The sequence below is a fragment of the Adiantum capillus-veneris genome, chromosome 22, assembly GCF_014529385.1.
Source record: "Adiantum capillus-veneris isolate H3 chromosome 22, ASM1452938v2, whole genome shotgun sequence".
NCBI classification, from domain to species: Eukaryota; Viridiplantae; Streptophyta; class Polypodiopsida; order Polypodiales; family Pteridaceae; genus Adiantum; species Adiantum capillus-veneris.
The window spans coordinates 135,316,218-135,386,502 of NC_140952.1; the positions used below are offsets into that span (position 1 = coordinate 135,316,218).

Below are 70,285 nucleotides of genomic sequence, written 5' to 3' on the forward strand. Positions count from 1 at the left end.
GTATGCCATTGATCTTTTAACTTTTTGTTGTTGTAAATGTCTGATGGCTTGTGCTGTTGCTGAATTTGCCAAGACTTCTTTTGCTTGCATTCGATGAATGGTTCTATGATAGAACCATTCAAATAGTTCTCTCAAACTGTTAGCCTTGATTCGAGAGCCACCATGTCGTGTGTGCCTGAAATAAGCATTTCTCGCCATGTAATGAGACTTTTCCATCCCTTGGGTATTCCATATTGCCGGGTTCCCATACTTTTGTATAAAATATGGTAAATGATTGAAGATGATGTGCTGGATATGAAAACAGATTAGTTAGAATGTTTTACACTCACATATTTGCACATAAGAGAGAATGAAATACACGATAATACCATGTAGTGAGTAATCTGGGTGTCTGTCCATGCTGTCTTGAATGATTTTTTCAGAAGGTTGAGATTCTCCTTAAACTTGTTCATATCACCTTGTGACCAGTCATCTTTGTCGCACATCAAAAATAGGATGTCTATTGATCGCCAAACCTCAGCCTTCGCGTTACGAGTAGTTGGTTCTTGGTCTTTGACTGCAATATGTAGCTTTTTCTAGCTCTGATACTCTACCTTGCTAACATAAGATGTGTTATATATTTTTCCATGTTTTGTTAGCTTCGGATCTCTTGTACCTTGGGGTTTAGATAAAAACCTCTGTGCCATTACCCCACCGATGGATGGTTTGCATGGGACATCCTTCTCAGCAGTTGATCTCTTTTCATCCCGCTGGATTTTCACATTGCCACCATGAAGCCCCATATCCGATAGTACCATTTCTAAGCACTGCAGGGCTACTTGTTGTTCTGCCTAGTTCTTAATCTTCCAAGCAAACCCGATATATAAGTAGACCAATTTCTCCACAATTCTACAAAGGGCATGCATTGTACAAATGTGGACATTCACAAGTGGTATTTTCAAAACCGGTCGAAAAGCAGGATCCTCAATGTGACGTGTTGGAGCTTTTCTCCACCACTTTGGGTCCATGACCTTTGCAGGCTCCATGCAGAACAAACACGGCGACTTTGCCATTGCACCCATTCCACAATTATACATGCACTTTAATGTTTTGAGGTCACCTGCAAGATGCCACTGAACTTGAAAGTCTCCCCTTCCATCTAGACGTAGTACCTCTCCCTGGTTAGTCTGTCGATCAATCACCTCGGGAATATTAGTTCGATGGAACACCCAATATAGAATCTCATGATCTTCTTTCTTTACCTGCAACACAAAATAAATGAGACTTAAGTAGATGTGAGCATTTGAGCTTACCTGAGAATCTCGCTTACCTCAAACGCACCAAGCCACCATATGTTAGATTCTGATTGAACACTAAAATATAAAGGATCATCACTGGGACACTTTGAGAGGGCTCTATTCATTAAAGTAAGAGTAACACGCTCTAGCTTTTTCTCTTTAACAAGCTCACATTCATCCAGTTTTAACACAAAATGTAATACCCCTCGTGACTCTTCCAATGTAATGTTGTAAAACTCCACCATTCTCTTCTGTAATGTCCACAGGTCCATAAAAATATTATTGAACTCATCATATGCCATGTTTGCTCCATGGCCACTGTAGGTTGCTTTAATATGAAAGGGTTGTCCAAGATAGTCTCCCTGTGCCTCGTTAAGTTGAAGCCTCTCTTTCCAAACACTTGAGGCTGATGGTAGAAGTTTGGATTTTATACCCTTCTTAACAAAGATGGATGAGACAGACTTTTGGATAGCCGAATATCCTCTTTTGGTTACACCAAGTGAATCAAGTGTGCCTTGTATCTCTTTTGAAGGCACTGAGTTCTCTGAAATAAAGCGGTCCACTACATTTCGTTGTAGGACCTTAAACTTCTTGTCATGTACTATATCTACTGCCATGCTTCTACTTATAAGTGGCTTCAATCTCTTTCCTATATTGGCTTTGGGGTCAATGTTTTCCTTGTTAGGATAGATTGAATCTCTACATGAAGACAATGCATAAGTAAATAACATAAAATTTGCTTCACTAACACTATTTAGGGACATGAAAACAATGCATAACAAGAAAAAATAAAGATTACTTAACTAAGACAATGTAGCCAACCAAGAAGCATCACCTTAATGCTCGGATTCTTTTCTTGAGACCTCCTGATGCAACCTGCAATGTTTCAAGATTGCGCAATTTCTTCTTTCGGATACGACCACCCAAGATGGTGTCCTTCATTTGACAACTTCGCACCTTTCCTTTCAGTTCTTGTACCTCTGTTTTATGTTGCAAAATGGTAACCTGATCTGTAGAATGTAAATGTGAAAGGTGAACAATCTCACATTGTTGAGCTTGGAGAATGCCCTTGTAAGTTTCAGCTTCTCTTGTAAGAGATTTACAATAACCCAGAAGGCCCTTTTCTCCATCACCAACAAAGGTCAATAAGCTTGTAGGATCGACAAACGGTGGAGACGCATTAGTCATTGGATTCATAGGGTATAGAGAGCCTCTCATCCAGATATCTATGTGTTTAGCTCCCTAAGCTCTGAGCGTGTCTATGGAAGTGGGAGGTATATGTGTGTTTGTTTTACTATGCTTAATCAATGGTTGGTACTCATTGTCCAAATCAATGTGAAGGTGATATTTGGCTCGTTTCTGGGTAACATTTGTGCCATTTGAGGAGTGCGCCATTTGAGGAGTGCGCCATTAGCCAAATGTGCAGGTTTAATGGAAAGTAAATAGCGGCTGTGCCTTCGTCCCTCCATGTTAGCCTCATTCCCTCCATATTGACGAGGTTCATTCAATGCAACTGAAAAGAGGATTATCCCTCAATCACTACGAACGAATGTTCAGAAGAGTAAGGAATCTACTTAAAGTACACTTTTTGAACTTTTACTATGAAAGACCCAGCTCTATTATTTGCCATTTTTTCTAGAGAGAGAGTGCAAAAAATACATTTTCTTAGAAGGCCCTCCAAATGACCTCCAAAATTCCCTAATGGTTCCAGTGAGGCAAATGTACAGCCTATGGGGGTTTCTGAAAATGTTACAGATCAGCCTATTACTGATGCAAATTTACATGATGTACTTGATGAGGAAAGGGCTGAAAATGAGCAAGCTAGAGGTATGCCAAAATGGCTGGTGCACACTTTGCGTGACAGTAAATTGGATGCACCTTTGTCTAGTCGTACTCGTTCAGGCTCTCGCCATGCATCTTATGCATCAGATTGTTATGCTTTGGCTGTGTCTAGTTTACATGATGTTGAGGAGCCTCTATCTTTTGATGAAGCACATAATTCAAAAAATTGGATGGCTGCCATGCAATCAGAATATGATGCACTTATAGAGAATGACACATGGACTTTATGTGATTTGCCTCCTGGCAAAAAGGCCATTGGTACGAAGTGGGTTTACAAGTTGAAACGCAAACCAGATGGTGAGATCTATCGCCATAAGGCTCGACTTGTTGCAAAGGGTTATGCACAACAAGAAGGCATAGATTATGAAGAGACTTTTTCTCCCACTTGTCGTATGACTACTGTACGTTTTCTATGTGCATTTGCATCTTATTTTGGTTGGAATGTACATCAATCAGACATTGTTACTGCTTTCTTGAATGGTTACATATTTGAGGAAGTTTATGTAACGCAGCCTCGCGGTTTTGTCATAAAAGGACAAGAGGACAAAGTGTGCAGATGTAAGAAGGCTTTGTATGGGTTGAAGCAAATTCCTCGTGCTTGGTATGAGAAAGCTGACACTCATTTGGTCAAACAAGGCTTTCGTAATAGTCCAACAGAAAGCACATTGTATGTAAAGTGTGAGGATGATGTATTTCTCATTGTGGTTCTTTATGTTGATGATTTGCTGATCACTGAACCAAATGAGAGACATATTGCCTAATTTAAGGCTGATTTGAATGCTACTTTCAAGATGAGAGATTTGGGATTGTTGCATCATTACTTGGGTATACAGTTTAAGCAGTGTGATGGTGGTATTGCCTTGTGTCATAAAAGTTACATAGAGACATTGCTATGTAAGTTTGGACTTGAGGATTGCAAACCTATTGCCACTCCCATGGAAACAGGTTTGAAGTTGAGTCTACATGATGCTGGTGATCCTGCTGATGTCACTCTTTACCAAAATGCTGTTGGCTGCCTCATTTATGTATGCAACACGAGGCCAGATATTCAGTTTGCAGTCTCACACGTCAGCAGATTTATGCATAGCCCAGGGTCTAAGCATTGACAGGCTGTCAAGAGGATTTTTCGCTACCTTAGTGGCACTTTACATCTTGGCTTGTTTTATCCCAAGGGGGAATCATTGCCGCCAGACTTACATGCTTTTTCCGACTCAGATTGGGCTGGTTGTTTTGACACCCGAGTGTCCACAAGTGGTTTTTGTTTCATGCTTGGCAGTTCATGTATATCATGGTTGAGCAAGAAGCAACCTACTATGGCCACTTCGAGTTGTGAGGCTGAGTACAGGGTAGTCTTCACAGCTACGGTTGAGTGTGTATGGCTCAGACGCCTTATGGCTGATTTGGGTGTTGGACAGGACACTGCCAACATTATCTACACTGACAGTCAGAGCGCATTGGCAGTTGCGAGGAACCCAGTTTTTCATGCTCGCACAAAGCACATTGAGGTGCATTACCACTATGTGAGGGAGAGGCTCTCAGTAGGAGGGATCAACTTGGCTTATGTGCCAACACAGGACAACCTTGCAGATCTTTTCACAAAGGCATTGTCTCGTGAGAAGCTTGAAGTTTTCCGCAAAGCTTTAGGCTTACTCCCCTTTGTGGACTGATCCTGTCCTCAGGGCATGGCACTTCCCTTTACTCATGTGCCAGCTCTCGTTCACCGCATCACTCCAGAGGTGATTTGTTACCATATACATGTGGTAGTGATGTGTGTGAACACACTAGGACCGCCAGGGCATTTTTTCCCCCTTTAGGAGGTTTTTTCCCCCGTGCATTGTATATACGCCCATCACTCTAGGGCTATCTATCTTTCCATTGCACACTAAGTAACACACTCTCTATTGTGTACCTTGAGCTTCCTTCGTCTTCTCCAAGCTGTGTGTGTTTCTCTGCAACCCTAATTCCAATAGCGACTAATTAGCTTACAAAGTGGTCAGAGGCTAGTGTTAGCAGCAAGCTAGCTTGGATACCATTTTTCGGAGCTCTCATTGTAAAAACACTTACTATTTTTGATAAATTGGGAATATTGTAACTCCTTTTTTTTTGGGTAAACCTTGTAATTGATGAGACGGGGTTACAAGCTTCCAGATTGTATCAACCTGTTATTACCTATCTTTAGTTAGAGCTCCCAAATTATTAGTTTTGACCACCAAAAACCTTGACTAAGGTATATATATATATATTTTGTAAGTTATTATTAAGTTCTGGATAATGAAATACATAGCGTGAGCTAACGATGCTCACTTCTGTCCTTCTCATGCTTCCTACTCCCTCCTCGGTTGTCACATTGCAGTCGCATTTGTTGCATTGCAACCGCAGGTAAGAGCTCTACGCATTGACTAAACACTGCACGGTATTTCATAGCTTTTGGATTCGCCGACCCACAGCCTAATTTCATCATAAGTAGGAATTTACACTTCAAATAAAAAACTAAGCACAGACGGGGTATTGGGATCATTGCTAAGCATTTAGGTGCATTCTAAGTAAAAAATGACTAGGTCAAAAATCTAATGCTGTTAATAATCGTGATTTTGACACTTGACCTAAAGTGGAATTTGAGACCATAAGCATGTGTGCTTAGGTCTTATAAACATTTCCTAGAAGTTTCATTACATTTGGATGTCATTTGATGCTGTAACGGATGTGATTTGTTTGCCGATGACCGATTGGCTTTTGGTGATTTCAGTCACTTGAGTGTAGCTTGAGTTAGATGCGAGTTGTTTGTTGTTTTTTGAGAGATTGACAATCTCTTGTAGCCTCTATGCACTAGTCGAATCAGCTTCATCCCATGGATTCACAATTTAATCGTGGTTCTCGCTAAATCTGCAATAAGATAGGAGTGAGGTTAGACACCCATTCCACATTTGACGCCGCTACTGGGGATCGAAGAGACCTAAACTAGGGAAAAACACGAGCGTCTTGTGAAGTTATCCTTTAACTTTCTCTAGGATCTCTTAGAGTAAAAACTTTCTTTTTAGAAATCGTATAGCTTCAGATTGTTGTGTTTTGCTGTGTAGAGGTAGCTTGGAAGTAATCGTATTTGTCGAGTGCCTTTAGAATTGTAGGATTGTAGAACTAGATTAGTATTTGGAGAATGATTGATAATGAGACAAGTCTTAAGATCAATGCTCAGAAAACCATAAAAAACAAGAAAACGAGTGTTTGAGGACACTTTCCACAACCCCATTACATGAGAACATAGGAGTAGGGTAAGTAGGATCCGAGATGGATTTCAAAACATTGCTCTCTCCAAAGAATCATTGTGAGTTGTTATTTGAAGTTGCATAATTTCAGGTCTACGGCTACAAATAGCATGAAAAGACTCCAAACCACTCAATCCAACTGGAGAGTACGCTTATAAGTTGTATGCACCACTGGGTAAGCTCAAGGACACTCTGAGGTAAAAATTTCAAGAGTTTGCAAAAACTCAGATTATTTACTTTTTCTTGACATTTTAGGCCAGATTAAGTTTTGACTTGATTCCTCGGCTTAAAATAAATCATGAAAAGACTATCCATGAAAAAAGTGCAAAAAATGGTTCATTTTAAGCCTGAAGTAGCTAATTGTGATTATTTACTTTCAGCTCAATTTTGACCGAGGTTGATACCAGTGACTCATTGCATGTGTACAAACAACTTTTGTAAAGGCACATTGGGTTTGGATCACCAAACTGGCAAAAAATTGGGAAAAAACTAAAGTTTGTACTGACTTTCGAGAACTTGAGTGTAAATTGGGAAAAAAATTGTCCAAACTCAATAAAAATTGATTGATAGGCTTATAATGATGTGATATACATGTGTACATGCTCACTTGACCAAAAAGATTAAAAAAATTACCAGTTGTAAATAATCGCGATTATTTACATCTGTCCCTTTTTTCAACTTTTTTGACTAAGTTACCATATCACTAGTTTTACCATGGTGTAATAAACCCACAAACCAAATGTGGTAAGATTTGAATCATTGGATTGAAAATTGTGACCAAATTTGCAAAGTCAGTCTCTGCGGACATAAAATTGATGACCATTTGATAAAAAATAGTCCAAACTTGATGAAACTTGGCTAGAGACCTTAAGTTGAAGTGCTTAACAGATCTGTGTCAAGGTTGGGACAAAAACTTGCAAAAAATTAACCAGAGTAAATCATCACGATTATTTACATTTGCTTCAAAAATTGACAATCTTGCATATTTGAGCATACCACAAGGTCAAGCATATTAAGTAGACCACACAAATTGGTGAAATTTGGATCACAAAAGTGAGACTTAAGCCAGATTCTTGAAATTAGAGTCTGCGGACACGAAACAATTGATAAACTTGAATAGATTTTGTCCAAACTTGTTGAAACTTGTCGAAGGACCTTAATAGGTTGTATACTTGGCAAACCAAGCCAAAAAGTGCAAAAAACTGACAAAAGTAAATAACCGTGATTATTTACTACTGGTACAGAGAGATACCATTTTTGACTTTTGAACTTGTATAGTGTTAGACCAGCATAATACAAAGCCACCGGAAAATTTTGGGTTCAATCGGATCCAAATTGGTACATGTTCGCTCAGTTTCCAGGTTGCAGATTAATCCTTTGATTTTTGCCAAAGTCGAGTATGAATATCTCAACTGATGACTATGTTAGCTCGATTTGAAGTGATACACATGGACCAAATGCAATAGCTAGCAAAAACTATGCAATCTTTGCGAAAGAATAGCTAACTTGATCAAAATTGATACAAGAATTAGGTTGCACATAAGGAATCGATAGCTTGACAAAAGTTGCAATCAAGTCAAGTCAAGTGGAAGAAATTGACAAGAAGTCAATCCAAAGGTAAGTACTCTATCCAGGGCTTCACAAGTCTTTATGAACCTTAGATCTGGTCGTGTACTAGGAAACCAAGGCATATTTGGAGAAACCTTGAGTAGACTATCCACCAAAGAAAGTGTGAATCAAGGCAATTTCTTGCACACTATCTTTGAAGAAGTCTCAGACACTTTCTCAGATTTAACATCTGAAATGTCTTCTTATTCGACTCACTCAGAAACCGGAACGATAGTGCGCTACAAGCATATACTCTCTTTTTATAAGACTAATCACCATGGAGCTCAGGTTTACCTGGATCCTAACAAGGAGTACGCTATTCGCATTGATGACCATGGTATTGAGTTCGAAGATATTGAGTTCGAAGACCATGGTATTGAGTTCGAAGAAGATATTAGGGAAAACAAACAAGGAAAAATGTACATGGATAGAAACAAAACTCAGTATTTACAAGTCAAAAACCCTGACGTGATAGACAAATGGGGGTTAGAAGTAAATACCATAATTTCAGATATGGCCGCAAAAGAAGGACCACCAAATTTAGAATTCACGGGATACAATCAAGTTGATCTGAAGCCTTTGAAACGGCTACAAATAATCCTAGGATCGGAGTTTATTGTTGGGAGTATAGAAATGTAAAAGATCTTCTGTGGACTTCGCATGCCAAATCAGGACAACTAACGCCCATGAAGATCATCTATATCTTCAAGATCAAAGATAAGGGATCAATAGATCTACCAAGCTACCTGTTTAGGGATTGTTATAACAACAACTTCGTTTTGATCACTCTTGAGGAGGTAGAACAAACCAAATACCAAGGGTATTCAATAAGGGATTGGATATTGGGCCAAGGACCAGAAACTATTCCTAGAGATGAAATTCGTGAGAGATCTTTTGAGAGTAATGTTAAGAAACCAAAAACCACCTCATCACGAAGAAAGCAGGGTGACACTAAGGCCAGTCCAGGGCTACATGAGTCACTATTTCCAACAGACTGGTTTGAAGGACTTGGAACACAACTGCAAGGAGATCGGAAGTTGAACCAAATAGACGTGTCAGACCAGCTGATTTTCAAAAATGGGTCAAAAAATACAGTGGATCAAGGGATCCATACGACCACTTAGCAAGCTTTAAGCAAGTGCTAAGAGCAGAATGCATATTCAATTTCCATACTCAATTCGAGGGGTTTGGAATGACATTAGAAGGAAAAGCATTAACGTGGTTCCAAAACATTCCACCAAGGTCAATCATGGACTTGAACATACTAGCTCAAGGCTTTATAGCTGCTTGTTACAAAACAGGGATCAAACACAATACAGTAGCTCAAATCTACAGTTTTAAACAGAAACAAGGTGAGTCTGTTAGGGATTGTGCAACTTGAAACAATACATTGACAGATGCCTAGGGCTAGAGATACGTGCAGAAGAACGATTAATATCATTGTTTCTAGAGGGATTGCTAAACAAAAAACTTCATGCTATACTCTATAGAAAGAAGCATATAATCCTAGAAGAGTGCGTGTCAGATGCTATTGACTTAGGAGACAATTGCAATATTTGCAATGAAGAAGATGTTCCGAAGGATAACCAAAGTGAGAAAACAACATCCACTAAACCAGTACAAGTGGGAACGTCTGGTGCAACATCACTTTCAACCATAGAAGACATGCTCAAAAGGATGAATGACATGATAAATAACATGCAAGAAGCACCTATGAGGGGACTAGGGCAAGGGATACCTCAACAAGGACAACCAATTAGACCGTAAAAATGGTGTGCAATCGAGGGTAAATTGACCAACCATGAGACCAATGAGTGCTACTACCGACCAAAGTATGATGGGAATGTTCAGTACGTGTCCATGAGGCCACAAGGACAACCCATGTACAAATACCAGCCTAATATGGCACCAGCTCAAAGACCACCTATGGGCATGGAAATACCTCATTCCGTGTTGGGTCAACAACCTCCATATCTAGGACATAATGTTACCTGTAAAGTACATGCATGCAGAGGGAGTCTTAGATAAACAAGCAGTAGTGCCTGTTACACCATATGCTGAATTTAGTCCATCTACAGTAATGGTTGAAGGAGATTGGTATAATTCACATCCACCACCAATGGAAGAACCTGTGATGTATGCTCCACCAGAGCTTGCACCAATGTATTATGTGGCTAATCAAGGTGTTAGACCTCCTATGGTAAGACCCACGATTAAGCCAAGAACGAGAAACTGTCATAACTGTGGTGCAGATGATCATTGGAGAAATGAATGCCTAGAGCCTGACAAAAACCTCAAGCCAGTTGAAGCTTATTGCATACAATGTTGCAAAAAGGGAGGACACTTTCCAGAAGATCGTCCTAAAAATCCTTTAAACAAGGGTAAAACAGTAGTAGATGTAGTCCAAGTGATACCTAGTAGCTCATCTAAGAGTGAATCGATTGTTCCAATCAAGGTAATCACTAGAGCCCAGGCTAAGAAACATAACTCCTCTGATGATTCGGAGAATACAAAAATTGCCTCTCAAAAGACCAAAAGAAGCAGAAGCAAAAGATGAGATGAGAAAACCAAAACAACAGGCTGAAATCAAGGAGAAAGCAAAACAACTATTCTAGAAAAAGGTGAAAGAAACTGGAAGTGAAATCAAAGAAACAACCGTGAAATATGGAGGATCAATTTTGGTTGATAAAAATTTTGAGCCTATTAATGCAGCCTTGGAAGCCTACTAAGCAGGACTTAAAGCAGGCCAAAACATGGAAAACAAATGGAAACACTATCCTTCTCCAAACATGGAAGCAGCTAAGCTTCAAGCTTATCAAAATTTGGTAAGAATCACGCAAGAAATGCTGGGAAAACGAAAACCCAAGCTCGAAAGTATGGCAAAACTTGAGGAGCTTGTGGTAAGAGACAATCAAGAAAAATCTGAACTGGTGGTAGAATCCCACATTGAAACAAAAGATCCAGAACCTATAGTGCCAAAAGGCGAAGATACCTTAGATGGAATTCCATTCGTAGAGGACGAAGGGCCAGGACACTTATGGAAAAAAGTTAGAGAGATCAATGATGGGAGCCTAACTCTAAAGTCAGCTCCTATAGAGGAAGTTTGGTTAGACAACGTACCTCCTGATATGGACATGGATGTACAATTCTTGTATGGGGATTGCGGATATGAAACTTCAGGAATGTCTAAACCATTGACCTTGAAAACATTACCCTCTTACTTGGGAGATAACGAGGATGAATCCATAGTGTGTAAAACCACTCAAGTCAAAAGAGCGGAACAGACACTAGAAGTAGACAACATCCATTCAATCATGTCTACACCTGTAACATTTAATGGTCTAGTAACTTGTGTGTAGCGGAAAATAGCATGAACATAGTGAGCATTTCATTAGAATAGCTTCCTAATGAGAATAACAAGAGTGCTTGGGTGGAGAGAGCAACAAAAAGTATAACACCTAGTTAGATAGCATGAACAATACTTCAAAAGAGAGAGAAATTAAGCAATTGACAACAATTGAGGACCGGATTTGCATGGAGCCGGTCCCCCCTCCAAAAGGCTTTGTATTATGGTTTCTCCCATCAAGAGAGACATTTTACAATACAATCCTTTGTGTTCCTTCAATACTAGCTAGTGCTATGAAGATGGAAACTTCAAGCACTAAGCACAACACTTCTTAAAGACAACATCAATTCCCTCACGATCTCAGACCCAAGACCTCACACACCTTTGAAGATGGTGAGAGCTAGTGGGATATGAGAGTAGATTGAGAGGAAGAAGGAGTATTCTTACGAGAAAGATACACATCTCCTCATAAAATCACTCATATTAGCATAGCTTAGCTTAGTAATTAGCATGGTAGAGGAGATGAGCATGTATTGAATCTTGGCTCTTGGTTGGATTTGCATCACAAAGCCAAGAGTTGTTGGTGTAGGCCTCCCTTCTCACAATCTTGGAGTAGGTGGTAAGCTTTCCATTAAAGCTTGAGATGGAGAGAGAGAGTCTTCTTGCTTCACACATAGATTCTGTGAGTGTGTAAGTGAATAATGCCTTTGAAAAATCAGCCCCCTCTCTCTCTTGGTCGACCCCCTTGCAATTGCTCATGCTACAGCCCTATTGAACCTCCCCAGGTCTAGCCAATGGAAATTAAGCAGCATCAGTGATAGTTTTCTGACATGTGTCCCCTTTTCCCTTTTGTGAGAGCTTTAGGTAATTACTTAATTCAACTAAACTCTCATTGGACCCCTTTGCCTGCTGGCCAATAGGAATCAAGCAAGCCATTGGGCTGCTGAATGCTTATTGGACCCCTTGGGAGACCGTCCAATAGTCTTCTAGAGAGCTTAATTCTTATTGGTTCTTTTATTAAGTGTTTTTATATTAATTAAACTAGATTTACTCTAGCCTAATTCTCATTGGTCCACCTCCAAGGCCATCCAATAGGAATTGAGTACACCTTGTGGGCATCTGGGCTAGGGAGATGACATGTGTCCCTCATTCCCTTTGTGGAAAGGGAGCTTGTGTGTGTGTGAGTTTGTCTCTCATCTCCTACTTCTAGGGCTCGCCCCCTCCTATGTAGGGATGGTTGAAGACTTTTGGGACACACACCAAGCATCCAATTTCCCTAGGATTTTGACCTTTAGACACAACCTTTGAATTTTGGAACCTTCGTATTTTGGAAGCCTTAATGGGCTGAATCTAAGGGTCTTTTGAGCCCATTTTTGCACATAGCTATTTTGTAGATGCCCCCCCCCCCCCTTTGGATCCCTATTTTCCCTCCTTTGGATACCTACTGTGGCCAGTCTCCTAACTTAACCAATATTCTAGCTTTTTCTCTCCTGGCACTTCCCCATATTAAATGATCAGTTTAACATGAAAAAATCATTTAGAAGAATTAGATATTGATTATTATGACATTACCTCTCTCTTGAAATCATAGTCATCTGCGACTATGGGGTAGAGAAGATAAAGCATATTCATTAGTCCTTTTTCCTAGCGGGTAGAGGATCCCTATGTTACCCTAAGACATCATTTCAGAATGGATGACTAGTCCATTTGGCGCTTGAGAGCCTAAGCTGCCGCAAGCATGTCTGCACATTAGTCCTATCAATCTTCCATAGTAGAGTGACAAGCTCTACTTGGTGTTTGGGAGACGTCGTCTCCGCAAACTTTATCTAAGCATGCATACTACTTCATTTTTGTGCACAATAAAGAAAAAGAGAGTCTTATAAGACAAAAACTTTGTTCACTTTTAACATTTGCACATTTGCTTACTCTAGGGAAGCATTGTAAGCATTGACAAGGTTTAGGTTATCCTTTAATTGTATGCCTTGCATCCATCTATCATCTTCAAAAGGATAATTCTTAAACTTAATAAGATATCGTCGAATAGTCTTACTGCCTCTTAGTACCTTGTCTTCATGTCGGAGAATGGACTCGGGCTGCAACACCTCTTCTTGGTCCTCAATCTCCGGTGGGTCTTGAATAGTTGGTTCTTGAGGTGGCTCTCCTTTGTAAGGCTTTAGTAGGCTCACATGAAAAGCATTGTGTATGAGCCAATGGCTAGGCAACTTGAGTTGATAGGCCATCTCATTGATTGGCCTAAGAATCTAGAAGGGACCATAGTACCTTTTTGCTAACTTAGCATACTACTTTTGGTGTCCCGTAGGATTCTTGCCCGTCGTGTGCCTTAATCGAGCCTTGGGAAATTTTAATAAGACCCAATCATTTTCTTTAAAGGCTTGGGCTCTCATGTGCTTGTCAATAGCAGCCTTTTGCCTTTGCTGTGTGATAGAGATAGCATCCTTAATCTTTTGGAAAGATTCTTGTAGGTCTCGGCTATACTCATCTGCAGAGCAAAGATCTTCCCATGTACCTTAAGTAGCAGGGGACTTTTTGATCTTCCCTCAATTACCTCAAAAGTTGCTTTTCCCATGGAAGTATGTACAGTGTTATTGTAGGTATACTCCACTAAGGGTAAGTACTTCTCCCATTGGGATCTTTGATCTACTTCCGTTACATAGGCTTTTAGTAGATCGAGGATTGTTAGGTTAGCTATTTCACTTTGTCCATCCGTTTGGTGATAGGCTGAAGAGAAATTTAGCCTTGTTTCTAAATTCTCAAAGAGACCCTTCCAAAAATTACTGGTCATTCTAGGATCTCTATCTGGCACTATAGACATTGGCAAGCCATGGTACTTGAAGATTTGTGAAATGAAGAGGGTTGCCATTTGATGGGCTTTGATAGTCTTTTTGACAAGTATAAAATGAGCTTGTTTTTAATGAACCTGTCTACTATCATCCATATGCCCATGGATAGACTTAGGCAATCCAAAGATAAAATCCATGGATATGCTCTCCCATGGTGAATTAGGGATTGGCAAAGGTTGAATCAATCCAAGTTGCTTCCCTCTATCAAACTTCGTCTTTTGTCATACCACACATTTAGAAACATACTCTTGTATGTTTGCTTTCATGGTAGGCCAATAGAAATATGTTTCAATCCCCTTTACGGTAGATTAAATCCCTCTATGCCCCGCATATGGAGGAGCATGAGATTCATACATTACTTTCTCACATAGTGAGCTAGTAACGCATAGTCTATTGCCATAGAGAAGATAACCATCTTGTAAGGTAAATGGTTCCTCTTTCTTCTCTAATGCAAGGGATGAAATCACATCTCTAAAATCAGGATCAATAGCATACTCATCTATCATAGAAGACAGATCATTGTGAATTGCTATGGAAACCGTATTTACTCTTGGCCGTCTTGAGAGTGCATCGGCTACTTGATTATGCTCGCCAGCAATGTGAGCAATATGAAAACGAAATTGCGAAAGGAAATTTTCCCACCTCATTTGTTTGTCAGAGAGCTTGGTCTTCATCATGAAGTACTTAAGACTTTGGTGATCCGTTCGCAGAATGAAAGGAATCCCCAATAAGTAGTGCTTCCATGAGTCCGAGGCATGTGGAGCTGTGAGGAGTTCCTTTTCATATATGCCTAGAGCTTGCTCAATAGGTTCAAGCCTTTGACTTTCATAGCCTATGGCGTGCCCTTCTTGGAGCAAAACAGCTCCAAGGCAATCACCACAAGCATCACATTGGACCTCAAATGGCTTTGAGAGATCCGGTAGTGTAAGCACAGGTTGAGAGATAAGCTTTTCTTTAAGCTTTTCAAAATCATTGTTCTCCTTGACAGACCATGTATACCTAAGGTTTTTCTTTGTTAGGTCATGTAATGGTCCTGCTATTGGTGAGAACTTTTCTATGAAGCGTCTATAGTATGCACACATACCTATAAAGCTTCTTAGTTCATGAAGATTCCTTGGTTTAGGCCATCCTTTATTACCTCTAATTTTGATGGATCCTGACCTAAATACTAAATCTCTTGTTAGAAAAATTCATTTTTCTTTCTATTAACATAAAGTTTATTCTCTCTTAGAACTTGAAATATTACCTGGAGGTGTTGCTTGTGTTCATTTAATGAAGTAGAGTAGATGATGGTATCATCAAAGAACACTCCAGTAAAGGTTCGGTGAGGCCTGAATAGCTTCTCCATCAAGCGGTTGAATGTGGCTGGTGCATTGGTCAAACCAAAAGGCATGACAATGTATTTGTAAAGACCAAACGTAGTGCGAAATGCGGTCTTTACAATGTCTTGATCAACTATCCTTATTTGATGATAGCCACTTTTTAGGTCAATCCTACTGAAGTAGGTGGACCCCTTGTAGCTTATCAAATAGTTCTTCTACCCGTGGAACGGGAAACCTATTCTTGATAGTGATCCTATTTAGTGCTCTATAGTCGACACACATACGATATGTGCCTCTTTCTTTTGCACTAATAGCACATGTGAGAAAAATGGAGATGAGCTAGGCGTAACCATGCCCTTCTCAACTAACTCATGCACTTGCCGCATAATCTCCTCTTGTTGAGCTTGAGAAACTCTATAAGGAGGTTTGTTAGGCGGTAAACTTCCTGGGAGAAGTTCAATTGCATGGTCATCATTACCTTGTTTAGGAGGTAGCTCACAAGGGACGTCGTCAATAAAGACATCTTGAAACCCCTTGAGAAAATTGGATAACTCTAATTCCTTTTGATTGTGTATATTTTCTTTTGCTAAAACATAAGGTTCATTTTGAGAATCTTTAAGAAAAATCATGTACATGGAAATAGAGCTCTTTATTGACTTGTTGAAAGCTTGTGTATGTACAATGAGTATGGTGTTACCCATTTCCTTAGCATATATGTACATATCTTTTTCCCTGAACCTAAAGGAGATTCTCTTTTCAGGGAATTTAACATTGGTAGCCATGCGATCAAACCATGGTGCCCCTAGGATTACATCCTCATGCTTGAGAGGAGAGATAAAGAAGTCCTCTTTGTCCACATAGCTTTGACATGGAGCCTCAATTTCTCGAATAAGGGAGTGACTAAAGCTTCTTGCCCCTTGAAAGCACCGTCTACGGGTAGGACATCTCCCATCTCGTAAACTTGTATGTCTAGCTTGGTGGACAACTCTGTGGATATGAAATTGTGAGTAGAACCAGGGTCAAAGAGAATAAAAGCATCATGTTCTCTTACCTTTCCCCAAGCATGGCATAGAGGAGATCCTTTGTGATGAGTTTCCTCCTCTTGAATTTCGACCAAGGTAGCTCTATGAGACTCATGGCGGTTGTTCTTTTGGGGGACAAGCGCGGTACGCAAGCCCTTGCTTGCCGCACTTGAAACATCGGCTATCCTTGCAATAACGCTCAAGCTCTTCAGGAGAGAGTTTGTTTTTGACTTTGTAAACTCCCTTCTCTTTAGCTTTGTTGGAGTTGCCCTTAGGAGACTTTTGGACATTGTCCTTCCCCTTAGGCTCATTGGAACCCTTGTTTTCCGTGGGCTTAGAATTTCTTTTAGCCCCCGTTTGGAAATTGATTCGAGAGGCCACCATAGTATGGTGTATAACCGCTGATATGGTGTGTGGCCTTTGGGAGTTGCATACTCCACCATTTCTTCAATTAAGCTCGCACAAGATTGTTGCTTTTGCTCTCCAAAATCCAACTTTTTGAAGATAGTGGCTTTGAGTTGTAAGTCCTAAAACTTGTCTACATATTTGTGAATGGATTCATAGGGAGAGAGCTTCAAGATTCGCCATTCGGTGAGTACTTTGTCTTTGACATTGGTGGCCAAAAACTGCTTCATAATGAAAGCTCTTAAAGCTTTCCATGTTTGTGGAGCTTCACGGTTGGCCGTAGGCTAAACCACCATTGTCTGGTGGAATTTTGAAAGTGCATAGCTACATGGCGTAGCTTAGAGGACTCCGTGAAGCCCTCATCTCCAAACGCCGCATTGAACTATTGGATAAAGGCCAAGGCTTTGTCCGTAGCACCAAAAGTGCCATCGTAGGTAAGGAAAGAGATGCTCTTCCCTCCCTCTTTGAATTTCTTGAGCTTGGATGACCTCTTCCACGCGGCATAGGATTTCCTATGGCCTCTTCTTTTTTATGGTTCAAAGGGTGCACCATCACTTTCTTCAGAAGGTGAAGAATTTGAAGAAGATGGAGAAGAGGGTGACCTCTTTCTCGCCTTTTTGTTGCCTTGATCTTCGTTGTCTTCACCATAACTTTCATAAGAGGAAGAGAATGAAGAAGATGGAGAAGAGGGTGTCCTCTTTCTTGCCTTTTTCTTCTCTTGCTTTTTGTCATCCCTCTTTGAAGTATGGTGTGGAGAATTATGCGATGGTCTTCTCCATTTTGGAGGTGATGGAGAGCGTTTAGCCCGCCGTCTTTGTGGAGCCATCTCCGCCGAAGTGGCAAGAGACTCACTTCTTTCTCGTTCCTTTGGTGGAGGCTCTTGAATTCTCCTTTGAGAAGGAGGTGCGTCATCAAGGAGCAAATTTTTGAGCCCTTCATATGGATCCTCTTCTTCTTCCCGAATCGGAGAGAGACCTCTTTGGAAGTCTCGCAAGGAGGCTTCCTAGGTGCTCTCTCGTCATGGTGGGGAGCTTGGAGAATCCCATGAGCACGAAGCTGCTATTGCACTTCACTTTGGAGGGATGGATTGCCCATGGCTTATTGAAGCTTAGAAACAAGATAGTTAACAAGCATCGAGGCATCATTAGTAGCTTGCTCATTAGAAAAATCAAAGTTATCAACATTAATTTCACTCTCTTTACTATTGTCAGCCATTCTAACAACTTTTAGGTGTACTTTGGCACTTCAAGCCCTAGTTGCTACTCCTCTTTACCCCTTTAGAAAAAGCACTCAAGCTACTGTACCCGTGGCTGAATACCATTAATTGCAAGGAATAGAAGAGAGGGTCGTTCAACACCAAAACATCACCGGCTCCTCTCAAGCTTCTAATAGCTCAATAGTGGTTATGTCGTAGGTAAGCCCCGTAGGACTCCACTATTAAGACCATAGCTCTCGACGGTGATGCCCCGTTAACTGCACAAAGGCAGGCGCTGCAAGGTTGAAAAATCCCTATTCTACTTGCTCACATGCAAGTAATGATACCAACCATTTATAGCTAGCTTGAGGAACTCCCTTCTTCAGCAAGAAAAGAGAAACCTTGTGCTCTGATACCAATGTAACATTTAATGGTCTAGTAACTTGTGTGTAGCGGAAAATAGCATGAACATAGTGAGAATTTTATTAGAATAGCTTTCTAATGAGAATAACAAGAGTGCTTGGGTGTAGAGAGCAACAAAAAGTATAACACCTAGTTAGATAGCATGAACAATACTTCAAAAGAGAGAGAAATTAAGCAATTGACAACAATTGAGGACCGGATTTGCATGGAGCCGGTCCCCCCTCCAAAAGGCTTTGTATTATGGTTTCTCCCATCAAGAGAGACATTTTACAATACAATCCTTTGTGTTCCTTCAATACTAGCTAGTGCTATGAAGATGGAAACTTCAAGCACTAAGCACAACACTTCTTAAAGACAACATCAATTCCCTCACGATCTCAGACCCAAGACCTCACACACCTTCGAAGATGGTGAGAGCTAGTGGGATATGAGAGTAGATTGAGAGGAAGAAGGAGTATTCTTACGAGAAAGATATACATCTCCTCATAAAATCACTCATATTAGCATAGATTAGCTTAGTAATTAGCATGGTAGAGGAGATGAGCATGCATTGAAGCTTGGCTCTTGGTTGGATTTGCATCACAAAGCCAAGAGTTGTTGGTGTAGGCCTCTCTTCTCACAAGCTTGGAGTAGGTGGTAAGCTTTCCATTAAAGCTTGAGAAGGAGAGAGAGAGAGAGAGAGAGAGAGAGAGAGAGAGAGAGAGAGAGAGAGAGAGAGAGAGAGAGAGAGAGAGAGAGAAAGAGAGAGTCTTCTTGCTTCACACATAGATTCTGTGAGTGTGTGAGTGAATAATGCCTTTGAAAAATCAGCCCCCTCTCTCTCTTGAACGAAAGAATCAGCTCAAGCTATCACCTAAAGGCGGACAACTCATTGTTCCAATTGTACCAAGCAAGGAGGAATGGAAAGGCAATTACCAACAGAACAAAACAAAAAGTAATCAATCTTCTCCATCCTATCGACAAGCAAATGCTACAAGTAGCATACAAGGAGTCAAGAAAATTTGGGTACTGAAAGCATAGCTTAAGGACAAGATGATTCAAATCTCAGCTTAAGGACAAGCTGATTCAAATCTCGGTGCCAAAAACATCATCGACAATAATAAAGACGGTTCCAAGGGTCAAACCACAGAGACTAGCATCTCTGAGAAAGGAACCTAACACGAAATGGATTTGGAAGAAAATGGAGCACTTATCTTCCCCGCAAACTGGAAAACCAATCAAGCAATGCAGAGTTAATAAGTCTCAGAAACCTCAACCACACCATCCTGCCCAACACAAACCAAGATATCAATGGCGGGTAAAAGCTCAACAATAGTCATTGTTGATACCAAAAGCTCAAGAAATTAGCGTGCTAAAGCATCCTGATGGCACAATCAAGCAAAGACCACACAAGCTACAATATTTGCTCTTTGGAAGACAACATCAGAAAACCTCGACATCAGAAACCCTTAATTACTCAAGACCCAACTCTTGCACAACATAAGGGTTTGAACTGCATTGATCTTTAAAGCATGGTAGAGCCAACCAAGGCTATGCATAGACACGATTGTTCAACCCATGCACACAATCGTCCCGGAGTATGCCATCTAGGAGGGGTGGAAGAGTACTATTTTGTAAAATTACCTAATAATTCCCTTATAACTCATCAACAGGGGAAATTTAACTGATAATATCGCCCCGTGAGTGTAAATAGTATATGTATTATCAAAAAATCATCAAAAAATAATTCTTTTTGGTTAACTTTTTATCTTTCTTCTTGATATTGAGACTTTAAAATGGAGAAATCCAATAAAGAACAATTAAGCTATATTTTTCAATGGATTTTCTTAATTATTGGATTTTCACTTTGCTTTTTTAGCGCATTTTGTTATTTTCTTTGATTTTCCAATAAACAGGTCAAAAATTAATAATAAATAGCAAAGGAGCTCAAATGGAAAAACTGAAGACACGATGGTGATAAAAAAGACAAGGCGAACAAGCACAAAAAATTTCAATCAAATCGGCAGATATACCTACTTTTGTAGAATTCTTGCAGAATGAGCTACAAGGATCCGATTGGGAAAAATTTTGAGTCTAACATAGATGTCACGGCCTAGTAGGACTAGCAGGGGAATCTGGGGAAAAATGGTTCGGGAAGTCCGGGTATAGATACCCAAGGTAGGCTAAAATCACCTCATTTTCACTTGTTGCCTTTGGAGAGAGAGCATTTTGACCCTCTTCACGCGTATTTTCCGGAGTCCGCAGTCACTTGTTTTCAACACCGTCTCACACGAGACATAAGGTGTAAGCTCTATACTTATCAATGATCCATTTTGTACGGTCGGTAGCTAGTCTAAACCCCTGGAAAAAACCCTAGAATCCGAGCAGTGCACGAAGACCTACGACCAAAAATCGACCATAGCGGCCTATCACCTCAACCAAATCGGATGAGAGTTAAACTATAGCATGCCCCAACATAATAGAACACTTCTATAGCAACAGTTGACCATTTGACAAGGGTCAAGGGGGTCCCAAGTAGAAAAGCTAGGTTTTTGGCAGGTGTCAGAATTGGATTCTGACTCCACAGACAGCTTACATACGAGGTCTATACACAATGTATATGATTGGTTTCATAAAATCAAATAAGCCAAGCCCTCGAAAAGCAAAAAACGGCTCGAAAGGCTACAAAGCGTCAAATTCAACATACGAGGTCAAACTGATTCCAAATGGACCAAAATTGGATGAGTTGCTTCACGACTATGTTGCGGACAAGTCCACAGCCTCAAAAGTGACTAACCAACTCTACATGCCATGTAGTCACGAAATTAGAGATTTCAGAGTCGACAAAGCACGAAGTGATGCTGACAAGACCAAAGTTTACCAAATTCAATTTAGGACTTGTTTTAGGTGTATAGAATGTGTTTAGGTCAAAATTTTCAAGTTTTGCAAGAAAAAGTTGACTACTGTAAATAATCGCGATTATTTACTTTTGCACTATTTTGGCTTGAAAACTGTATCATCACCTCACCTATCACTTGTACACACCTATTACATGCCAAATTTCAAGTATGAGCAAGAATGATCAAATGTAACTTGGAAAATTGACAAAAAATGCAAAGAAGTCCTTGCAAGCCAAATTCTAAGTTATGAGCCACATTATTTGATCTTAATCACCTCATATCACATACACTGTCATAAAATCTAATATCTAACCAACCCAAATGATTTTCTCATATTAAATTGATCACTTAATGTGGGAGAATAAACGGGAACAAGTGTTAAGATATAGATATGTGCTTATAGATCTATCTCAACACGGGGCCAATGATAAAGGGGCCCAAATGAGAGATGGTCTATCAAAGAGCATTGCTAACCAATGGAGCATAAGACCTTAGGGTTAGCTTCATTGAAGACCTCCAATAATGTGTGTAAAATTCCTTTGACCTTAGGTAAGCTAGGTCTGAGCTTGAGGTGGGAATACCCCCTAGTCCAAGTGCTTTGTCATGCTTGATGACTAAGGTGCTTGAGCTTCTAAAGTCAAAAGCATCCCTACAAGAGGGGGGGCGAGCCCTTTTCCTAGGGATTAGAGAGAGAACACACACTCACACTCACACTCACAAGGGAAGCCTCAGCTTGAAGAGGCAGCAAGGACACATGTCAGGTCCCTACCCATGTTACCTTCATGTGTTGCTTGAAGCCTATTGGCTAGGCTTCAAAGGGGTCCAATGATAAATTACTTGAATTATCTAATTGTTTTTGCATTTATCAAGTCCTCTCTCTCTCAAAGGGGAAAGGGGGACACTTGTCCCAAGCCTACACCTAATGCTAGAAATGGCCCAAGCTTATGATTGGCTAGGCTTGGCAAGAGCCAATGTCGACCTAGCAAGGAGGGGGCTTGCTTGAGGGGTATACTCACCCACACACACTCACAAGCACTCTCATTGTGTACTATGCAAAGTGCAAGAGCTCCCTCTCCTTCTCCAAGCAAGTAGAGGTTGAGAGCCTACACCAACACTCTTGGCTATGGAGTGCAAATCCAACCAAGAGCCATGCTTCAATGCTTAAGCTTGCCATCTCCTTCTTCTTCATTACTATGCTATTATGTATGCTAGCAACAAGAGTATGATAAGTGAGGAACTAATTCTTTCTCCTACGAAATGTTTCTTCTTCCTCTTCCCTACCCTCATTCCCTGCTAGCTCTCTCCACCTTCGAAGGTGTTTGAGGTCTTGGGACTGAGGCTTGGTATAGTTAAAGCTTTCTTCAAGTTTATGTTATGTTTGTGATGCATGAAGCTTTCCATCTTCATTGCATCACCTAGGTCACAAGGAACACAAAGTGCAAGAGCTCCCTCTCCTTCTCCAAGCAAGTAGAGGTTGAGAGCCTACACCAACACTCTTGGCTATGGAGTGCAAATCCAACCAAGAGCCATGCTTCAATGCTTAAGCTTGCCATCTCCTTCTTCTTCATTACTATGCTATTATGTATGCTAGCAACAAGAGTATGATAAGTGAGGAACTAATTCTTTCTCCTACGAAATGTTTCTTCTTCCTCTTCCCTACCCTCATTCCCTGCTAGCTCTCTCCACCTTCGAAGGTGTTTGAGGTCTTGGGACTGAGGCTTGGTATAGTTAAAGCTTTCTTCAAGTTTATGTTATGTTTGTGATGCATGAAGCTTTCCATCTTCATTGCATCACCTAGGTCACAAGGAACACAAAGACTGTATTGTAACAAGTCTCTCTTAATGGGAGAAATCATAATACAAATGCCTATTGGAGGGGGGACCGGCTCCACATAAATCCGGTCCTCAACTGTTGTCATGTTCTCTAAATTCTCTCTTGCAAAAGTATTGTTCGTGCCAAGTTAACTAATTGCTATGATTATGTTGCCATCTTCAAATATGTTCACCCGTTATTCTCACAAAGTTATTTCTCAAAAGTACTGTCATTAATTTTCGCTACTCTCAAGTTAAATAGGCCAGTTCCATTACATACACAGGGTCTACACCATGCTTAGAACCAATTTGTACCAAAAAATGTTCATTTTGATAAAAAAAGTTAATGATCGCGATTATTTACTTTTTTAACCAAGATGGGAGAAATTTGAAACTTTGCCTTAATAGATCCAAATTACATGATGTCCTAAGCCTACAAGCCAAGATTGAACAAATTTGGAGCTCAAAATCTCAAAGTTTCTTCACATCTACTGTTTCAGAGGCCTAAAGTCTAAATTTGGCACCATTTTCATCCTGTGCACTCAAATTGAGCCCATATTTCACTTAGAGTATCTATTTGGTATATACTTCAAACCTATAATGCCGAATTTGCAAAAGTTAAAAAAATTACTCAGTTGTAAATAATCGCAATTATTTACTATTGTTGCAATTTTTTGTTTTGACTTCATAATTTTGACCTTTACATGTTTTTATGCATCTATGCATGTTCAAAAATTGATTTGAAGAAAATTGGACTCAATTTGTCAAGATTTTATATTGAAGGACATTTCAGAGAAAAATCTGCCAAATTTGCTAACTTTGACACTCTATTCACTTAATAGGAGCCATGCAAACTGCAGAGAAAGCCAAGAAAAAGCTCTCGCAAAAGGAGAAGCTACAAGAGCTACCACCCCATACCAACTGGACCCCAGTTCAGTCAAGACTACCAAAGAAACCTATCTGTCAAGAGAACAATTAAAAGAGAACAACACCACAGTGTTCACAGGTAGATTTAAAAGCGAAGATGGACATCAGGTAGAGCTGCAACTTCTATCGAAAAAAGTATATGATGTCGTCGCAAAGTCCGAGACCAAAGAAGCAAGGCTGGGACTCATAGATTTTTAGGAACAACAACCATGTGGAGTGGATTTCCAAAAAGCTTATGATCGCTTGTCCACGGTCAAAGAAGATGGAACCGCCCAAATCTCTGACCAACAAGGGAACAAAGTCGAAGTGGTGATTACAAAAGAGATAGTGGCAGAAGCTCTCAAATTGCCAACAGAAGGAATGACAATGAGGGCAAGAGATAGAAAGACGGCAGGAACCTTCACCAAGGAAACCGCCGCTGCGACACTTGCCGACCTCATCCAAAAACAGGTGGAGGAACCTACAAGATTGTATCATCAGCACTTCCACTTCCTTGCCAAGAGACCGCCAAGGTATACGACACCCAATCATGTAGTTTCCATAACATTTACACAAGTTCTCAAATCAACAACCAGAAAACCAATTGACCATGCACAGTGCCTATTCTCCACATTGAAAGAGACAAAGAAAGAAGGAAAAATAACATATCTGGGAGCACCAGAGGTTCTAACCAGATTTGCCTACCATGCTATCGGCATGGCCGACAACTTGCCATCTGTCCCAGATCTGTCCCAGATCAGAACACTTGGATCATGTCAGCACAACCTTCCCCTCGAGCCACAAGATCTACCAAGAGAACATACAGGTCTGATGAAGAGTCTGCGGAGAGCTCGCCAGAACGGCATAGTAGTGAAAGCTCTTATAATGAGGAAAGAAGAGCATGAATCAAGGAAATGAAAAGAAAAGCCGTGGCAGCACATCAGGAGGAGCCGCAACAAAAGCAGGCCAGGTTTGAAAGAGAAAAGCACTTCTACGAACGCAGCCGCCAAGCGCAAGGCAAGGACCCGACAAAGTGGGTGCCAATTGAATTGAAAAAGCCCAAGAAGTGGAACAAAAAGTTAAAGAGACAGCGGAGCAGCAAAAACAAGCAGAGGAAGCGATCGCACAAGGAGAAGCCTCACATGAACAAGGTGACATGTCTCCTCGACCTTCTTCACCTGCTTCAGAATAACATGATCACCCCATGCCAAGCCCACCACCATCACCAGCAGATAAAGCCACAAAACAGACAAAGCCTGAACAAAGAGAAGCAGCTGAATCGGAATAACAGGCAGCTGCTACACAAGAGCAACACAAAGAGAAGAACCAGAGCCGGAAAGGGCAGCGAGTCCTGCACCAGAGGACACCACAAAGTTTGAGCAAACAAGAGAACAGGATTTTGAAGAAACCCCTTCTACCTCTACACTGCAAGAACCAACCGAGGCATCCACGAAGCCTCATGATAACAAAGCAGAAGAAGTCCCCAGCCGCCACAGCCTCAAGGGCAAGAACAACCAGCTGCCACGATGCAGCCGAGAGAGACACAAGAGACGGACGAGACATCTAGGTAGCTAGCAAGAAATGAAGAATGGAAATCATGATAATGATGAGGTAATCCTGCAAGTCAACGAATATGAAAAGCAAATGCAAGACATGGCAGAAAGACTCCGATCAGCAGCACTTAGCCGTAGCACAAAGGCTAAAGAACTAGAGATGGTGATTGACGCTCTCCAAGGAGAGTTAGAAGACAGATTAAATGTCATCACGATCTACAAAAGAAAGTGCAGGAATTGAAAGCTGAAGCTGAACAACATCAGCTAGCAAGAGATAAACAGCAGAAGGAGAACATCATCCATAACATACTGCTGAAGTACATGCAAGAACTGTCATAATAATCAATATCTAATTCTCCTAAATGATTTTCTCATATTAAACTGATCATTTAATGTGGGGAAGTGCCAAGGGAGAAAAAGCTAGAATATTGGTTAAGCTAGCAGACCGGCCACAGCAGGGATCCAAAGGAGGGAAAATAGGGATCCAAAGGGGGGGCCATCTGCAAAAGAGCCATGTGCAACAATGGGCTAAAAAGACCCTAAGGTTCAGCCCATTAAGACTTCCAAAATGCTAAGGTTCCAAAATTCAAAGGTTGTGTCCAAAGGTCAACCCTAGGGAAAATTGGATGCTTTGTGTGTGCCCTAAAAGTATTTGCACATCCCTACATGGGAGGGGGCGAGCCCCAAAGGTAGGGGATGAGAGAGAAAGCCACACACACACACACATAGACTCCCTTTACACAAAGGGAATGAGGGACACATGTCAGCTCCCTAGGCCAGATGCCCACAAGGTGTGCCCAATTCCTATTGGAAGACCCTTGAAGTGGACCAATGAGAATTAAGCTAGAGTAAATGTAGTTTAATCAATTTAAAAACATTTAATAAAAGAAACCAATGAGAATTAAGTCTCCTAGAAGACTATTGGGAAGTCTCCCAAAGGGTCCAATGAGCATTCAGAAGCCCCATGACTTGCCTGATTTCTATTGGCCAGGAGACAAAGGAGTCCAATGAGAGTTTAGTTTAATTATTTAATTACCTAGAGCTCTCACAAAAGGGGAAAGGGGGACACATGTCAGAAGGCTATCACTTATGCTGCTTAATACCTATTGGCTTGACCTGGGGAGGTCCAATGAGGCAAAAGCCAGACCTAATTAGCAGCTAGGGCTCGCCCAAGAGAGAGAGGGGGCTGATTTTTGCTGGGCATTGACACACACACACTCACACTTGACCATGTGTGAAGGAAGAATACTCTATCTCCTCCCAAGCTTTAATGGAGAGCTCATCACCTACTCCAAGCTTGTGAGATAGAAGCCTACATCAACACTCTCTTGGCATGTGGATGCAAATCCAACCAAGAGCCAAGCTTCAATTCATGCTCACCTCCTCTACCAAGCTAATTACTAAGCTAAGCTATGCTAATATGAGTGATTATGTGAGGAGATGTACATCTTTCTCATAAGATACTCCTTTTTCCTCTCAATCTACTCTCATACCCTGCTAGCTCTCACCATCTTCGAAGGTGTGTGAGGTCTTGGGTCTGAGAACGGGGATAATTCAAGTTGTGTTTGATTAAGTGTTTTGCTTGGTGTATGAAGCTTCCATCTTCATTGCACTAGCTAGTCTTGAAGGAACACAAAGAATTGTATTGTACAATGTCTCTCTTGATGGGAGAAACCATAATACAAAGCCTTTTGGAGGGGGGACCGGCTCCATGCAAATCCGGTCCTCAACTGTTGTCAATAGCTTAATTTCTCTCTCTTTTGAAAGTATTGTCGATGCTATCTAACTAGGTGTTATGCTTTTTGTTGCTCTCTCCACCCAAGAACTCTTGTAATTCTCATTAGGAATCTATTCTACTGAAATGCCCACTATGTTCATGCTAATTTCCGCTACACATAAGTTATTAGGCCATTAAATGTTACAAGAACTCAAATTGTCTATATTGGCAAGCCAACATAAAGAGAAAGCCCTGCTTATGGTCATATTTTTGTCCACAATTGTCAAATACATTATCACAAGCTTCCACATACCTCCACAAGTGATCAAAATCCTGCAAAATCATCTTTGAACCAAAATTAAGGAAGTCCTAGAGTTGATTCCCAAGTGGACTCGAACCTGACAATCAAAGTTGGACTTCAAAGTAACTTGAGGTTGTCATTGTGCTACTTATGTACTTAATAGGTGTTGTTAGGTTTGAGGCGAGTGGACCATGGCTGGTTTGGTTGGTGCCCGCCCATTCTCATTATTCGGTTATAATGGAATCAATAAGGAGTTGAGAGGTTACTCCTCTCATAAGCTCCACCAAGAGTGTGTATGCTCTCCTTCCTCTTCCCCCTTTCTCTCCTTCCTTCTCTTAAATCTTGCACATCTTTCCCCACAAGTGGTATCAGAGCTCAGGGAGCTTGGATCCACCCCGCGTGTGCAGCGACCCCAAAAGCATGGGACTCTTGGGAGCTTTGGAAACTATGCAGAATCGGGTGCAATAGAGGAAACCAAGCGGGAATCTCCAGAGCATGAGGAGGTGAATAGATTCAAGGCCTGTGAGCTGGTAATCAACCTAGAAGAAAGCGGCATCTCAAAAAATTTGGGAAGGATCGCTACACTACAGAGGAGAATCGAAGCTCTGTAGGAAAAATTGGAAGGCAAAGCTCAACAGAAAACAAGCAGAGTGGGAATTGGGGTCTCCAAAGAGAAGATGCAAGCTTGGAGGCTTTGTGAGCAAGGAAATTGAGTAGCGAGCAACAGTTCGGCAACAAGCAGTGATAGCTCTAGTCTTTTGGAGCAAATTGAAGGCAACACACTGAGAGATTTGAAAGTGTGTGATGCAGCCCGCGACTTTGTGGATCGTCTACAGGATGAGATTGACAATATGTAATGTATCGAATGAATTCCAGTAGGCTCCCTCCCAGCATATACTGCTTTGGTCGACAGATTATTGACTAGTGTGACTCTTATCACCTAACCCCTTGGAATCTACTCAGTAACCCATTCCTTGGGCAGTCTGATGTAATTTTATTTGGCCTGCCACTGGAGTCCTTCGCACATGGAGCTCATCTTGAACCGCAGCGGCAAGAGAGAAGAATGTGGCAAGAATCTTCATCCCGCTGCGGCAAACCCGTCAAAGTAGGGCTTGGGACGTAGTTAGCCGCTGCGGCCCACCAATCTGGCAAAAAGCGAAGGGGAGGGAGAGCGTATTCCATGGAGATGAGTAGATTGTGTGCGCGAAGAGGGCTTGGCGGCAGTGCGCTAAATTTTCGGCTGCAGCGAATTCCTTGGTGGTAAATCTTCATGTGCGCACCCTTTGGGGGGCCTTAGTAGAACGTATTTTTCCTGCAAATGACGTGGCCTAAAGAATCGCTAGAGTTGCGGGTCTCAGTAGCGCACGCCGCGGAAAGCTTGGACGCGCTTTCTTATTGTGGCCATTGCTAACTGTGGTGGCGGCTTCCAGGCGTTCTTCTCCGTGCACCTTGCTTTCACGTTTTTCCAAGCAGTGCTTGCCGTGTTGGAAGCTTTGCAGGTACCACCATAACTTGAGCTCATTGTTGGCCTGCCACCGGGGGCCTTTCTACAATCTCTTTTTCCTGCCAATGACGTGGCCTGAAAAATCGCGTGAGGTACCTTCAAAGCTTCCAGGTCACGAGCCCGTGCAACCCCATTGATGAAAGGGTATGAATCATTTTGTTCATGGGCCTGCTAAATGCCAGATAAATTTCTGCCGTTTCTTCTGTGTAAGCACGCCCATAAAGTAACGCATTTTGTATTGTCTTCTCTTGATGCTTGGATGCTGTTGCTTGGCTGATAAGGGCTTTCTGCCTGCTCCTTGTCTTCCTGTATAGCACAAAAGCTTCTCACCAAGGATGAGCTTAAGATAATGGCAGCTCACAAGGCAACTCTATAATGCGTTGTTTCTTTTATGGCTAACTGGGTGTAAGTTGTTCCTTTCATTCTTTTAAGTGGTATGTTTGTTAATGATGCATCTCCGGGTGTTACCTTTTATCAAAGCATTTGATTAGGATGATTGCAGTTGTTGGAAAGTGGGAGTTGATGTCAGGTTCCTCGATTTGCTGTTGCCCAGGGCAAGTGTTGTGTGGTGCTTATGATCTGTTATTGTGTGATGCTTGCCAAGCGTTCAGCAAGAAGACACTCGTCATTTTTGCCAGCAGTCACATCCACCACCTTTGACTAGTTCTCCTGGTAAAATCAGTTTTCGTATTCTTGTCAATTTTTTTGCAGGGCATCTTTCTTCTTGTGGAAGTTTTGGGAATCCTGTTGAGAATGGCCTTCCTCGACCTATCCATCACTCCCTAGGGACTTCTGTGACCAAAAAGCTCACCAGGCTTGCCTGTTCCTTCCCCCTCAAGTCATGTGCAAGTTGGAACAATCGGTAGTCGCCTTGGCCAATACACCATCATTACTGAACTCAGGTAACAAGTAAGCATGAAGAGATGGAAGGTCCGATCCTCCAAGACCAGCAATGCAGGCGTGCATCCATCTGAATAGTGCTTTCCTATAGCTCCGCCACACCCATGCAAATACAATGGGCAACCCATGGACTGTTGGCACAATGAAGATTAAAGGCTTCCAAGAGCTCACAGTTTGGATGTTTCCCTGTTTGAACATGCTCCTGGAGGTAGTCCTATCCAAGCTATTGCTAATTGCGGTGCCGATTCCTCGAGGGCAGAGCCTGCTTGTACGTTTTCTCAAGCCCGTGCAATCTCAATGAAAGGGCATCAGCAGCAGCTTGATATCCTCATGCAATAAGGGCAAAACATGAGGAACACCCAGAAGCCGAAGAGGGAGCTTTGCAGCAACAAGCTGCAAGCTGGCCTGCACCTGTGGCCAGGATGTTGCGGTGCCGATTCCTCATGCGCAGAGCCTGCTTGTATGTTTTCTCAAGCCCGTGCAATCTCAGTGAAAGGGCACAAGCAGCAGCTTGATATCCTCATGCAACAACGGCAGAACATGAGGAACACCTGGAAGCCGAAGAGGGAGATTTGCAGCAACAAGCTACAAGCTGGCCTGTACCTGTGGCCAGGATGGAGCCCTACAGTCGAGAGTACTTCAAGGAGGAGTACGCAGGTGATATGCGGAACACCGAACCCATCTCGCTCGACAATGGCATCTGGCAAAGCCAGGAGTTCTTGATTTCCTTGTGGTTCCCCCAAGGATACTAGAGGGGAGAGCTTGAAGCCAATACAGCCATCACCTCACAGACCATCATCACCGAAAGCCTGTGCAGAAAATGGGCAACTACCTTAAGCTGCGGCAGTGTGATCATGGTGGGTGGGAGCTTTATTATGGAGATGGAGGCCATCTCAGTGCCACTATAGAAGCCTACATAGCATTGTCTCTTCTCCATGTCCCAAATTCAGATCCCATTCGTCAAAAAGCTTACACGCACATCATCAGTCAAGGAGGTATCTCTAAAGCCTGCACCTTTACCAAGATTTGGCTAGCTTCAATAGGTATCTATGATTGAAAAGGCATTCCTTCTCTGCCTCCATGGGTTGTGCTCTTCCCTGGCTGGTTTCCCTTCAGCTTATACAACATGGCGTGCAGGGCGTGCGAGTGCATAGTGCCTTTGATGATCATTTGCGACAAAAATTGCGTGTTTAAGCTGAAGCCAGAGGTGTCCTTTGAAGAGCTTTATGCTGAGGGGAGGAAGAATGTGCGCTTCGGCTTTGCTTTTGGGGGGAGCTGGACTGACAAGCTCTTTGTAGGGATAGACTATACTTTCAAGGCGATGGAGAAGATGGAGCTCGTACAGTTCTGGCGATAGGGTTTGAAGGAAGCAGCGAGGTGGGTGCTAAAGAGGCAAGATCAGGATTCTGGAGAGCTTCTTGGTTACTATCTTCGCATGTTTTATGCGATGGTTTGCATGAAGATATGGGGCTATGATGTGACACACCCCGTACTCCACAGACCTCTCTCTGCTTTCGAGATGTTCTCAATAGAAAGGAAAGAACATTGTGTAATACAATCGGCCGTATCACCTGTCTGGGATACAACTCTTGTGGTAAGAGCTCTTGTTGAGTCCAGGCTTCCGCTAGACCATTCAGCCTTGCAAAAGGCTGGAGAGTGGCTCCTAGAAAAGCAAATCACCAAGCACGGAGACTGGTCCTACAAAAGCAAAGCAGGCTATGTGCCGGTGGGCATTCCAATTCTTCAACAGATGGTACCCAGATGTTGACGATACTGCCACTGTCACAATGGCCTTACACTCCGTCAAGCTAAAGAAGGAAGATGTCAAAAATGGGGCTATTGCATGTGCTGTGGACTGGATTTGAAAGCCATGAATGATCCACCCACTGCAGATGTGACTGCAAGGGTGATGGAATTGGTGGGGAGGCTGATGGAAAGCGAGCAGGGTGAGGGGCACAACAGATGCCGCCTGAGGTGCTGGCAAGAGGATTGGCGTATCTACGGAATGAGCAAGAGGAGGATGACATACACGGCACGTGTGGGGCGCTGATGGCGATGGCATTGACGGTGCCGACAATGCACGGGGAGGAGATCAGGAGGGGGGTAAAGTGGCTGGTGAAGATGCAGAACAAGAAGGGGAAAGTTGGAGTAGTATGGCGAGGCCGGACCACAACCATGATGAAAATCACCAGCAAATTGTGTTAGTCACTTGTGTCTGTCGAGGGACGAAACTTGGTATCTTGACGAGCTCTATGAGGCCTCTATAAAGCCTTGCATGTCCTCTATAAGGCCTCACTGCTGGTATGGTAGCCAACAAATGTGACTGCCAAGTCCTGCAATATACTGTAAGAGGCTGTGCACACAACGGTCCATAGCCATTAATCCTTTCAGTTTGCCTCATCAGGTGCTACGTCTATGAGCCACTATTGCGAAGCAGCAAGAACTCTGATCTGTTAAAACGTTTACTTTGAGGTCAAGGAAGACTCGTTGCAGACATGAGAGAGTTTCCTCTACCTCAAAGAAACATTTTCTCCCTCTATTGTACATCCCTTGAAAGTAATCAACAGCTCTAGGTGTGTAAAAGCACCCATTTAGGCAAGGGCTTGAAGCTCAAAAGGAATGTGCCAATCCACAAGAATCACTGCTTGTGTATCCTTCGCATCATCCCTCCCATGACAAGTCTTGAATTGTATCCAATCTCAAAGCTCCAAGCTCAACGGCATAGTGGATGATAAACGTGGCACAAGGATTAGATATCACACTTATGCAAACACCCTTGTTGTGCTACTACGTAGGTTCTTTGCTTAGGAGATATGAGGGGCAGCGGGTGACTGGTGAAGGGATTTTGCATTTTCTCAGTAGTCTCTTTTCTCTCAAGGATCATGGCACCATCATTTGCCATCTCTAAAGGTTCTAGAGAATAAGATTGGCGACCTCGTTGAGGCTCTTGAACAGCAATGACCTCCTCTACTGCTTAATCTCTGAAGGTCTTTTAGAGGATATGTCACCCAGTGATTTTAACAGAGCTTCATATGGTTCGAAAATGTTGGGTGCAATGTCTGGCAAGGACACATCAACAACAAATTTGGCAGCACAACGTATAAATCTCAAAGCAGGCACAAGTATCGATGCTGCCTTGGTGAGAATGCCCTCCTTTAAGACCACCTCCTTCCCTATTTTCCCTTCCACTTTGTGCGAGCTGTGCTTAGGCGACTCGCATAGAAAACGCAACTTAGGTGTTTTCTTCACTAAGTTCTTGAGCCTCTTCAGCTTCCCATCTGAAGCTGCAATCAAGGGAACATGGGGACCGTGCCACTTACAAGCACTTCGGAGAGAAGCCGAGAGGAGCAATTTGTGACTATGTTTAACTCCATTTGGTGCAAACATTGTTTCATCTCATGCACATTCTTCCCAATTTCATTCACAAGCAGTGTCAAGTGTCCAAATGTTGCATCCACTTTCAAACATATTATGTCACAGACGAGTTTAAATGGGCCATTTGGAAGTTGTTCATGAAGCAGCTCAGCTTTGCTTTCATGTTTACTTGTTGAACCACTTATTGTAGTATTGCGTGAGCAAGTGAATGCCTCTTGCCATTTCCAGCTCTAAGAACTCATCTTGTGTTTTGTGCATGGCTTGCATCTGGATCTCTACATAACCTTTGAGGTCTTGTGGAATTAGAAGCTCCACCACTGGTTTAGATCTCCACTGCCTCTCGTCCACTCTACCATCCGGGCCGTGTTTAGATATGACATTCTTGACGTTTGCCAATGATATCATGGCATCCCGCACACCGTCTTTGTCTTTTAAGGATCCATTCCTCTAGCTCTACTATAAGGGGTGCTTCGGTATGTTGACTGACATATGTCAAAGATGGAGGTCTTCGTATCATGCATGATTTGGTTCATTGTATGATCTAGATCTCTTGACTGACATATGTCAAAGATGGAGGTCTTCGTATCATGCATGATTTGGTTCATTGTATGATCTAGATCTCTTGTACGTGTCAAATCTTTGGGATAGAACAACAATATGTCGATCCATTCAGGGTTATTATATTCTCCAGTAGCTAATTCAGTTATCACATTGCTTGTCTATGTAGCTCCTGGACATTGCAATAACATATCTTGCTTAGATTGCCCCGCAAACCTCACCACCACTTGTATACCACCTCTCATGAATGAGCTCCAGCAAAATCCCATTCTATAGCTTCCATGGTTGCTCACATCACAACTGTTTTTGTGTCTCACTTGGACCCTTGTAAACACTCCCGATGGGATCAATTGCTTTAACGGCAAAAACATACTATGTCACTGTTGACCCAAGTAATGTTTCTTTTCAATGCGCCATAAAATGTATGTTGTTGATTTATTGTTCGTTATAATGGCAGGCCAACGTGAAGCGAAGCTGCAATTTTCACCTTGTTAAGCTTCTTATTTTAATTCAACCCACTTATTTTGGTTTAAAAAAAGAAGTGCGTGATGATGTTATCTCTCCACTCATACACACGCGCGCGCGCGCACACACACACACACACACACTCCTTGCGCAGTCTCGACAGAGTCTAACTTTCGGCAGAGCCATTGATAGAGCAGGCTTTTGACAGAGATTAAATTTTTAAAAAAATTGAGTCTTAGGGTGAGTGCACATCCGCCCCTCCTTCCCCATCATTGTATCACGGGCTCAACAATCTCGCCCCCGCTCACACACACCCGAGAGAGAGAGAGAGAGAGAGAGAGAGAGACGTGACTTTCTATGCAACTTTGACACCTTCGACCCGATTGACGAGTTAGCTCAAGACGGCTAGCACATCTACTGGACGGTGGAGGCACGACAGCGGCACCGGATTTGACTCCGGTTTCTTCCATGACATCTCCTGAGCACTCATAGTTCGACGAGCGCTCTCACCATTGGACTTTAGGCATTCTCTTATAGCTTAGCATCGGTTTCAACACCAACTTCAACGACTATGGCATTCTCTTATAGCTTAGCATCGACGAGTGCTTTTGTTTGGCGGTGAAAGGCGACATCAACTTCATTTTTTTTGCATTGACTTCGTTGATGGTCTCACTTTTGGTGTGCACGAGCGAGGTACCTTTGTCATAGAGGAGTGAGGCCCGGCACCCACATCAAGTACATTTCCATCCTGCGGAAAAAATCGGCATCAAAATTCCCAGTCTACTTTGACAGGTTTACAGGGGCCTTTGGAGCCCATATCGACCATTTTTTTTCTTCTTTTGACTCCGACATAGAGAGAGCACTCAAAGCCTGCGGTCTCTTAAGAGATGCTTTTCTTGAGCACACTGCTCAGAGGCAGAGTTGTCAGCATCGACATTACAGGTGGTGTACGCGTTGGAGACCCGGTTGACGAACATTTTTTGGTTGAGGCGTAGACTTGGGCTTTTTGTCACTTATAGACTTGAGGATTGCAAACCTATTACCACTCCCATGGAAACAGGTTTGAAATTGAGTCTTCATGATGCCGGTGATCCTGTAGATGTCACTCTTTACCAAACTGCTGTTGGATCCCTCATTTATGTATGCAACAGTCTCATAGGTCAGCAGATTTATGCATAGCCCAAGGTCTAAGCATTGACAGGCTGTCAAGAGGATTTTTCACTACTTGAGTGGCACTTTACATCTTGGCTTGTTTTATCCCAAGGGGGGATCATTTCCACCAGACTTACATGCTTTTTTGGACGCAGATTGGGCTGGTTGTTTTGACACACGAGTTTCCTTAAGTGGTTTTGTTTCATGCTTGGCAGCTCATGCATATCATGGTTGAGCAAGAAGCAACCTATTGTGGCCACTTCTAGTTGTGAGGTTGAGAACAAGGCAGTCTTCACAGCTACGGGTGAGTGTGTATGGCTCAGACGCCTTATGACTGATTTGGGCATTGGACAGGACACTACCAACACTATCTACAGTGATAGTCAGAGCGCATTAGCATTTGCGAGGAACCCAGTTTTTCATGCATTACCACTATGTCACAGAGAGGCTCTCGGTAGGAGAGATCAGCGTGGCTTATGTGCCAACACATAGGACAACCTTGCAGACTTTTCACAAAGGAATTGTCTCGTGAGAAGTTCAAAGCTTTGGGCTTACTCCCCTTTGTAGACCGATCATTTCCTCAGGACATGGCACTTCCCTTTACTCTATGTGCTAGCTCTCATTCACCGTATTGTTACCATATACATGTGGTAGTGACGTGTGTGAACACACTTAGGACCACCGGGGCATTTTCCCCATCTTTATGAGGTTTTTTCCATCGTGCACTGTAGATACGCCCATCATTCTAGGGCTATCTATCTTTCCATTGCACACTAAGTAACACAGTCTCTATCGTGTGCCTTGAGCTTACTTCATCTTCTCCAAGCTGTTAGTGTTTTCTTGCAACCTTAATTCCAACAGTGATGCGTATGTGGCTAGTGGCATTCGTAACACACTCTCTGTTGTGTGCCTTGAGCTTCCTTCGTCTTCTCCAAGCTGTTAGTGTTTTCTTGCAACCTTAATTCCAACAGTGATGCGTATGTGGCTAGTGGCAATCGTGACAAGCAAAGGCAGCATGGTTGTTGTCGCGGTCGTTCTCAGGATCGCATGCAAGGTAGTAGCAAGAGTCGTGACATAGACATGAGAAATGTTGAGTGTTACTACTATAAAAAGACACACTTGAAGAAAGATTGTTGAGTGTTACTACTACTATAAAAAGACACACTTGAAGAAAGATTGTTGCACATTGCAGCGTGACAAGGGCAAGGAGAAAATGAAGTTTGACAAACCTAAAAGCAACGTGAAAAATTGAAGAGATTAATGTGGTTGAGTCTCTAGCCATTGAGACAGTTTTTGATGTGCCAAATGATGTGTTCATTTTCACATCGGATCTAAGTCCTTATGAATTATTAGCTCTTGATGAGTGTTATGCACATAATTGGACTGTGGACTCAGGTGTTAGCTTTCACGTGACTCCTCACAAGGAGTGGTTTTCTAGGCAATTCTTATGAGGTTGATATATGCCGTGTGGGCAACATCTGGTTTTCTATGCGTAATGGCTCTGAGTTTATGCTGCAAAATGTCAAACATGTACCCAAATTGACAAAGAGTTTGATGTCGGTTGTAGACATCTAGATGATTTGGGTTACACTACCATATTTGCTCATGGTTCTTGGATTATCAAGAAGGGAAATCTGGTCATGCTTAAAGGACAGAAATTTGGCTCATTGTACTCAATTTATGTCTCTTGTGTGAAAGAGAATTCTATTTTGTGTAATTAAGTTGTCGTCTACAAAGTTGTGGCATAGCTGGCTAGGTCATATGAGTCAGAAAGGAATGAAAGTCTTGCAGTGTTCTAGTTATATCCCTGTGTTAGATTACTCTAACTTCCCTTTATGTGAGCATTGCATCTATGGCAAACAGACTAGGTTGATATCAACGCCTTTAGACAAAGAGTTAGGAAGTCCTCTAGATCTCGCTCATAGCGATTTGTACGACCCTATGCCAGTCAAGTCTCTAGGGGTAGCATTATACTTCTTGACATTGATAGATGACTCTACTAGAAAGGTGTGGGTTTATCTCTTGAAGCAAAAGGGCGACATCTTTAGTGTCTTTTAGAAATTCTTAGCCTTGGTAGAGAACCAATTGGGTAGAAAGATTAAATCTTTGCGAACTAACAATGGAGGCGAGTACATCTCTTCCAAGTTCAAGGACTTTTACTAGAATAAATGGGACATTAAAAGATAGTTTACCACCCCTTACACACCCACCCAGAACGGTGTGGCTGAGAGGATGAATATAACCATTTAGGAACGGGTCACTTCTATGTTATCTATGGCCAACTTACCTCAAGAATTTTGGGGAGAAGCTGTTATGACGGTTGCTTATTTGATCAAATGGTCACCTAGTACACCATTGAAGTACAAGGTTTTGCAAGAGATGTGGATAGGCAAACAACCCAATTATGATAGATTACGTGTATTTGGGTGTGAGGCATTCTCACATGTGCCAAAAGAGCTTAGACAAAAGCTAAACCCCAAATAACCTTCTTAGATTCTGGTTGCCAGAGAGGATATCCCATCTCTCTGCATTCTCATTGGATATGGTGTGGATGGAGAGATGGGATATCCTCTCTGGCAACCAGAATCTAAGAAGGTTATATGAAGCTCACAGGTGATACTCAATGAAGATGCATAGACAACTAATGAAAGACATTGAGTATTATAGAGTATGGTTTGAGGATGTTGCTACACCACCGATTACACAGAATGTTGGATGTGCTAGTGATGCACCTTCCGCTAGTACACACACACATGTTGTTCTAGAGAGAGCAAAATCCAGCAGCCAAGCACTTTGGAGGTTTACTCATACATCTTGTACACCTGAGCGTTTTGAGCCATGATTTGACTATTTCTAGTCACTAACTGCAGTGAGCCCACTTGATACAAAGAGGCCATTCAAATGGACGATAGCGTGAAGTGTGGAAGAGGCTATGCACTTTGAGTATAACTTGATTTTAGCCAATGAAACTTGGGAATTGACAGAGTTACCAGAGGGTAAACAGGCATTGCCATGCAAATGAGTGTACAAGAAGAAGTATACCACCGATGATCCCGAGCCTAAGTATAAGGCTAGATTGGTTGCTAAACGGTTCAAGAAAACTAAGGGTGGAAGTTTTGATGAATTTTTTTTCCCCGTGGTCAAGATGACTACAATGTGTCTTGTGTTTGGTATAGTAGCCATCAAGGACATGGAATTGGTCCAAATGGATGTGAAGATATCATTTCTTCATTGGGATCTTGAAGAGGATGTCTACATGAAACATTCGAAAGGTTTTGTGATAAAGCCTGAGAAGCCAACACGGGCAAAATTGGTGTGTAGACTCAAGAAAAAATTGTATGGATTAAACCAAGGCTCTAAACCAAGGCTCAAGGCAATGGTACATCAAGTTCAATAAGTACATTCAATCCTAGGGTTACATACAGAGCCAAGAGGATCACTGCTTGTACACAAGGAGGTTGAATGATGGTTCCCTCATCATTTTGATTTTATACATGGATGATATTCTCATAGCCGAGAAGTCAAAAGATAAGATTGCACTACTCAAGGATGCCTTAAACAAGCCGTTTGCTATGAAAGATTTGGGCAATGCACATCACTTTCTTGGTATGCGTATCAAGAGAGATCGCAAATGTGGTATAATTGAACTCTCATAGGAAGAGTATATTCATAAGGTCTTGCAATGCTTTAATATGCAAGGGGGGAAAGCATTTAGTACCCAAATGACAACATATGAGAAACTTAGCAAGCATGATTGTCCCAACTCGAATGCTGAAAAGGTAGAGATGATAAAGGTGCCGTATTCTTCGACAGTTGACAGTCTCATGTTCACCATGATTAGCACACGGCCAGACATTGCATATGCAATGGGAGTGGTCAACAGGTATATGGAAAAACCAAGCAAAAAGCATTGGGAAGCAGTGAAGCACATCTTGAGATACATCAAGGGTTTAGCCAACAAGTGCTTATGCTTTGGGAATAGTGATGCATCCGTAGTCGGATACACTGATTCATATTATGCGAGTTGTGTGGACACTAGGCGACCCACATCTGGCTACATTTTCTTGTTCATTGGAGTGGCAATCTCTTTTAGATCATGTCTCTAGAATTGTGCTTTGATTAACAACTATAATTATTTAGATATAAATTAGTTGTTTTAACTATACAACTAATGGGAAATTTAGTAAAACAACTTTAAAAATCACAAGATAATTATCAGAGTTAGTAAACATTATAAGTAAGCCGTGATAATTAGATTATGTTCAAAAAGTTAACCTAGCTATTTAAGTAAACAAAAAAAAAAGATTTTAGTTGAAAATAAAACAAAGAAATCAGCTAATCAAGTTAGAGAATTATAAGATAATTATCAGAGCTAGTAAACATTATAAGTAAGCCATGATAATTAGATTATGTTCAAAAAGTTAATCTAGCTATTTGAATAAGCCAAAACAAATTGATTTAAGCAAAAAATATGACGAAAAAATCAACTAATCAAGTTAAATAATTATCAGAGTTAGTAAACATTAGAAGTAAGCCGTGATAATTAGATTATGTTCAGAAAGTTAATAGAACTATTTAAGTAAGCCAAAACAAACTAATTTTAGCTAAAAATAAAACAAAGAAATCAGCTAATCAAGCTATATAACTATAAGATAATTATCAGAGTTAGTAAACATCATTAGTAACGCATTATAGTTAGCTTATGATCAAAAAGTTAATCTAGCTATTTAATTAAGTTAGATAACTAACAAAGTTAGAAAACATCATAAGTAAGCCATGATAATTATCTTATGATTAGAAAGTTAATCTAGCTATTAATGAAATGAAAACAGATTGATTTTAGATGAAAATAAAAGAGGGAAATTAGCTAATCAAGTTAAGTAATTATAAGGTAATTATAAGAGTTAGTAAACATCATTAATAAACCATGATAATTATCTTGTGATAAAAAGGTTAATCTAGCTATTTAATTAAGCCAAAATTAATTGATTTTAATTGTAAACTAAAATGGAAAATTAGATAACTAACTTGGATAATTACAAGATTAGAGTTAGAAAACATCATCATTTATTTGTGATAATTATAACATAATTATTCTATTAATTTAAGTAACTATAATAAATCAAAAATCCTATTTTCAGCTAAAAATTAATTTGGATAAATAGAAAAAGGTTCAAGAGGGATTCAGCCGGGGTGAGAACCGGCGTGTTAGCATTAACAATCATGCTCTCATCTTTTTACTCTTAAAAGTTTTTAGGAAAATTACTGGAAGTATAAACCATTGATATGAAGCTAAGGAAATTCAATCTTTAGGAGATAATGAATCTAATAAATATTAAGCAAAATGTAATGGAATTTTCCTATTCAATTTGAGAGTAGCGGAATTTAATGAGAGTACTTTCAAGAAATGATTTTGTGAGCATAGCGGTTTGACATAATTGAAGATAGCAACATAATCATAGCAATTAGTTAACTTGGCATAGACAATACTTTTGCAAGAGAGAGAGTTTAGAGAACATGACAACAGTTGAGGACCGGATTTATGTGGAGCCGGTCCCCCCTCCAATAGGCATTTGTATTATGATTTCTCCCATAAAGAGAGACTTGTTACAATACAGTCTTTGTGTTCCTTGTGACCTAGGTGATGCCATGAAGATGGAAGGCTTCATGCATCACAAACATAACATAAACTTGAAGAAAGCTTTAACTATCCCAAGCCTCAGTCCCAAGACCTCAAACACCTTCGAAGGTGGAGAGAGCTAGCAGGGAATGAGGGTAGGAAAGAGGAAGAAGAAACATTTCGTAGGAGAAAGAATTAGTTCCTCACTTATCATACTCTTGTTGCTAGCATACATAATAGCATAGTAATGAAGAAGAAGGAGATGGCAAGCTTAAGCATTGAAGCATGTCTCTTGGTTGGATTTGCACTCCATAGCCAAGAGTGTTGGTGTAGGATCTCAACCTTTACTTGCTTGGAGAGGGAGCTCTTCCACTTTGCATAGCACACAATGAGAGTGCTTGTGAGTATGTGTGGGTGAGTATACCCCCTAAGCACCCCCCTAGCTTGCTTGGGTCGACCCCCCCTTGTAGCTCATGCTTGAAGCTCATTGGACCTCTCCAGGCCTAGCCAATCACAAGCAAAAGCCATTACAAGCAACAGGGATAGCCTTGGGACAAGTGTCCCCCTTTCCCCTTTGAGAGAGAGGACTTGATAAATGCAAAAACAATTAGATAATTCAAGTAATTTATCATTGGACCCCTTTGAAGCCTAGACAATAGGCTTCAAGCAACACATGAAGGTAACATGGTTAGGGACTTGACATGTGTCCTTGCTGCCTCTTCAAGCTGGGGCTTCCCTTGTGAGTGTGAGTGTGTGTTCTCTCTCTAATCCCTAGGAAAAGGGCTCGCCCCCCCTCTTGTAGGGATGCTTTTGACTTTAGGAGCTCAAGCACCTTAGTCATCAAGCATGACAAAGCACTTGGACTAGGGGGTATTCCCACAAGCATCTCAGGCAAGCATGTCAAGGCACCTCAAGCACCTTAATCAAGCGGCAAGTCAAGCACCTCAAGCATGGAGTAAGTCAAGCACCTCAAGCACCTTAATCAAGCACCTCAAGCAGGAAAAACACCTCAAGCACGACAAGCACCTCAAGCAGGTCAAGCACCTCGACGAGCTTGGGCCGGGTTCCCACCTCAAGCACCTAAGGTCAAAGGACTTTACACACATTATTGGAGGTCTTCAATGAAGCTAACCCTAAGGTCTTATGCTCCATTGGTTAGCATAATGGAATCAATAATGGTTATAATGGATAATGGAATCAATAAGGAGTTGAGAGGTTACTCCTCTCATAAGCTCCACCAAGACTGTGTATGCTCTCCTTCCTCTTCCCCCTTTCTCTCCTTCCTTCTCTTGCATCCTGCACATCCTTCCCCACAAGTGTACTATGAAATCCTTTTAGTCTATGACTCCTTTTGAAGCATGAAATGATAAAAAGCCATCCGTTGATCACATATATGTCTTTGGTTGTTTAGATTAATCTTTGTTGCCACAAAAGAATTGCAACTGGATGATACATTTGGAAAATACATTTTTGTTGGTTATAGTCCTAAAAGTAAAGTCTATAGGTTATACCATATACAAACAAAACATATCTTTGTTTCACAAGATATTGTATTTGTGGAAGATTCTATTCTAACTTTGTTATCATGTACTAGAGACAATAATATAAGCTCACAAGACATTTATGACACTTTATTGTCTCTTTTTAATAATATAAACTTGAATGTAAGTTCCAATGAGGCAAATGTATAGCCTATGTGGGTTTCTAAAATGTTACAGATCATCATATCACTGATGCAGATGCAGATGCACATGATGTACTTGATGTGGAAAGGGTTGAGAATGAAGAGGCTAGGGGTATGCCAAAATGGATGGTCCATATTTTGCACGAGAGTAAATTGGATACACCTATGTCTAGTTGTACTCATTCATGTTCTCACCATGCATCATATGTGTTAGATTGTTATGGTTTGGATGCTTCTAGTTTATGTGATGAAGAAAAACCTCTTTCTTTTGATGAAGTGCATAATTCAATACTTGGATCGTTGCAATGCAATTAGAACATGATGCACATATAGAGAATGAAACATGAACATCATGCGATTTTTCTCTTGGAAAAAAGACCATTGGTACAAAGTGGGTTTACAAGTTGACATATAAACCTGATGGCAAGATTGATTGCTACAAGGCTAGAATTGTTGCAAAAGGTTATTTGCAAGAGAAAGGCATTGATTATGGAGAGACTTTTTCTCCCACTTGTCATATGACTACTATTTATTTTCTATGTGCATTGGCATCTCATTTTAATTAGGCACATAGTTTAAGTAGTGTGATGGGGGTATTTCTTTGTGTCAAACAAGATATATAGAAACATTACTATGTAAGTATGGACTTGAGGATTGCAAACCTATTACTACTCCAATGAAAACATGTTTGAATTTGAGTCTTCTTGATGTTGGAGATCTTGCTGATGTCACTCTTTATCAGACTATTGCTGAATGCCTTATTTATGTATGCAATATGAGGCCAAATATTTAGTTTGCAGTGTCGCAATTCATCTGATTTATACATAGCCTAGGGTCTAAGCATTGGTAGGCTATTAACAAGTTGTTTTGCTACTTGAGTGCCACTTTATATCTTGGGTTATTTTACCCCAATGGGAGATCACTGTTGCTAGATTTGCATGCTTTTTTGGTCTCAAATTGGGATGGTTGTTTTATGACACACGAGTGTCCACAAGTGGTTTTTGTTTCATGATTGACAAGTCATGCATATCATGGTTGAGCAAAAAGGAGCCTACTGTGGCCTCTTCTAGTTGTGAATCTTAGTATAGGGCAGGCTTCACAGATACAATTGATTGTGTATGTTTCAGACGCCTTATGGTTAATTTGAATGTTGGAAACGATGTTGCCAACATCATCTATGCTGATAGTCAGAGTGCATTGGCAATTGCAAGGAACCTAGTTTTTCATTCTTGCACGAAGCACATTGAGGTGCATTATCAATATGTCAAGGAGAGACTCGCAATCGGAGAGATCACCTTGGCTTATGTGCTGAAACATGATCAACCTTGCAGATTTGTTCACAAGGGCATTGCCTCATGAGAAGTTTGAAGCTTTCTACAAATATTTGTGCTTTCTACAAATATTTGTGCTTGCTTACCTTTGTGGATTGATCACGTCCTTAGGGCATGGACCTTCCCTATATACTATGTGCGGACTCTCATTCATCACATCACTCTCAGGGGGAATTTGTTACCATATATGTGGTAGTGATGGTGTGAACACACTTGAACCATCGGGGCACTTTTTCCCTCACTAGGAGGTTTTTCCCTCCGTGCATTGTATATGTGGTCGTGATGTGTGTGAACACACTTAGGAACTCTAAAGTTTCCCCCCCCATGCATTGTATATGTGTCTATCACTCCAAGGCTAACTTATCTTTATATTTGCACACCAAGCAATACACTCTTTGTTGTGTGTGTTGAGCTTCTTCATCTTCTCCAAGTTGTGTGTGCATCCATCTAACCCTAATTCTAACATACTCAACCAAGGCCATTGGTTGTAAATGTGCCACAACAATTGAAATGTTGCACAATCGAACAAAAATGGACAACCATGAGACAAATGAGTGTTACCACAATTATAACTTTGTTAAAAGAGCAGCCATATAATCCATGTCCCATGAATCAACCACTTCCACTTAAATATTTGATTGAGCAAAACAATGTCGGACCAAGGGGTGAGAAACAACAACCAATGTTAAGACAACAATCTCATTTTTCAAACAACAATAGAGTTGCTGTTAGATTCACTCAACCTACCCATCCATAAGAGATATACCAATTACAACTTATTACAAAGAACTTAGTGATCATTATGGAGTAAAAGAAATGATGACCTAAAACAAACTTAAACACCTAAAAGAAATGATGACCCAAAACAAACTTGAAGAGCCACAAAGTCCATGGAAAATCAACATAATCTTGGAAAACTAAATGGGAAAAATTGAAAGTAAAGTGGGAGTGCACACAAGTGGCTATGGTAGCGGAGATTTCTCAAGATAAACAACAACTAAAACAACACAAGAAAATAGAATCTTCATTGGTAGAATGAGAGAGACCCTCTACATTCACTTCAAGTGGGAGTGCACACAAGTGCCTATGGTAGCGGAGATTTTTCAAGCTAAAAAACAACTAAAACACCACAAGAAAAAGAAATCTTCATTAGTAGAATGAGATAGACCCTCTACATTCACTTCAAGCACATCAATGTTGGTTGATAAAGTCCTCAAATTGTTAGATGCTTTATTGTGAGCTTACAAGGCTGATCAAATATTGGAGTGAAGATGGCTAACCTATCCACATCTTGAGGTAGAACGTCAAAATGTTATAAGAAGTTAATTGAGATTGCACATGCTTTGATTCAACATATACTATCTATCCCATCTCTTGAAGAAAAAAAAAACAAAATATTGGACGTAGAACACCTTTGATTGAACATATACTATCTATCCCATCTCTTGAAGGAAAACAACAAAATATTGGACCTAGAACACCTTGGGAGAAGGCTTTTGAAACATCTCCTCATACTAATTTTAAACCAAATCCTGGACTAGATGGTTGAGGAGTTGCTAACACCACAAATGATTCAAAACCTTAGTTTATGGAAGCTATACTAGAAATAAAAGAGCCATGGAAAAATGAGCTATGGAAAGTAATTAGGAATGCAAAAGAAGCAAGTGCAACATACAAATCTTTGAGATAAACCAAGAGCATGAAGACCAAAACATGGAGCTCTAGTCACTTCATGGGGTGACATTGGATATGTGGCTTCCATAGACAACAAATTGCTTACATTGAAAACCCTACCTTCATATGCATGGTAGAGCACAAAGCTAAAATGGAAGTGAGAGACTTTTTAGTGGAGAACATTGAAAACCCTACCTTCATATGCATGGTAGAGCACAAAGCTAAATTGGAAGTGAGAGACTTTTTAGTGGAGGACAATGCCATGAATATTGATGCAAGGAGTTTACATGAGTTATTTTCTATTCCAATTCTATATACAATCACCATAGAAGAGTTGCTAAAAAACAAGCAACATGTTTGTGATAGTAGACTTTGATCAAGACAACAATATTGATGTTATTTTGGGTCGTCCATTCAGGAGACAGTTAAAAATGGTTCAAAATTGGAGCTACAACCATATCTACTTACGTAAAGTAATGAATATGAGAGTAAGTCTAAATAATCACAGCTATACAAATGTTAATTAAACATATTTTGAGAAGTTTGATTCTGCCACAATAGGTGGACCAACATTTCCTGCATGGTTGCAGTTCAAAGCTCACGTTTAGATGTGTGGAGCTTTAGATTTTGGTAGTATCCTCAAAGAAGATTTCAAGTTAGAGAGATCATTGGAGTTTGATGCTTACATGCAAGGAGCATGTTTGGAGGATCTCTTTGTGTCATAAAAATTTAATATCTAACCAACCCAAATGATTTTCTCACATTAAACTGATCATTTAATGTGGGAGAATAAATGGGACCAAGGGTTAAGATATTGACATGTGCTTATAGATCTATCTCAACGCAGGGCCAATGGTAAAGGGGCCCAAATGAGAGATGGTCTATCAAAGAGCAAGGCTAACCAATAGAGCATAAGACCTTAGGGTTAGCTTCATTGAAGATCTCCAATACTTGGTGTAAAAGTCCTTTAACCTTAGGTAAGCTAGGGCTGAGCTTGAGGTGGGAACCCGACCCAAGCTTAAGGTGCTTGAGGTGCTTGTTGTGTGTGATGACTAAGATGCTTGAGGTGCCTGATGACTGAGATGCTTGATGATTGATAATCTTGAGGTGCTTGTCATGCTTGAGATGCTAGGGCTGTACTTGAGGTGTGAACCTAGCCCAAGATCGGGGCTTAAGGGCCAAGCTTGTGGTGAGAACTAGGCCCAAGGTTGAGGGGCTTGAGGTGGCACAAAAGTGAAAGATAACCCCTACAAGGAGGGGGTGAGCCCTACAAGAAGGGGGATGAGAGAGAACACATACACACACACACACACACACACACACACACACACACACACACACACACACACACACACACACACACACATACACACTCACACAAGGCATGCTTGGTACAAAGAAAGCAAAAGGGACACTTGTCAAGTTCCTGCTCATGTTGCCCTCATGGTGTGCCTGAAGCCTATTGGTTGGCCACCCAAGGGGTCCAATGATAAATTAGAAGATGTAATTAATTGTTTTTACATTTATCAAGTCCTCTCTCTCACAGGGGAAAGGGGGACACTTGTCCCAAGGCTACCCTTGTTACTTGATTTACCTCCTGCTTGTGATTGGCTAGGCCTGGAGGGGTCCAGTGAGCTTCAAGCATGAGCTACAAGGGGGGTTCGACCAAGGAAGCTAGGGGGTATACTCTCCCACACACACTCTCATTGTGTGAAGTGCAAAGTGCAAGAGCTCCCTCTCCTTCTCCAAGCAAGTAGAGAGGTTGAGAGCCTACACCAACACTCTTGGCTATGGAGTGCAAATCCAACCAAGAGCCATGCTTCAATGCTTAAGTTTTCCATCTTCTCCATCTTCATTACTATGCTATTATGTATGCTATGATAAGTGAGGAACTAATTATTTCTCCTATGAAATGTTTCTTCTTCCTCTTCCCTACCCTCATTCCCTGCTAGCTCTCTCCACCTTCGAAGGTGTTTGAGGTCTTGCAACTGAGGCTTGGGATAGTTAATGCTTTCCTCAAAGTTTATGTTATGCTCGTGATGCATGAAGTTTTCCATCTTCATTGCATCACCTACGTCACAAAGAACACATAGATTGTATTGTAACAAGTCTCTCTTGATGGGAGAAATTATAATACAAATGTCTATTGGAGGGGGGACTGGCTCCACATAAATCCGGTCCTCAATTGTTGTCATGTTTTCTAAATTCTCTCTCTTGTACCAGTATTATTCATGCCAAGTTAACTAAATGCTATGTTTATGTTGCTACCATCAATTATGTTCACCCGCTATTCTCACAAAGTAATTTCTCAAAAGTACTCTCATTAATTTCCGCTACTCTCAAGTTAATACGCCATTTCCATTACACTTTGAATCTCTATAATGAACTCAAATACTAGCCACGATGGTTGTATGTGCGAATAAAATCATCCCAAAAAGAAATTTGCAATGAAGAGGGTTATGAATAAATCCCCTTGCAATGAATGGTTGGAATGATTTATGAGATGTACGATAGCAAAGTAGTAAAAAAAGATGAGATACCATGTATGCGAATGGTGGACAAGATCTCCATTAGAGACATCCCTACTAAACGAGAGGAAGTCTTTATAGTTCCAATCAAGAATGGTAAGGAAAGACAAGATTCTTAGTCATATAGTGTCTAGGAATGGGATTTCAATGGATTTGGAGAAAGTTAGAGTGATTGTAGAATTACTGAAACCCCCCACAATGAAAGAGAGGTACAAGTATTTATGGGCCATTATGGATATTATTGATGATTCATATACATGTATACAATAATTACGAAACCTCTTTACCAAATGATTATAAATTTTTATTGGCAAAAATATTTAATATCATAAGAAATCCTTGATATTTTCTCCAAGATTGAAGATCGTAATTGGACTAAGATTTTTCATGTCCATATTGATACATGAGCTTATGCTATTAGCTACATACTAGTACAAGCAAGTGACAATAATATGGATTCTCCCATATCTTACACTAGTCAACAATTGAATGGTGCTAAAAACAAGTACACCACTATGAAAAGAGAAGGATTATGTATGAACTATGTAGTAAATAAGTTTTGATACTATTTGCCAGCAAATCAGTTTAGTTTTTTTTGCGATCATCAAGCTGTCCTTAATCTAGTGAACAAACCTTACAGCACATGACATATATTTATTTTTTGCGATCATCAAGCTTTCCTTAATCTGGTGAACAAACCTTACAACACAGGACATATTGTTCTATCATTTATTACCTTTCTTAAGTTTGATTTTACATTAGTGATCAAATAGGAGACAACCCACGAGAGGGTTGATCACCTTTCATGGATGATGGATGGAGAAGCACCAATTGGAGGTGAGGATGATCTATCACATTATTATCTTTTCAACATAGAAATGGTGCTTAAATGGAGTGAAGAAGTTATTCCTCTTCTCACCATAGGGAGTGTTCAAATAGAAAGACAACCATAAATATTTGAACAATCTAAATCTCTCTTATTATGGTTGGATGTCTCTATAAACAAAGCTCTCATTAAATATTGCAATTATGCGTTGAGCCTAAAAAGAAACATGTATATTTAGCTTAAGCACATCTTCAAAACATTGGTATTCACAATGAAAAAGTGAAGACTTATCATTTCTTCATGCAATTAGGTGTGTATTGGTCAAACATGAAGAGGATGGTTCACGAGTGTATAAACAAATATATGCAATGTAGTACTAAATCATCATAGGACCATGTTACTATGGTTTAGACACTCAAGTGTAGTAACTACATTGTGGAATACTTGATGATTTAAACCTTATTAAAAGAATGGATTAAATTTAGAATCAAATCAATTGAAATGGAAGCTTGGAACTATGCGTTGATTTCTAATCATCTCTACAGAAGGGGTAAAGATTGGCAAGTGCAAATGTGTGCAACAAAAATTGAGTATATACCAATACTTACAAGCACATGTAGATTACGAAGGAAGTCATTTTTCTATCATAAGTAGTAATGGTTGCTGGTATTTGGTGGCTTACTTTTTTGAAGGATGTTGAATCTTATGTCAAAATATGTGATAAATGTGAACACACCTAAGTGCTTGCTAAACAAGATGAGATGCTTTTGCAACCTATGATGGATGCAAGAGCTTTGCAAAATGAGAAACAAACTTTCTGGGTCCCATAGCTCCATCTTCCTATAAAACACACGTAGAATACATCATCGTTGCTACTAATTATCTCACTAAGTGAGTTGAAGCTAAAGCAACACAAAAGAATGATGCTCAAACAACTACATAGTTCTTATTTAAAAACATCTTTATGCCGTATGGGTTGCTAATTGCAATAGTAGGTGATCATGGAAAACATTTTCTAAATGAGGTGATAGAATATCTTTTGGAGGAATTCATGGAAATTTATCAAATATTAGCACCATACCATCCACAATCAAATACCATCCACAATCAAATGGTCAGCAGACTGAAAAAACAAACAAGATATTGGGTACTATGCTTTACCAAAACTATTAGCAAATTTGGGTTAGATTGGGACCAAAAGCTACGTTTAGCTTTATAGGTGGAATGTTTATTAAACAATTGTGGGTACACCTTTAATTCAATATGGCTTTGGACTTAATGCTACATTACCCTTGAAATTATTGATTCCTATTTATAGGTGGAATGTTTATTAAACAATTGTGGGTACACCTTTAATTCAATATGGCTTTGGACTTAATGCTACATTACCCTTGAAATTATTGATTCCTACTCTATGCCTAGCCACCAAATTAGAATGGACAGGACATGAATTGTTGAAAAGAACTATTCAGCTTGAACAAATTGATGAAACAAGATTTATTTTTTTACATGAATATACTAAAAAATGTTGCACGAAATAAATTCCATGATCAATAGGTGGAAAACAAAGAGTTTGCAATAGGAGACTACATCCTAGATAAAACAACACCACAAAAAAATAAAAAAGGGAGAAATGGGTCATTTGTGTTTCAAATTATATCACCATCCGATGCCATTAAACTTGCTACATGAGAGGGAGAATAAATGGCTAAATTGGATTAGTGGCTGCAAGCTTAAGATATACCAGCTTCCAATTACATTGAAGATGCTTGAAAAAGCACATGCTTTCAAATAACAAAATGTCAAATGGCAACAAAAACTCTGTGAAGTTTAAGAGGAGAGAAAAATCCGCATCCTCAAGTGCAAAGCTTCTTTCCAACCACAAAATTAGGATATGCCAACAAACCTTGCCTCTTAATAGCAAGAATTAATTTGATTCAAGTAGCAAATAATTGGTTAGGAGGAATGGATGCCAGAGTCAATGTACAATTACCTGGAAAATCTTTAGAAAGAGCATTGGTGGATACTAGGCCAAATCAAATCTCATGATCTATTCCACTTATTGCCAAATGATTACTAAATCTCTAGATCCTAAACAACTAAGAAAGCAGCCAAGTACAAAGAAATTATAGTTAGTGTAGGATGTGTGGATGTCAACATTATTGTTGGTGGTCATACTTGTCCATATCAATTTTATAATAGGGTTAACAATGATATAAGTGAAGTAGTCATTTTAGGTGTACCTTGAATGTGTACATATCAAACTATATAAGGTTGGTCAAAGGAAACTTTACAATTTCTCCACAATGGCCTACGTCAATAGATCATAGTATTGCTAGTGCTGAGGGCATGTACAGATTCCAAACCCTCCAAAAAGGTACAATAGCCTAAGTAGTAAGGCATACAAGGAGCAAGGCAAATATGGGTACCAAAAAAGCTACTACAAACAAAGTCCAAATCTATTTGGGTGCCTATAAACCACAAGCAAAAATAACCACAGAAACCCAAGGTACAAAGGGTATGGATGCCAATAAAAAACAACCACCAACAACATCAGCCAGAAGCCTCAAGGGAAACCCAATGGTAACATAACAAGTAGTTAAAAGCTATGAAGGAAGAAAGAACCTATATTATAAATTAACCACTAGTAATTGGTTCTAAACATCAATCATGATTTTGAACATCCCCATGTCAATCCACAAAAATATGGATAACCAAACTTAATAATGCCACAGTACCACAAGTTGGGCCTACCATAAAAAAGAGAGAAATGCACTCCCAAAATTTTCTATTCACAAGAAGCAAACGATCAAATGGAAAATCCAAAAACCTCATCATCAAATACCCTTGAGCTAACTGCTAAAGACTTGCTTTCTTGCATTGCATATCTTTGTGAATTTCATTTTTGTGAATTGCATGATAGGGCCACATTACACGGCCATGCATAGATACATCTTTTTTGCCTACACACGACACTCCACCTATAACAAACTATCATTTGGGAGGACTCCACATAGGAAGGGGGAAACTACAAGATTTATATGAGTGATCAGAAGTGTATATATTCTAAAAGGCACGTTTTTTATAATTTTTTTGCAAATTTTCTCTCAATTTTGCATGCTAATAAGCTGATTGGGCCTAGATCTCAGTCAATTTGGGAATCAAAAGCGAATTCCAATCTTCAATGTTTTAAAATAATTTTAGATAATTTATTGGACATTAATAAATTTTAATTTAATTTCTTAATAAATTTTGTGGATGATAATAAAACCCATTCCAAAAATTAGTAAAATCACATGGAAAATTTGAACTTAGATTTTTAAAGAAAATTCCAAATCTTCAAAGCAAGAAGTTCAAGCATGTCAAATCTAGAAAGGTTTGGGAGATGTTAAATATTGGGATTGGCCTAATTTGGCACGAAAGGTTAGAACTATGCTACACGATCATTCAAAATCAAAGTGACAAACTGTTTGAGCCATAGGCAATATGAAATGGGAAATGAAGTCAATAAGGGGGTAAGTTGCCAGTCGGGTAAGTCCGCAACATGTAGGTAAAACATGCAAACACTAGTATATTTGTCACATACACATTTGGTGTGTGTGTGTGTGTGTGTGTACGTGTGCACGCACACGCACACTAGTATATTTGTCACATACACATTTGGTGTGTGTGTGTGTGTGAGAGAGAGAGAGAGAGAGAGAGAGAGAGAGAGAGAGAGAGAGAGAGAGAGAGAGAGAGAGAGAATTTTGGCGATAGTGAGCGATATGCATTTTTCCTACATACAAACAGTTGGAGACCCTGTTCTCCACCATATTTCAAAGGTAAGATCCTTATACACTATAGGGACACTATACTAGCTTTGTATGTTGTCAAAATTGGCATTGAAAGGCAACAGGGAGCACACACAATTGATGACGGATCACAAAAAGTCCCTTTCTACATCAATCACATGGATACTTTCAGAGACTCCAATCCACAAAATATTAACACTAGAGGTTCATATCAAAGTCGCATGTCGTGGGTGTGTGCAAAGCATGCATGTGGTGAGTGTAGAAAGGAGAAGACACACACAACATGTGGTGAGTGCAAGATAAGAAGCCTCTTCACCTCCTTATTGTTCTATTAAACCAATAAGTGAACTATGTTAGTGATGGGTAAGTGGGTGTCCGGCCTAAATGGCATGAAATCTCCAGTCAATGTGGCCTATGTATGTACAAACCTATATAGTTGTGAAGCATGCATGTGGCTTCACCCCATGCCCATCATCTCAATGCAATGTGCAAAGTATTTTGAGGCTAAGATATTTGTAAGAGTATTTGTGGGGTTTCCATTTGTATGGACTCTGACAAGCTCGATGCATTTGCTAGCCATTATACCTTGTATCACATGATACTTGACCTCTATGTGTTTTGACCTTGAGTGAAACATGGGGTTCTGAGCTAACGCTATAGCAGTTTGACTATCACAATGTAGTGAGGAAATCTAGATTTCGAGTCAAACTTTCCAAGCTAAAGCAAAATCGAGCAATTTTTGTTGGAAATAGAGGGTTATAGAGGGAGGGAGACAATACTATTCATGATCGGGAATGCATGATTGGTGCCAAAACACTCAAAATTTCCATTCATCAAATGAGTTGTGCTTATGACCTTTTCTAGCCACCTTTCTATGATTGAAAAGTGTGATTGGAATAGCTCATTCATAGGGGGTCCACCTAAAATATGCTAGCATACTACATAAGTTCGTCAAGAGGGATAAAATTATCTTGAAAGTTACAAGTCTACATCAAGAAGAGGGGTTATTTTAGTTAGCTTTAGAAAAAACTCATAAGTTTTTGAAGAGAAAGGCTTCATTATACTCAAAATGGCCTTTAAATGGGAGGATTTTTTAAATATCACTTGGACACACATAATACCAAACATGTATGATAGGTGGCCTCGTATAGACCAATATGTTCCTCATGACCAATAGAGGCCCATAGGCTTACATGCTTGGTTTCACACAAGTTAGTTATGGGAATTAAAACATATAACTCATCTAAATCCGCAAGCTTGCATGCTTGGTTTCATACAAGTTATTTGTAGGAATAAAATTAGTTGACTTCTCTAATGATACAAATATTCTACCTATTAAGGAACCCACAAATTCCACAAGGCAAATCATATCTCCAATGTTACAATTTCTTCCTTTAAAAAAAAAAAATTCGTTTCAAAATCTACCCAACTTTGCCTTGCAACTCTTGTGTTTTGTGCGGGTGAATTCCACCTTTTAGAACACAAATTTGAGTGGTTTGCTACTTCATCTGCACACCAAAACATATAATCAATGTATACCATCCAACACAATTCTTCATCAATTAGAATTTGAGATCAAATGGTGTATAATCAAACATTATCATGAGCTTTGGACAAAAGACTGTAACATGCCAACTCATGTAGAGTCTGTTCTAAGCAAGGGAAATACTAGCTTACTGGAAGGAGGTAGAATAAAATGTTTAGATACTCTAAAAATCCCCCCCTCTTATTAGCTTGGCGTTGGCCTTCCCTCCTTACCTCTCAACACTGACGTGCCCCTCCCTCCTGCAACTCCTCCTTCCTTGTGAGCCTGCACTGCAACTCCCCCTGCCACTGACAGAGATACACCTACAGAGTAGACCTTGAGTGTCATCGCCACTACAGACGTCCTCGAGGAGAGAGAGAGAGAGAGAGAGAGAGAGAGAGAGAGAGAGAGAGAGAGGGAGAGATTTTCTATTTGCTTGTGCCCACTTCCCTATTATCACCCCCGTGTCTGCTCTCTGACGTGCACATGAGAGAGAGTGTGTGTGTGTGTGTGTGTGTGTGTGTGTGAGAGAGAGAGAGAGAGAGAGAGAGAGAGAGAGAGAGAGAGAGAGAGAGAGAGATCAAATTGGGAAGGGAGGGGCATGGCCTCCACGTTGCCCCCCTCTGGAGTCCCCTTTTTCACTCTTTGAAAACTTCTTGGTAATCTTCTTATGATTCTCAATATTCAAGCGTCAACAATCAGTAGTAGAATGAAGGAAAAAAATGGTAGGAACACAAAGCAATCAGAATGAAGGAAAAACAATGGTAGCAACACAAAACAATGGTAGCAACACAAAATGGGTCCTAGTAAAATTACCAATCATGCCAAACATTGTTTTGAATACTTGCCGTGCAAATAAAAATAGTGATATATTTGACTTTAATCATTTATTGTTATCACATTCACATTGTGGTCCAATGCATTAGACTCCTAAAAGTCTCCCGTCATTGGCTCCACCTAAAAAATGAGGGTATGGAAGGTCATGGCATTAGTGCTTGAGAGACACCAATGGATCACTTTATAGTGTAAACTAGACGCTTAAAAATGTAGAATCTCCATAGTTTTTTTTTAAGTTCTTTATTTTCAAGTCACAATGTAGACAATTTTAGAGCATTATGAAAAACTCATATTTTCTCAAAGCTCCAAATAAGCATTTCTTGAAAAGTAAAGGCAATTTTTTTTTAGCACAATCTTTAAAATTTTCTAGCCAGCCAGCTGGTTGTGGAGGCGGGCAACTCTCCTAACCACACAACAATCTCATCCATGAAACAAGGAAGCAACATTTATACGTGTAGACATAGGTACGGTTCATGCTTTAGAGCTCCACTAAATTTCTTTCCTTGTAGCTGCACCTAGATCCACCTAGCTCTACCTAGCTCTCTTCTCTTGCTTGAAACCTACATGTAGCCATCTGTGCCGGTGCGGTTGCCCACATGTAGGTTTCTAGCTTCAGGGTCCCACCTACCTATCAGTAGTAGATAGTTGAGACTATTGATTGAATAAACTATTGAATAAACTATCCACATGGTTCTAGCTTCAGGGTCCCACCTACCTATCACCAGTAGTAGATAGTTGAGACTATTGAATAAACTATCCACATGGTTCTGTCCCTTCTATCCTCGTGCTCAATATTTACTTGTAGCCATCCATGCCGAATAGAATGGCTACAAGTAGGTTTCAAGGTTAGGTTCCTCATGTGGCTTTTACACTTGGGAGCTTGCTTCAGAAGAACACACAAGGCTGATGATTGTGGTCATTTAGAGGAGTGCATGAGGCTTGCTTCAGGAGAGCGCATGATGCTGATGACTTTTGATGGATCCTCCTTCACTTCTTGTACTTTGTGGAAAAGAGAGGTTGCTTGCTGCTCTTCTAATTCTGCACTATGTATATCTTACTAGTAGCAATAATGGAAACTAGAAAACTACTCTCGGTAGACAAATATAGAGATCGCAAAAAGGAGACATTTTACATGCCATAATAATAGAGCTGAACTCACTCAATATGGGGAGGGATCTAGAGCTCATCACACAAGCTAGCCCTGAGATAGTTTTATAGCATTGTGTTTTGGCACATGCTAGATGTATCATGAGATGCATTTGATAAGATCACATTAAAACATGAGCTCACATCTCACTTCCTAAGAAAACTTGTCAGGCTTATGCTCTCTGCTTTTGCATAAAGTTAAGTTGTGCACCAGAAGCAAAATTGCACTAGACATAAAATGGAAGTGGAATGACATTGGATGTCCTCTAGTACATGTTGAATAGGGTCTCATACAAGACATGTGGGTGTTTGTGAGTAGCAGATATGTTGTGATTACAAGAGATTAGGATTTGAAAGCCTTGTCTAAGAGCTATCTCAAAAACTGAGGATGTCACTGTTTTTGTGATTTTATTTTTACATTCCACAAAAAATATCATGGTAGTTCTTCACAGTTAGAAAAGCACAAATAAGACTCTTCTCCTTAACAATACACCCACAACTATACTAGCCCTATCAATAACCCAGCCAGGTATTAGCAACCAAACTGACATAAGTGTAGCATTGTGCATTTTCACATACTTTGGCATCTTCCATGGTTATTTTTCTTTGACCAAAAAAATGTATGGCATCCACATGAGAGAGAGAGAGAGAGAGAGAGAGAGAGAGAGAGAGAGAGAGAGAGAGAGAGAGAGAGAGAGAGAGAGAGAGATGTTACCATATACATGTGGTAGCGATGTTGTTGGAATTAGGGTTGTAGAGAAACACACACAGCTTGGAAAAGATGAAGGAAGCTCAAGGCACACAATAGAGAGTGTATTACTTAGTGTGCAATGGAAAGATAGATAGCCCTAGAGTGATGGGCGTATATACAATGCTCGGGGGAAAAAAACTCCTAAAGAGGGAAAAAATGCCCCGACGGTCCTAGTGTGTTCACACACACCACTATCACATGTATATGGTACAAATCCCCCCTGGAGTGATGCGGTGAACGAGAGCTGGCAAATGAGTAAAGGGAAGTGCCATGCCCTAAGAACATGATCAGTCCACAAAGGGGAGTAAGCCCAAAGCTTTGCGGAAAGCTTCAAGCTTCTCACGAGACAATGCCTTTGTGAAAAGATCTGCAAGGTTGTCCTGTGTTGGCACATAAGCCAAGCTGATCTCTCCTGCTGAGAGCCTCTCCCTGACATAGTGGTAATGCACCTCAATGTTCTTTGCGCGAGCATGAAAAACTGGGTTTCTCGCAACTGCCAATGCGCTCTGACTGTCAGTGTAGATAGTGTTGGCAGTGTCCTGTCCAACACCCAAATCAACCATAAGGCGTCTGAGCCATATACACTCAACCATAGCTGTGAAGACTGCCCTGTACTCAGCCTCACAACTCGAAGTGGCCACAGTAGGTTGCTTCTTTCTCAACCATGATATAAATGAACTTACAAGCATGAAACAAAAACCACTTGTGGACACTCGCGTGTCAAAACAACCAGCCTAATCTGAGTCCAAAAAAGCATGTAAGTCTGGTGGCAATGATCCCCCCTTGGTATAAAACAAGCCAAGATGTAAAGTGCCACTAAGGTCGAGGAAAATCCTCTTGAAAGCTTGCCAATGCTTAGACCCTGGGCTATGCATAAATCTGCTGACCTGTGAGACTGCAAACTGAATATCCAGCCTCGTGTTGCATACATAAATGAGGCAGCCAACAACAATTTGATAAAGAGTGACATCAACAGGATCGCTAGCATCATGTAGACTCAACTTCAAACTTGTTTCCATGGGAGTGGCAATAGGTTTGTAATCCTCAAGTCCAAACTTACATAGCAATGTCTCTATGTAACTTTTCTGACACAAGGCAATACCACCATCACACTGCTTAAACTGTATACCCAAGTAATGATGCAATAGCCCCAAATCTTTCATCTTGAAAGTAGCATTTAAATCAGCCTTAAATTCAGCAATATGTCTCTCATTTGGTCCAGTGATCAACAAATCATCAACATAAACCACAATGAGAAGTACATCACCCTCACGCTTTACATACAATGTGATTTTTGTTGGACTGTTACGAAAGCCTCGTTTAACCAAACGAGTGTCAGATTTCTCATACCAAGCACGAGGAGATTGCTTCAACCCATACAAAGCCTTCTTACATCTGCACACTTTGTCCTCTTGTCCTTTTATGACAAAACCGCGAGGCTCCGTTACATAAACTTCCTCAAATATGTCATCATTCAAGAAAGCAGTAACAATGTCTGATTGATGTACATCCCAACCAAAATGAGCTGCCAATGCACATAGAAAATGCACAGTAGTCATACGACAAGTGGGAGCAAAAGTCTCTTCATAATCTATGCCTTTTTGCTGTGCATAACCCTTTGCAGCAAGTCGAGCCTTATGGCGATCGATCTCACCATCCGGCTTGCGTTTCAACTTGTAAACTCACTTCGTACCAATGGCCTTTTTGCTTGGAGGCAAATCACATAAAGTCCATGTGTCATTTTCTATAAGTGCATCATATTTTGGTTGCATGGCAACCATCCAGGTTTTTGAATTCTGTGCTTCATCAAAAGACAGAGGCTCCTCAACATCATGTAAACTAGACATAGCCAAAGCATAACAATCTGATGCATAAGATGCATGGCGAGGGCCTGAACGAGTATGACTGGACAAAGGTGCATCCAATTTACTGTCACGCAAAGTGTGCACGAGCCATTTTGGCATACCTCTAGCCTACTCATTTTCAGCCCTTTCCTCATCAAGTACATCATGTACATTTGCATCAGTAATAGGCTGATCTGTAACATTTTCAGAAACTCCCATATGCTATACATTTGCCTCATTGGAACTTACATTCGTATTTCCACCACTGAAAAGAGGCAACAAAGTGTCATAAATGTCCTGTGAGCTTACATTACTGTCTCTAGTACATGAAAGCAAGGGCTGAACAAAATCTTCCACAAACACTACATCCCGTGAAGCCAAAATACGTTTTGTTTGCGGATGATACAACCTATAACCTTTGCTTTCAGCACTATAACCAACAAAAATACATTTCACAGCCTTATCATCCAATTTTCTGTGCTGCACTTGTGGCACCAAAGCATATGCCAAACAACCAAAAACACGCATGTGCTCAATAGAAGGCTTTCTATCATGCCATGCTTCATATGGAGTAATAGACTGCAAAGCTTTCGTAGGACACTCGTTAAGTACATAAGTGGCACACATGATGGCCTCAAGCCAAAAAGAATGCAGCAAAGCTTGACTTTTGACCATACATCGTGCCATTTCTGTCAGTGATTTGTTTTTCCTCTCAGCAATACCATTTTGCTGAGGTGTATAAGGCACTGTACATTGGTGTTTTATCCCATGACTAGCCAAAAATGCATTAAATTCATGAGACATATACTCCCCCCTCGATCGGAATGGAGGGTGCCCATTGTACATTTCGAGACATTTTCAGCCATAGCTAGAAATTGTTTGAAGCACATGAAAACTTCGGACTTCGCTTTAAGCGGAAATACCCATGCATGCCTGGAGTAATCATCAATGAGAGTCACGAAGTACAGGTAATTGCCCAAGGATGGAGTTTGCATGGGCCCACAAACATCACTATGCACAAGCTGCAACCTGCATGTGGCCCGAACTGAACCATCCTTTGGAAACTTAGAACGTTGCAACTTGCCCAAAATACAGCCTTCACAAACATGTTTGATAGGTGCTTCAAGAGGCGGCAAAGAAGCAACCATATCTTCTTCTTAGCCTCTTTGGCCTTCAACTTAGGACACGACTTGATCAAGTGATCATTAGCTTTACAATAATGGCAACGCATCTTCTTTTTGCCCTTATCACCAGAATTGCCAGACGAAGTGCTGCCAGCAGAAGCATTAGGAACAGTATTTTTTCCGCTCGCGCAGAAGAACCATAAGAAGTGGCTGCATTGCTGTTACCACCCTTTCTTTGAGAAGCAATAAAAGCCTGTTCAACTGCCCGCTGCCTAGTCCTGTTTTTTCTGGAAAGTGACTCTTGCAACAACAATGTGCATAATGCATCAAACTTGACAACTTCAGGATTTCCTTGGGTCATAAGTCTCCAAGTACTAGTAAAAGTCTGGTGAGAATTTGGTACGGCATCAAGAACAGTCTGCACAAGGGAACTGTCTGAAATGACTTCTCCTGCAGAAATAAGTCACTCATTGATATCCTTGACACTAGCAAGAAAAGTGTCCATATCATCTTCCTCATGCATAATCTTCGACTTGAGCTCTTTACGCAGCAAAGCAATTTTAGCCTCATTGCGACTTGCATAAAGACTAGCCAAAATATCCCAAGCCTGTTTTGCAGGTTTTGCTGAACGGATCTAAGGAACAATGGCGCGTCACAGACAACGCAATCAATGCATGAGCCTGCGCATCCTTTACATCCCAATGAGCTTGGTCTGCCGTAGGCAAAACAACTCTAACAGCAGCAATCCTTGCAGCAAGACCTGCAACATCCTCAACATCGCCTACATCCTCATAACCAGGACGTACATCAATGCCCTGCACAATGTTCCAGATGCCATTTGACACAAGAACATGTTGCATCATATAAGCCCACATAGGGTAGTTGTCCCCATCCAACCTGTCGTCAGCAGGAAACATCTTGAACACATCTGTGTTGTTGTTGCCAGCCATGGTAAATGATGCACCTGATGTGAAAACTGCCCGAAAATAGGAGAAACGGAGCGGGAACAACACGTGCTATATAGAACAAACCGTAGTAGACTATAAGGCACTTGTTATGCAGAAAACGGCACTGACAAAAATTCTGTACAAAATGACGAAATAGCCTGTGCAGTACTGCCTGTAGTGAAAACGGAGGCCGAAATGAGCCCAAATAAAAAATCTGAGCAGACCAAGCTCTACGAGCTTATTTGAAATATTTGTCGACTTGTGAACGCTCGCCAAAGCTCACTAAAATCGAAGAAAGTGAGCAGACGTGTACTGGAGCAGTTTGCGATTAAGCCCGGGAGGACGCAACCTGCTCTGATACCAATTGTTGGAATTAGGGTTGCAGAGAAACACACACATCTTGGAAAAGATGAAGGAAGCTCAAGGCACACAATAGAGAGTGTATTACTTAGTGTGCAATGGAAAGATAGATAGCCCTAGAGTGATGGGCGTATATATAATGCTCGGGGAAAAAACCTCCTAAAGAGGGAAAAAATACCCCGGCGGTCCTAGTGTGTTCACACACATCACTACCACATGTATATGGTAACAAGTGTGTGTGAACACACTTAGGACCGCTGAAGAATTTTCTCCCTCACAAGGAGGTTTTTTCCGTCGTGCATTGTATATACGTCCATCACTCTATGGCTATCTTATCTTTCCATTGCACACTAAGTAATACACTCTCTGTTGTGTGCCTTGAGCTTCCTTCATCTTCTCCAAGATCTGTGTCTTTCCCTGCAACCCTATTTTAAATCAATTGGTATCAGAGCAGGTTGCATCCTCCCAAGCTTAGTCGCCATCATTGCCAGCACACACCTACAAACTTTTTCAGATTTTAGTGAGCTTTGGTGAGCATCAGCAACATATCGACAAATACAGGTAGTGCTACACATGCAGTTTTGTCATTTTGTGCAGAATTTTTGTTAGTGTTGTTTTTTTGCATAACTGGTGCTTACAGTCTTCTACGGGTTGTGCTATATAGTATATGTTGGTCCCACTTTGTTTCTCCTTCTTTCAGGAAGTTTTCACAGCAGGTGGAGGCATTCGCCGTGGCAAACATCACAGATGTATTCAAGATGTTTACTGATGAGGATAGATTGGATGGGACCATTACCCTATGTGGGCTTACATGATCAACATGTTGTTGTGTCAAAGGGCGTTTGGAATTTTGTGCATGGCATTGATGTACATCCTGGTTGTGAGGATGTAGGAGGGATGTAGGCGATGTTGAGGATGTTGCAGGTTTTGGTCGCATGGTTGCTGCTGCCAGAGCTGTTTTTCCTATAGATGAACAAACTCGTTGGGATGTAAGCGATGTGCACGCTCATGTATTGATTGTGATGTTTGTGAAGTGCACTATTAACACATTCCTTCAACAAAATCTGCAAGACAGGCTTGATATATTTTGACTTGTCTTTATGCAAGTCCCAATGAGCCTAAAATTGCATTGCTATGTAAAGAGGTTAAGTCGAAGATTATGCAAGAGAAAGATGGGATGGAAAATTTCCTTACTAGAGTTAGGGATATTAATGAGAAACTTATTTCTGCAAGCAAAGTAATTTCTGGCAGTTCCCTTGTGCAGGCTGTTCTTGATGCCTTGCCAGATTCTTATGAGACTTTTGCTAGTACTTGGAGACTTATGACCCAAGGAAATCTAGAAGTTGTCGTGTTTGATGCATTATGCACATTGTTGTTGCAAGAGTCACTTTCTAGAGAAAAAAAGGTCTAAACAACATGCAATTGAACATGCCTTTATTGTTGCTCAAAGAAAAGCTCGTATAACAACAGTGTAGCCATTGCTCATGGTTCTTTTGCAAGTGGTACATCACCTATTCCTAATGCTTGTGCTAGCAGCAATTTGTCTGGGAATTTTGGTGAAATAAAAAGGAGATGGGTTGCCATTATTGTAAAGCTAATGATCACTTGATCAAGCAGTGTCCTAAGTTGAAGGCAAAAGAGGCTAGTTCCACTACAAATTCAGCTATTGTTGAGTCTTTTGTGAAAGGAGATTATGATGTTGATGTTGATGCAGAATGGGCTTTTAGTGCAGAGTGCACTTTGATCCTTCTATCCATGATGCATGTATGTCAGTTGCTGCAGATGCTCATGTGTGGTACTTTGACAATGGTGCTACAAAGCACAATACCTCTCATCGTGACTTGTTTACCTCTCTTAAGGATGTCCCTCATAGGAATTCAATCACTTGTACCAACAATGCCTCTTATCTGGTTAAGGGAGTTGGAAAGATTGTACTGACTGCTACAAATAGCAGTTCTTTCACACTTGTTGATGCACTTTATGTATCTGGGATCAAGAAAAACCTTTTGTCTATATCATCACTTGCTAAACTTGGTATGGTTGTGAAATTTGTGGATGGCATATGTACAATTCATGATCTCGGTTTCAGTGATGAGATTGTTGCATCATGCATTTTATGTTGTAGGCTATATAAGCTCACTTTGTATGATAAGTGTCGGAAATGCAATTGTGGATTCTAAGGCTATTTCAGAGGCAAAACTTTGGCTTGCATGTTTTAGGCATTTGAATTTTGCCGATTTGCTACGTTTGCAAAAATATGATATTTTTGCTTCTTTGCGCCCTCTTGGAGCAACTGTTAAGCATGTTTGTGAAGGTTGTATTGTGGGTAAGATGCAACATTCAAAGTTTCCAAAGCTGGTTCAGTTAGGGAAACATGCAGGGTGCAGCTAGTGCATAGTGATGTTTGTGGGCCCATGCAAACTCCGTCCTTGGGCAATTACCTTTACGTCATGACTTTCATTGATGATTACTCCAGGCATGCATGGGTGTATCCTCTTAAGGCAAAGTCCGAAGTGTTCATGTGCTTCAAGCAATTTTTGACTATGGTTGAAAATGTCTTTAAATGTACTATGGGCACCCTCTATTCCAATCAAGAGGGGAGTATATGTCTCATGAATTTAATGCATTTCTGGCTAGTTGTGGGGTAAAACACCAATGTACAGTGCCGTATATGCCTCAACAAAATGGTGTTGCTAAAATAAAGAACGGGTTGCTTACGAAGATGGCAAGATGTATGGTCAAGAATCAAGCTTTGCCACATTTGTTTTGGCTTGAAGCCAGCATGTGTTCCCCTTATGTACTCAAGAGATGTCCAACAAAAACTGTGCAGTCTATGACTCCATATGAAGCATTGCATGATAGAAAGCCATCTATTGATCACATGCACGGTTTTGGGTGTTTGACTTATGATTTGGTGCCACAAACGCAATGCAAAAATTGGATGATAAGGCTATCAAGTGCATTATTGTTCGTTATAATGATGAAAGCAAAGGCTATAGGTTGTACTTTCTGCAAACAAAGCGTATCTTGGTTTCACGGGATATTGTGTTTGTGGAAGATTCTATTCAGCCCCTATTCTCATGTACTAGAGACAGTAATGTAAGCTCACTTTTCAGTGGCGGAAGTTGAATGTAAATTCCAATGAGGCAAATGTACAACCTATGGGGGTTTCTGAAAATGTTATAGATCAGCCAATTTCTGATGAAGATGTACATGATGTACTTGATGAGGAAAGGATTGAGAATGAGCAGAGGCTAGAGGTATGCCAAAATGGCTGGTGCATACTTTGCATGATAGTAAATTGGATGCACCTTTTGTAGTTGTACTTGTTCAAATTTTGGCCATGCATCTTATGCATTTTATTGCTATGCTATGGTTGTTTTCGGTTTATGTGACGAACCTCTGTCTTTTGATGAAGCAGAAACTTTTTAAAGTTGGATGGCTGCCATGCAATCAAAATATGATGCACTTATAGAAACAAACACATGGAATTTATGTGATTTGCCTCCTGGAAAAAAGGCCATTGGTACAAAATGGGTTTAGAAGTTGAAGCGTAAGGGGGATGGTGAAATTGATCTCTATAAGGCTTGACTTGTTGCAAAAGGCTATGCACAACAGAAAGGCATAGATAATGAAGAGAATTTTGCTCCCACTTGTTGTATGACTACTGTGCATTTTCTATGTGCATTGGTAGCTCATTTTGGTTGGGATGTACATCAATCAGACATTGTTGCTACTTTCTTGAATGGTGACATATTTGAGGAAGTTTATGTAACATAGCCTCGCAGTTTTGTCAAGAAAGGACAAGAGGATAAAGTGTGCAAATGTAAAAAATCTTTCTATGGGTTGAAGCAATCTCCTCGTGCTTGGCATGAGAAAGCTGACATTCATTTGGTCAAATGAGGCTTTTGGTACAACCCAACAGAAAGCACTTTGTATGTAAAGCATGAGGGTGATGTTCTTCTCATCGTAGTTCTATATGTGGATGCTTTGCTGATCATTGGTCCAAGTGTGGCACATATTTCTAAATATAAGGATAATTTGAATGCTAATTTCAAGATGCAAGATTTGGGCATGTTGCATCATTACTTGGGCATATAGTTTAAGCAATGTGATGGTGGTATTGCCATGTGTCAGACAAGTTACATAGAGACATTGCTATGTAAGTTTGGACTTGAGGATTGCAAACCTATTGCCACTCCCATGGAAGAAAGTTTGAAATTGAGTCTTTATGATGTTGATGATCGTGCGGATGTCACTCTTTACCAAATTGTTGTTGGATGCCTTACTTATGTATGCAACACAAGGACAGATATTCAATTTGTAGTCTCATAGGTCAGTAGATTTATACATAGCCCAAGGTCTCAGCATTGACAAGCTGTCAAGAAGATCGTTTTCCACTTGTTGATGCACTTTATGTACCTATGATAAAAATGAACCTTTTGTCAGGGATTTAATATTTACGTAATTACCACAAATTTTGTGCGATCACATGGTCTTATTGACACATTTACATGATTACACTTAACATGATCACAAAGAATCCAGTTAAGGGCGACTTGGAAACCCACTAAAATCCCGTCAGGGTTTTATATTTTCCCTGCGGGCCCGCCAGGCTATTTAGTTTTCCTTGCGGGCCCACCGAGGAAACTAAAAAGCCCGGTGGGCCCGCAAAATTATATATATAGGGCCCTGATCGGGCCCGCTCGGCATTATTCTTTGAGTTATTTTGAGAGAGAGAGAGAGAGAGAGAGAGAGAGAGAGAGAGAGAGAGAGAGAGAGAGAGAGAGAGAGAGAGGGAGAGTATATGTTGTGTGGTAGCCTGCCTTTTGTCGTATTGCATGACAGTCATAAGGTACCTTACCACACAATGGGAGTGTGTATGTAAGCTATCCTACAAAACATTGCTTACCACGAGGGCATCACCTCGATGACGCGGGGAAGATGGTGTCCTTGTGGTAAGTACTGGCTTACTGTCTGGGTACTATGGCGGTAATGCGGCAAATCTAGTATCCTTATGGTAAGTCAACTTCCCTTCCCCTTTCCAAAAAATTATATGGGCATCGGTCGGTAAAGCGGCTATATGTTGCTCGTATGCAAACCCTTATTTCTCCTTAGATTCACACGGCACTCAATCAATAATGCGGCTAATTGAGTGTCGTTTGTTAGAAGCATCTGTTTTTTTGCATAAATGTGGCATTCAGGTCGTTAACCCGGTCGTACGAACGTCATATAATTCGTATATGCATGTGTAGTTAATTTTTTAAGTATTAAGTATATGAAATACTTGGTCGGTAACGCGGCTGTGAAGAATATTTCATATACAAATGTTTGAATTGTTTGATTTTGTTGTTTTTCTTTGTTCTTATGAAATTATATACTAGCTAATCAATTCAAAAGAATGCTTTATTCATCAATCATCGCTAATTTAAATGCTACATTTACATAAATTATATGCAAAAAAGTATTTGCACACAATTTGCATGTTAAATATTCATTTTTATCTTTTGGACCTCAAGCATCATCGCTATTTTTATCGCTGATTTAAATGCTACATTTACATAAATTACATGCAAAAATGTTTTGCACACAATTTTCATGTCAAATATTCTTTTGTATCTTTTTAAAGAGCATCAATCATCATCGCTATTTTAAATACTACATTTACATAAATTCTATGTAAAAAAGTGTGTGAACAGAATTTGCATGTTAAACATTTATTTCTATCTTTTTAAAGAGCAAGACATTCTTTGCAATTCCCTAGCCCGATTTGTATACTTCCAATGTTTTAATGAGCTAAAATAAAATTGACAATATATACATCACGATGCATGTATCTTCCAAGAGGCTTTGAATTGTTTTAGATCTTGAACATGTTCTGTTAGATCTGGACAATTTTATTAGGAATGACATATTTATTGTATTTCACACGAGAAAACATACCATTTAAAGTCAAAATAATTATCAACCTGAATAAATACAATCTTGCTGAATTTTTTGAAGTCTTTAAGGCGGTGTGTGCTTTGTTTGAACTAGTGTGTATGCACGGTGAAAAATATAAGGTAAAAATTCACCATATGCTGAAATGTTCCAGATTGTTAACATGTATTGTTTGATCTGGATGAAGTTCTTATAAACCAGCTGTTTACTCTGCATTTTACACGTGTAACAGATTGTAGTTTAAAGTGAAGATTGTTTCAATTTTTATCAATATTTCCATGCTTCCATGCACATTTCTTAAAGTTTTCAAGTCATGGTTGAGGGTTTGCCTGAAATAGTGTGAGAGTGTTAGTGCAGTGTGCAACCATGATTTTGTATTTGATATGTTGTTTTTTATTGTCTAGTACAAAAATGACGTAGATCAAAAGAAAAGTATTATGCATGCTATTCCAAAAGAATGTATTTTGGTAATATCATCATGTGCAGATGGTCGCATACAACAGATTAGTAAAAGCGGCGTCTTCATCAAAGACCTCACTAGCGTTATATGGGAGAACACAAAGTGTAGGCTACGAGCTGAAGGCCAATACGAGTTGCTGATTCCAACAGGGATTCAAGAATTTGACCCCCACCACAAGGTTAGGACAGTGTTGGGCAATATGAAAGTATGTTGCAGAGACTTAAAGGAAGATATCCCTCCTGCCTGCGACATGTCAAAATTAGAGCTCTGGGATAAATTGTGGGAGGGGCAGTAGGTAAAGATGAAGTGTGTGAAAGCGCAAGACCAAGCAGCCTTACCTAGGAGATTGAAGATGGCCCAAGATGTGCAAGTAGCTTTGGGAGGTCGATCACATGTCAGCGGCACCAGCACAATCATGCGCACGACTTTGAATTCCAAGTACGCTCATCTTGTCGGCATCCTCACGAGGCCTTGGTAGAAGGTACGTGGATCGTAGGAGGCTCCTTTGGTGTGTGCACATTGTACACCATCAAAGGCATCTATTTCTTTCCATATCACATCACATATGTGGGAAAATGCTACAAGGGAGGGAGTGAGGTGAAATTTGACAGCTTTCAGACAGAGCAAGGAATGCAAATGCTTCATCCCTCCATTGTAAGGTGCATTGGATTTACCAACGAAGCTCCTTGGATCACAATATTTCCATACTACAATGGGGGTACCGTGGGGGACATGATGTGCCGCTTACCATTTGCTCACAGATTGTTCAAACGACACATGCACATGCTATAACACGATTGGAGGTCATTGCTTGTAGCAAATTTTCCTGTATAAGAGATACACACGGCGCAGATCAAGGTAGTGATTGAGAAGATGCCAGCCATTTATAACACCTTAATCGATGGCTTTGCGACTGTCCACTCGGTCGGGATAGTGCACAGTGACTTGCACCCGTTCAACATAATGTTGGACTTTACTCGTGCAAATAAACCTCGTATCGGCATCATTCATTGGGGAATGATTCTCTAGTTTCCAGCTAAGCGTGCATCTATTGATTATCTACATCCACGCGTACAGTCGGACTCTGCAATTTTGGAGGCACAGAGAGCAGGGGATGTAGAGATGGCTAAGCGACCTGGATTGCTCCAAAACTATACAATCCACAGTACACAGATGCATACACAAAAATCGAGTGACATTTATGCATTGGGTTATCTATTTGACATGCTGATAGATTTTTGGAGTACAACCAGAAAAGTTTTTTTTTCCAAAAGAAGTTTTTTACCACCCAAACCAAGATGTTATGAGGGCCATTCATGTTAAAGTAGATTGTTGGATGAAGTTAAAAGAGCAAGAACAAAGAAGAAATGCATCCGACGTTTTGATATTTTTCAAAGAACATTTAAAGACCCTAACCCTGTCCAATGTACCCTTGTTGAACTTGCACCATCTTTTTATCCGATCTAAACATTTTTAGGATATACATATGTCTTGTCCATGGTATTCTATTTGATTGAAGTGTATTATCTAGTTTAGAGTGGTTCACCTCCTTGAGTCAATTATATTTAGTCATTTAAAATTTGTTGTGTTATACGAGGTATTTCAAATTTGTCTTGTGGCTCAATTGGGTCCGACAATTGTGATTTTGTTTAGTCGCATCAGTTGTGGTTTGATTTAGTCGGCTATGACGTCTTATGTAGTGGACAAGAAGTTGTACCTTGTGCATCTGTGAGACTATTGAATCGTGAGAATATATATTTGCCAATGATATTGAATATTGTCTATTTGTCCATTGTTGCTCCAAGAGAAAATGGCTGATGAAGAACAAGTTTGTGGCACCCAATCAGTGCATGATGATCAACAACAAGCAGCTATTAATGCATTTCAGTGCATAAAGTCTCTAGCACACGGTATGTCGGCACATCAAGCGATGCGCACTGCTCGACGACTCTCAAAATGGGAAAATCCAAACCACATGCAATGGAAAGAGATCAATAAAGAAGTGACGAAGGACATGATCAAAACAATATGGCCATGTGAGGATGCAAAGATCAAAAAAGGACGGTGAAAGGTATCAAAGTGCCTCCACGAAGTGATCAAAGAAAACGCTGAGAGGATCTACTTGGAAGTTTATGGCCATCCACTGCACAATGCAGATTGTGCGTTATATTTTGCAATAATGTTATATGTTCACTTTGTGCAACAATGATGA

At 40.5% G+C, this 70,285-nt stretch overlaps 2 pseudogenes across 1 annotated transcript; one reads left to right on the forward strand and one right to left on the reverse strand.

The window, feature by feature from the left end:
* The first annotated feature begins 29,125 nt into the window (after positions 1 to 29,125).
* LOC147430276 (dammaradiene synthase pseudogene) lies at positions 29,126 to 32,402 on the forward strand (annotated as a pseudogene). Its single transcript, XR_015185799.1, has 2 exons — positions 29,126 to 29,379; positions 29,550 to 32,402. The product of XR_015185799.1 is annotated as a dammaradiene synthase pseudogene (transcript).
* Positions 32,403 to 33,547: 1,145 nt separating this feature from the next.
* On the reverse strand, positions 33,548 to 34,525 carry LOC147430277 (uncharacterized; annotated as a pseudogene).
* Between the last annotated feature and the right edge of the window lie 35,760 nt (positions 34,526 to 70,285).